General features: G+C 44.1%; 1 protein-coding gene across 1 annotated transcript; it reads right to left on the bottom strand.

The window, feature by feature from the left end:
* Positions 1 to 35,920: 35,920 nt before the first annotated feature.
* On the bottom strand, positions 35,921 to 48,985 carry ATP6V1G3 (ATPase H+ transporting V1 subunit G3). Its single transcript, XM_083158061.1, has 3 exons — positions 48,779 to 48,985; positions 41,129 to 41,229; positions 35,921 to 36,759 (listed from the first exon to the last, which is right to left on the bottom strand). Exons 1-3 carry the CDS (start codon positions 48,858 to 48,860, stop codon positions 36,586 to 36,588), a joined length of 357 nt encoding a protein of 118 aa, XP_083014187.1. The 5' UTR covers positions 48,861 to 48,985; the 3' UTR covers positions 35,921 to 36,585.
* Between the last annotated feature and the right edge of the window lie 23,104 nt (positions 48,986 to 72,089).

The raw sequence follows: 72,089 nt of genomic DNA, 5'->3' as shown, positions 1-72,089 counted from the left end.
TCCACCCTGTAACGCAGATGATGGTTGAAAGAGTTCATAACACTATTAAAAAGCTCTGGATAGACAGGGGGAGCTGGTTGGGGTCATTGTAATGTACACAGATTATAATGAGAACAGGGAAAAGAATGCATTTGCACCAGAGAAAGCCAGGAGAGTAAGTAGGGGGGGGGAGGGGTGCAATTGGTGCTGTTGCATAGGAAACAGAGCCATGGGGATGGCACCATTGCTGCTTTTTAACATCTGCATGTGGCTTGCATTGTAATTGGAAAGGCACTCTACAGTCTGCTGAGCTGTCCGGAATGTCCTTCAGAACCTCCGAGCTGTGCAAAGGATGCACTGACTCCCTATTACTGCCCTGGAGAAAGCTCTATTCTTTGATTACAAGCAGGTGGAAATAACACATACGGGCAGGGCCTTCTTTCCTCTAGTTCACCCATTACCACTATACATGCCAACTATGCTTCTTCTCTATTATTTACACATGCGCAATAACTCGGCTATTGTACGCTCATCCTTAACTTGTGTACAGGCTCATCGAGTGCAAGTTGTGGCATAATATTTGGATAGTCATCGTATCGACAGACATTAGGTCAACACAATAATGTCGAAAGGGTTTTACTGTTGACATGGAGCATGTTGTCATGCTCAGCATATTAACAGTGACCATGTTGACATTCATCTTGTCTACCAGGATAATATGTCAACATGATGAACTGTTGGCAAACTGTCCCTGGTGGTCTAGTGGATTATTATCTTCTCCTGGTGGCAGCAGCACCTCCAGCATCTTCTGTCATCTGGCAGCTATGTGACAGTCACTTCCTACATGGACCTTCGATGCTGTAGCATTCTGTTGATTTTTCCACCTAATCCTTCCCCTACTACCTAACCTAACCTTAGCCGTCTCCCACTCTCACTAAGCCGCTTTGGCAAATTCGAAGCCTACAGTATAACCTCCTATACTTTACAATAATACATCCTGATACGATGTCTGAAGGATTATAGTTATTATTCAGTAAAGGGATCATGAATACATGCGATGAATGATTAGATGGTATAATAAGCGTAATGTTGCATAGACATGAAATTGTTATATTGATGTGCAGTTGCATATATGTGGAATTGGTAAAGCTGTAAATGCAACATGAAGATGCAATTACAATATGTATATGAAAAGCCAATGCAAACATGTGCAATACACATAACATTGAGCTTACAATCATAACATTACATGTAAAAGGGACTTGCTGCAGTGCAACTAATACTGCTGGCAAACATAACTGCCTGATTAGGCTCATGGTGACATAGTTTTGAGTGATAAACTCACCAATTAATGCTATACCAGGCTTGACCATGTGAAATATGTCTGCCTGAGTCCATATGGATAATGAAAATGGCTGATTACAACTTCTTTGGCCCAGAATGCATTGCTGAATGCATTGCTAGAAATGGAGGGCTAAGAGGGACAAACTACTTATACTGAGATAGATCTGTGCTGATCACTGGAGGGAGTTGATTATGCAAATCACAGAAACAAATGAACACAACAGAAACCTATGCTGAATGGTATGACACTAACCCTAACCTTCCCCCACAGTCTAACACTCCTGGAGGTGCCTAACCCTAACCATCAGCATCCTGAAACATTTGCCATTTCACATGGTGACAATTGTGAACCTGTCAACAGTTTGAGTGTGGATATGGTGCTTGCTAACAGTTTCAACCATGTCAATGTTCTGAAATAAACATTGACATAGTTTCTGAAGACCACACGTAGTTTACTGATCTTTTCCTCTAATGATATATGACCACTTACTATACCTGCTCACCTGTCCTCCTCCAACATAAGCTCTCATATTGCTGTATGGTGTTACTAAATATGTCACTTTACACTATATTGTACTTATAACATGACAAGTTATACTTTTACTATGTATATTCAGTACTTGTGTATTATCAGGGAGCCCACTAAGCAAATAACTTAGTGCTCTATTCTGTGTAGCGAGATGCGATTTTGCGATGCAATGGTACTAGTTCATTTTCACTGCACCCCTGGGCGCGGATCAAATCGCATTGCACGCTAATCGCATGCGATGCAATTTAACACACACACCCACTATCCACGTTGATGCGATGCAATGCGATTTAGCACACCACCACTATCACCCCGAAGAGTGGCGACCGCAGTGAGCCCCACGAGGGAACGCGGAATGCGTCCTCCCAACCTTTTCATACCCCCACTATCCACGTCGGCGTGGAGTTGATTTTATAAAGTGTGGCAAGCCCGAAGCATGGCGAGCGCAGCGAGCCCTGCGAGGGGCCGCGGATTACTTTAAATGTATTACGCATCCCCTCGCGGGGCTCGCTGCGCTCGCCACGCTTCGGGCTTGGTGGCTCGCTGCGCTCGCCACACTTTATAAGATCAACTCCACACTGACGTGGATAGTGGGGGGATGAAAAGGTCGGGAGGACATGTTCCGCGTCCGCTCGCCATGCTTCGGGGTGACGTGGATAGTGGGGGTGTGCTAAATCGCATTGCATGGCATCGACATGGATAGTAGGGGTGTGCTAAATCGCATCGCATATAATAAAATTGCATGCGATCCCATGTGATTTGCATGCAATGCGATCCGCGGCCAGGGGTGCCGTGAAATTGAACAAGTACCATTGCATCGCATGCGATCTGTACGCCGGCGTACGTAGGCAAATTGGGTGCCCTGATAGTACACAAGTACTGTATATTTCTTGTATAGAACCGCTAAAGATTTGCAGCTCCTCAAAACTAAAATTGCTGATTTCTTTGTCACATGGGCAAATATTATGCTTTTGTCTCATGTCTTTTTGAACTCGTCACATTGCAGCATCAGTATCAGAATTTATTTTTCCAGTACCTGCACAAGTTATATATAATTTTTAGACCTTAGATTTTGAGAAAAATAACAAGAGTTTTCTTATTTCTTCTCGCACACCACTGCAATCTAACCAAAATGGTAAAAAAAAGTCTTGTACTAATTGAAATGGCTAGAATAAGTACTAACTAGTACTGATGCGTATGTGCAAAAAATAGACCAGGTTCTGACAGGCGAATTTGACAGAACCATGCACAGATCATTGAGATCCCAGTCTGTTATTTGAAAAACTCAATGGGACCCTTTTTCTTTTGCCCCGTGATTTTTTGAAACAAGGACCGGTTATTTGGGCCACTGTGTATATCTTCTCTGGAAGGATCTATATGAGTTGTGGTAGGCCTCGCAGAACATTTCCTGACAAGTGCCTATCTTGTATAGGATTTTCACTTTTGGAGGGTGATTTGTTCTTAACAAATTCACGATTGTAACATATTCTCTCAATTTCTATAGGATAGATTTATTTATACAAATTTTAATATCCAGAATTTTTTTTATATTCTTCACCTTACTTCTTTCCATATTTGTTTTGAGTGTTCTTTGATCTTCATGATGAAACTTCTAAAAATACATTCTGACTTCAATCAATTACAGTAAATATGTGACTTCTGAAATAATATGATTCCAGCAGTATGTATTTAAGTGTATCTTACCAAAAAGGAGTGAAAGCATATGTTATTCATTATTGTCTTTTTTTTTAGTTTTTGAATTAATCAACATATTCATTTTTAGAATTTGGCATAGCAAAGCATTTTGGGTTAATCGGTAGTAAGAATTCCTAAATAAACAGTAATTATCTTGGCAGAACATAGACTAATAAACTTTGTATTAATATATTCTGCATAGCTAAATGCAAACTATTGTGTTTTTATTAGCTATTTCAGACTACAGAGAGACAGAACGTAGTGTCATTTAATAAGATTATTGGACAGGAAAATACTACGCAAGCTCTACTAAAACATATATAGCCTATTAATTTGTGTGAGTGTGTTTGTATACTGTACATAGGTTCTAGCGTGTGTGTGTGTGTGTGTGTATATATATATATATATATATAGTCTCATAGGAAGGAACAGACAGCGGCACTCCAAGGGTTTTCAAAAGCGTGTATTAAAGCAAACCAACGTTTCGGGGTATCATTCACCCCTTTGTCAAGGTTTAAGTGCAATAACAAGAAAATAGTGACTGGTGCTTACCTTAAATAACAAAGTGTGACAGAGACAAATCACATTGCTCAGCATGCTGGTGCTGCAGGACCCGGAAGTGTGAGCACAGGAAGTGCTCTGTGGCAGGATATCCTGTGTGTGAACAGCACATTGGAGTGCAAGCTGCATGGTCTCCATGGAGACACTGGTGAGAACAATCATAGGGGGTGTGTGCATGTCTCCAGCTAGCCGCTGCGTGATTGGTCTCTGCCTAAAAGACAAAGATACACAGTAAAGTAAATGCAAATAGCAAAACGTAATAGAAGGTGAAAAAGACATTCAATGTGTTATATATACGTGTATCTAGTGCTATATATTGGTGAGAAAGACATATCATATAAAAAAATGTCGAATAAAAAACATCTACACAAAGGTGTGGGTAACACCTCTTACTCCGTGGGTAAATCTGGCAGTCTGTAAGGACTTGCATAATATTGGAAGCCGTGCTTATGGATATCGGTGCATTTACTGTGATTAATGCACCTGGATGGCCAGTATCATGTTGCAGCATGGCAATCAGTCAGGGCTGAATTTCCCCGTGTAGTTCCGTCACGGACAAAAGGAGTCAACTGTTTTAGTGTCGACATCAAGTCAGTCATAATGCAAATGTCAAGCCCAATTCGACCTATGGGGTCTATACTGGGTAGTCGAAAAAATATAACTAACTGTGGGACAACTCAAGGTAAAACAGAAAGGGTAAAGTGATAGCGAGAAGTTTAAGAGGAGAGGAAGAAAAAGCACACTGGTCCTGTGGTTGTCGCAGGTATATATGTGGGGGTAATGCCCAAGTGATGTTGTATACCCTGTAGGTGTATCTAAGTTGTCACTGTGGCGGGATGAACGGTGGCTGTGTCGGCATGTGTCGATCAGAGTCAGAGATTTCACTCATCCTGTCACCTCTCTCCCAGTCATGAATGGGTAAAATAATCAATATAAGGTGGGATAAAGAAAATATAATAGAAATGGGTACAGGGACAGCAAGAACTAGCAGAGAAGAAGAAAAAGCACTCAAAACTTGGTGTCAGGTAGTACCCTAACCGGATCAGTGAGATGTGGTCCCGAAGGTGGATCAGTTGGTCCATGTCTCTAATAAGGGGCCTTACTAGTAGTCTAGGTCATCAGGAAAAACTTAAACTTTAACGGGATAAACTGAATATAATTGGAAAGGGTAAAGGGACAGCAAGAATAGTGAAGAGGAAGAAAAAGCACACTAAATCTGAGATCAAAGGTCACAGAAATATGGCATAACTGAATTTTTCATTAAGTCCATACGGCTTGGTACAGTTCAGTTTGTGGATCCAGGTAGCTTCTCTTTTAAGGAGCAATCCATCCCTATCGCCTCGTCTCAATGACTCTGGAACGTGGTCAATAATGATGTGTTTAAGGTCCGTGAGCTTATGCTTCATCAGGGCAAAATGTTTGGCGACAGGTTGCTCGTTGTCTTTTCCACTGAGTGCCTTGCTGATGGAGGACCTGTGTAGCGCCATGCGGGTGCGTAAAGATCTTATTGTCTTACCCACGTATAACAGCTTACAGGGGCATTGGATGATGTAGACGATGTGGGTGGTAGTACACGTTACAACGTGTCTGATGGGAAAACATGTACCATTGGAGGGATGTGTGAATTCTGTGCCTGTTAACATGTGTTGACAAGTAGTGCAGCCTATGCATTTATAGCACCCATTGGAGCGTCGTAGGAAATTGCTCTGGTTGTCCGTGACAGTTCTGGCAAAGCCTGTAATATCATTATGGACAATCCTGTCACATATGTTTTTCCCCCTGGTATGGCAGATGAGGGGAGTTTTCTCTTTCAGTCCTGGTAGATTCACATCGGTTTTGACGATGGGCCAAAGGGCACGAGATGCTCTCGGTAGGATGTAAGAGGCAGTATTGTACCTGGACACAAATGGTAGTGCATTTTCTTGTTTAGAATTCTTTCTTGCATTATCTTGAACACTGGATAACAAGGAGTCCCTAGAGATCGTGAGGACTTCTTGTTTCTGCAGGAGTAACAGGTTCCTTATGTACCCTCTTTCTTCAAACTTAGCAATCATATTGTCAAGGACTGAGGGTAGCATGCTGGCATCACTGACTATCCTTGCTGCCCTTAACATTTGTGATCTGGGTAGGGCTTTTTTCAGGGGGGTGGGATGGAAGCTGTTCCCCTTTAATACATTATTTTTGTCCGTAGGCTTGACATACAGACTGGTACTAATGTTGCCGTCCCTCAAATTGATTTGGACATCCAAATAGTTGGCAGTACTGGTGGAGGACTGGTATGTAAACTTTATCGGGGAGTCTCTCCTATTGATGTTCTGCATGAGGGATTCAAACTCCATCTCGCTGCCGTTCCATAGCATGAACAAGTCATCTATGTAGCGGGTTATAAGGATGACTTTGCCTTCAGCCTCAGGGTTATCTACGAACATGGACTGGGTTTCCTCAAACATAAAGATGTTCGCAAACGATGGGGAGACGTTGCTCCCCATCGAGCAGCCAGACAGTTGTTTAAAAAAGTTCCCATTGAACAAGAAGTAATTCCTGGTTAGTGTCAGTTTTAAGAGCTTCAGGAATAGAGCTCGATCTAGGGATACCATGTTTGTAGACTGTAGGAAATTGTCCATGGCCACCAATCCCGCCTCATGGGGAATGCAGGTGTAAAGACTGCTAACATCCATTATGCATAGCAGTGTGGTGGGCGGTACAGTCAGGTGCTGGTTGAGGACATTGAGGAAATCCGTGGTGTCTTTTATGTAGGCCGGTTGCTCTCTGATGAGCGGTTGTAAAATGCCATCAAGGAACTGGGAGATGGGTTGAAATATTGAATTTTGAGCAGAAATGATGGGACGTCCGGGAGGGTCTGTAAGGCTTTTGTGTATTTTCGGTAATGTAAAAAAGAGGGGGACTGAGGGATGAGCCTGCGAGAGTGCCTGCTGTAGCTTGGGGGATATTAGTCCTCCGGTTGCTGCTCCCGCTAGAACCTGGTCCAGTTCTGCCTTGTACTTTATCGTTGGGTCACCTGGCAATAGCTCGTAGATGGTATGATCTTGCAATTGTCTGTCACATTCTGCTGTGTATTTGGAGAGATCTTGAATTACAAGGCCGCCGCCTTTGTCGGCGGCTCTGAAGATGACATCTCTGTATTTACTGAGGCTTGATAATGCCCGTTGTTCTTTTCTCGACATGTTGGAGTGGTATGGGTGAACAGCATTATTGAATTTATTGACAGCCGTGTCTAACAACCGTGTGTACGTGGCTATCGCAGGGTTATGAGATGGTGGATCAAACGTGGATTTTATCTTACGCTTGATGAAATCATGGTGTATCTCAGTATTGGGGGCAGCGGGTTTATCTTGAAAGAACTCCTTGAGTCTCAGGTTTCTTGAGTGTCGATGTAGGTCGATTTGCCAGGAAAGGTCGTCGAAGGGGGTGGTGGGGACAAAAGATAAGCCATGGTTTAAGACTCTCAGTTCATCAGGGCTGAAGGTGCGCTCGGACAGGTTGAACACCAATGACTCTACCGGTTGGTAGGTTTTCTTGTTGAGGCGCGAACTTTGGCCGCCCCGGCGGGTGGTTTGCCTCCTCCTCTTTTTTTGGAGGTGGTCGGGGTTGAATCCCCGTCTGAGGTCCCCAAAGGGGCCGGATTTTCCGGGGTGTCCGATTCGACATTGAACTCGCTGTCGCTGTTTGACGATGCGTCAGTTCTCCGCTGTGAAAACTCACAGCGGAGAACTGACGCATCGTCAAACAGCGACAGCGAGTTCAATGTCGAATCGGACACCCCGGAAAATCCGGCCCCTTTGGGGACCTCAGACGGGGATTCAACCCCGACCACCTCCAAAAAAAGAGGAGGAGGCAAACCACCCGCCGGGGCGGCCAAAGTTCGCGCCTCAACAAGAAAACCTACCAACCGGTAGAGTCATTGGTGTTCAACCTGTCCGAGCGCACCTTCAGCCCTGATGAACTGAGAGTCTTAAACCATGGCTTATCTTTTGTCCCCACAAAACTCACAGCGGAGAACTGACGCATCGTCAAACAGCGACAGCGAGTTCAATGTCGAATCGGACACCCCGGAAAATCCGGCCCCTTTGGGGACCTCAGACGGGGATTCAACCCCGACCACCTCCAAAAAAAGAGGAGGAGGCAAACCACCCGCCGGGGCGGCCAAAGTTCGCGCCTCAACAAGAAAACCTACCAACCGGTAGAGTCATTGGTGTTCAACCTGTCCGAGCGCACCTTCAGCCCTGATGAACTGAGAGTCTTAAACCATGGCTTATCTTTTGTCCCCACCACCCCCTTCGACGACCTTTCCTGGCAAATCGACCTACATCGACACTCAAGAAACCTGAGACTCAAGGAGTTCTTTCAAGATAAACCCGCTGCCCCCAATACTGAGATACACCATGATTTCATCAAGCGTAAGATAAAATCCACGTTTGATCCACCATCTCATAACCCTGCGATAGCCACGTACACACGGTTGTTAGACACGGCTGTCAATAAATTCAATAATGCTGTTCACCCATACCACTCCAACATGTCGAGAAAAGAACAACGGGCATTATCAAGCCTCAGTAAATACAGAGATGTCATCTTCAGAGCCGCCGACAAAGGCGGCGGCCTTGTAATTCAAGATCTCTCCAAATACACAGCAGAATGTGACAGACAATTGCAAGATCATACCATCTACGAGCTATTGCCAGGTGACCCAACGATAAAGTACAAGGCAGAACTGGACCAGGTTCTAGCGGGAGCAGCAACCGGAGGACTAATATCCCCCAAGCTACAGCAGGCACTCTCGCAGGCTCATCCCTCAGTCCCCCTCTTTTTTACATTACCGAAAATACACAAAAGCCTTACAGACCCTCCCGGACGTCCCATCATTTCTGCTCAAAATTCAATATTTCAACCCATCTCCCAGTTCCTTGATGGCATTTTACAACCGCTCATCAGAGAGCAACCGGCCTACATAAAAGACACCACGGATTTCCTCAATGTCCTCAACCAGCACCTGACTGTACCGCCCACCACACTGCTATGCATAATGGATGTTAGCAGTCTTTACACCTGCATTCCCCATGAGGCGGGATTGGTGGCCATGGACAATTTCCTACAGTCTACAAACATGGTATCCCTAGATCGAGCTCTATTCCTGAAGCTCTTAAAACTGACACTAACCAGGAATTACTTCTTGTTCAATGGGAACTTTTTTAAACAACTGTCTGGCTGCTCGATGGGGAGCAACGTCTCCCCATCGTTTGCGAACATCTTTATGTTTGAGGAAACCCAGTCCATGTTCGTAGATAACCCTGAGGCTGAAGGCAAAGTCATCCTTATAACCCGCTACATAGATGACTTGTTCATGCTATGGAACGGCAGCGAGATGGAGTTTGAATCCCTCATGCAGAACATCAATAGGAGAGACTCCCCGATAAAGTTTACATACCAGTCCTCCACCAGTACTGCCAACTATTTGGATGTCCAAATCAATTTGAGGGACGGCAACATTAGTACCAGTCTGTATGTCAAGCCTACGGACAAAAATAATGTATTAAAGGGGAACAGCTTCCATCCCACCCCCCTGAAAAAAGCCCTACCCAGATCACAAATGTTAAGGGCAGCAAGGATAGTCAGTGATGCCAGCATGCTACCCTCAGTCCTTGACAATATGATTGCTAAGTTTGAAGAAAGAGGGTACAAAAGGAACCTGTTACTCCTGCAGAAACAAGAAGTCCTCACGATCTCTAGGGACTCCTTGTTATCCAGTGTTCAAGATAATGCAAGAAAGAATTCTAAACAAGAAAATGCACTACCATTTGTGTCCAGGTACAATACTGCCTCTTACATCCTACCGAGAGCATCTCGTGCCCTTTGGCCCATCGTCAAAACCGATGTGAATCTACCAGGACTGAAAGAGAAAACTCCCCTCATCTGCCATACCAGGGGGAAAAACATATGTGACAGGATTGTCCATAATGATATTACAGGCTTTGCCAGAACTGTCACGGACAACCAGAGCAATTTCCTACGACGCTCCAATGGGTGCTATAAATGCATAGGCTGCACTACTTGTCAACACATGTTAACAGGCACAGAATTCACACATCCCTCCAATGGTACATGTTTTCCCATCAGACACGTTGTAACGTGTACTACCACCCACATCGTCTACATCATCCAATGCCCCTGTAAGCTGTTATACGTGGGTAAGACAATAAGATCTTTACGCACCCGCATGGCGCTACACAGGTCCTCCATCAGCAAGGCACTCAGTGGAAAAGACAACGAGCAACCTGTCGCCAAACATTTTGCCCTGATGAAGCATAAGCTCACGGACCTTAAACACATCATTATTGACCACGTTCCAGAGTCATTGAGACGAGGCGATAGGGATGGATTGCTCCTTAAAAGAGAAGCTACCTGGATCCACAAACTGAACTGTACCAAGCCGTATGGACTTAATGAAAAATTCAGTTATGCCATATTTCTGTGACCTTTGATCTCAGATTTAGTGTGCTTTTTCTTCCTCTTCACTATTCTTGCTGTCCCTTTACCCTTTCCAATTATATTCAGTTTATCCCGTTAAAGTTTAAGTTTTTCCTGATGACCTAGACTACTAGTAAGGCCCCTTATTAGAGACATGGACCAACTGATCCACCTTCGGGACCACATCTCACTGATCCGGTTAGGGTACTACCTGACACCAAGTTTTGAGTGCTTTTTCTTCTTCTCTGCTAGTTCTTGCTGTCCCTGTACCCATTTCTATTATATTTTCTTTATCCCACCTTATATTGATTATTTTACCCATTCATGACTGGGAGAGAGGTGACAGGATGAGTGAAATCTCTGACTCTGATCGACACATGCCGACACAGCCACCGTTCATCCCGCCACAGTGACAACTTAGATACACCTACAGGGTATACAACATCACTTGGGCATTACCCCCACATATATACCTGCGACAACCACAGGACCAGTGTGCTTTTTCTTCCTCTCCTCTTAAACTTCTCGCTATCACTTTACCCTTTCTGTTTTACCTTGAGTTGTCCCACAGTTAGTTATATTTTTTCGACTACCCAGTATAGACCCCATAGGTCGAATTGGGCTTGACATTTGCATTATGACTGACTTGATGTCGACACTAAAACAGTTGACTCCTTTTGTCCGTGACGGAACTACACGGGGAAATTCAGCCCTGACTGATTGCCATGCTGCAACATGATACTGGCCATCCAGGTGCATTAATCACAGTAAATGCACCGATATCCATAAGCACGGCTTCCAATATTATGCAAGTCCTTACAGACTGCCAGATTTACCCACGGAGTAAGAGGTGTTACCCACACCTTTGTGTAGATGTTTTTTATTCGACATTTTTTTATATGATATGTCTTTCTCACCAATATATAGCACTAGATACACGTATATATAACACATTGAATGTCTTTTTCACCTTCTATTACGTTTTGCTATTTGCATTTACTTTACTGTGTATCTTTGTCTTTTAGGCAGAGACCAATCACGCAGCGGCTAGCTGGAGACATGCACACACCCCCTATGATTGTTCTCACCAGTGTCTCCATGGAGACCATGCAGCTTGCACTCCAATGTGCTGTTCACACACAGGATATCCTGCCACAGAGCACTTCCTGTGCTCACACTTCCGGGTCCTGCAGCACCAGCATGCTGAGCAATGTGATTTGTCTCTGTCACACTTTGTTATTTAAGGTAAGCACCAGTCACTATTTTCTTGTTATTGCACTTAAACCTTGACAAAGGGGTGAATGATACCCCGAAACGTTGGTTTGCTTTAATACACGCTTTTGAAAACCCTTGGAGTGCCGCTGTCTGTTCCTTCCTATGAGACTACCTGTTTGTTCCAGAAGGCACCCAGGTACTGAATCCCAGCTGAGGGAGTGCCAGGCCATCTACCTCTCTCTATATATATATATATATATATATATATATATATATATATATATATATATATATATATATATATAAAAATATACATATTTTGCCTTTAAATAGTTTTAGGTATTTCTTTATAGGCAGAAAAATATACAGTATTGTGTATTTAATTTGAATTTAAGTGGATCAGGACACTTTATTCCAGTCAGTATTTGGTATTAACAATAAATTGCTAGGACTTTCCAGTTAATTGGGGAATAGGAGGAGTTAAGAGGCTACAAGGTGCTTTGATCAAGGACTAGATGCTTGCTCATTATTTTTATTGTGCCGGTAAAGAGGGGCAATTCTGGAATATAGCAAATTTTTCTTGAAAATCGCTACCTTCAGACTAAAAGACCTTGTGTTATTAAAGAGCAACCTTTGCTCTGTGCACAGCGACAGAAGACCGACCGTTAGGAAGAAAAGATACTGTAGCACAATGGAAAAGAAGAAACATTCATACCCTATATGCAGCTAACTACAGAGACTATGATATATATATATATATATATATATATATATATATATATCTACATAGATACATACTCAGGGAGAGAGTGCAATTTTTTCAAGGCATTTGGATATTCCTAATTAATAAGCCCATGTCGACCCCTCGCTGGTAACCTACAGGGCTGTGTCTCTGCCGTCAGTCACCCGAAACATGCTGGCGGAATGCTAATTAGTCTGTTCAGGCTGGCAGCAAAGAGAAGACGTAGGGCATTAACCCTTTAACTGGCAAAGAAGGGCAGCATAAAAAAGGTTGTTTGTTGGATGTCCAGAAACTCCCTTAGTAACAATATGTTCTGTAAAGCTTTATGCATGATTTTAGTCAAGTTATTGTATAGTAGCCAGCACTAAGGTAACATCATCATTTATGTTTTGAGGGTGTTTTCTTTTGTATTTCCATTCCAAAATGAATTGCTACAGAGACCAGGATGAAGCTGGACTACAGTTGCATTATTCCACTCAGGATTGCTGTAAAATCGTCAAGCAATGAACAGTAACCGTATACATTTCCAACCCCCATTGCAATTTTGGAAGTGGTGTAAATGCATCCTGATTTTTTTTTATGTTTTCCTAGTTATCATTACCCACAAATTTGACATCAACCATAGCATAAATATGTTACGTAAAACGCCTTAAATAATCCTGGTAAACTGAGACAATATCAGCTTGGTTCTGTTCATAATTATAATAGTAGAAATTATAATCTCAGCAGGGAAATCTGCCATGGCTGAGTGATATAATGGGCTACTGCGGTTATTCTATTGGTTTATAAAATCCCATAATCACAATTTAAGAAGAAGGGGAAATTAAATTGAAGTATTCACTATCCTTGGCTGCAGCAATAACTCGTGTCCCCGATGAATATCTCTAGCAGATCCCTGGAAATATGTTTCGGCTCTATTTTATTATACATTATTCCAGTGTAGCTTGATAATGTTGATATTATATACATTTTTGACATTATACGTAATATATTACACACATATCACATGTCAGAGTAAAAGCAATCTGTAGCGTGTATGCACATCGCCATCTTGTGTTCATATCTGAAATTGATCTTAAACTTTTCGTTTCCCATGACCTAGCAATAACTTGTCTCAAAACACCTAATCATTTTTTACCATAAACATCTGCGCAATGGATTATGTCTCACATCTGAAAAGAGTCTGTCAGTCTATAAATTACTATCTGATAAGAGGATGAATTGTGTTTTCTTTGTCACTGCTGATAGTGTAATTCCTTTCACGGACCCAGCACAACATTTGATGGTGATCACCTGTAACTTAGGCCCTTATTCTGGTTGGTGCGGATATGTCCGCGTCCGTTCGTTCCGCCGATGTTTTGTGTCTGCGCATGTGCAGAAGCATATCTGCGCATGTGCGAAAGGGACATACGTCCAAATTCCGCATGAATTGTTTGCACTACGAACAGGGGGAGGAGAGGGGTGTGAAGGGCTGTTTGGCCTCATTAACATATGCATACGCCCCGCGTTTCATGGGCGTTCCCATGAAAATGCTGGGCGTACGTATGGTAATGCGGCCGTGACGCACGTGTAGGTGGCGGACATATGACATTGCCAGATGTCAGCTGCCCGCCCAGATCCCTGCTTTTGCACGGAGAAATGCCCGAGTGGTCTGAGCTCGTGGGAGCTGCCTGACCGCTCGGTCCTGCATTCGATGGTATGCGACCATCGAATGATGGGGGAGGTTCCCAGAGATGGAGGAGGTGTATACATAAGAAATCCACTCGTGCTCCGTGTGGTCAGCGGCTTACCGCATTCGGACGGATTGAGCGATCCGTACGGAAGGCGGGGTTTAGGACGCATGGTCCTGGCCGCATATTCGGCTCCAGCCGCACAGACCAGAATAAGGCCCTTAGTTATAAGAGAGTATATAGAGGCAGAATTAAGGGTTGGCATTGAGAATGTGTGGTCTTTCCTTAGTATTGACAATCAGTAACGCACAGTGGTGGTTAGAGTCCCACAGTCATACATAACATATATGGCTCCGGGTAACCAATTATTGAAAACTCCTTTCAAACAAAAGACAATTCTACTGTGTTTTTTTTTTTTTTAATAAATGAGTTTTCAAGTACAGTTTCAATGATACATACAGTATACTTTTATTGTCAGCAGTTCCTGTTACTCTAATGTTTCAGGAAAGCCAATAAGAAGACAGGACAGACAGTTACTGCTCAGTCGCTTGCAGAGTCATACAAACACCCTTATATTTAAATATAATATCAATATTTCATTTTTTGATCAATTAATTAGAAATCGGGGGTAGTAATTAAGTTATATGAATAACGTAATGTCTGCAATAGGCATGGAGTGGGTTAAACATCCAAGACTGTTGTGTGACCTAGGGAAGCATGTGACTCGGTGGTCCAATAAGGACTTAGGGAAGAGCAGTGTTAGCTGGGATATCAGGGCAGGAAAGGGAGGAGTATTTCTCTCTTTCCTGAAAGTTTTCTGGTGAGTGGATCTGTGCCCCTGAGCTCCCCAGTTAGTGTATAACTGTATTCAGTTGAGTGCTGATACATTGCTTTGCTGTCTCAGTAGTGCTTTCCCTGACTATTACCATGCCATGCATACCTCCCAATTTCTGAAGATTGCTAATAGGGACTCTCACAGCGCCCGCAAGGGGCATGGGCTATGCTAATTAGGTCGCGGTGTATGCTAATTAGGTCGCGGTACATGCTAATTAGGCCGCGGCATATGCTAATTAGGTCGCGGCATATGCTAATTAGGCCGCGGTATATGCTAATTAGGCCGTGGTATATGCTAATTAGGTCGCGGCATATGCTAATTAGGTCGCGGTATATGCGAATTAGGTCGCGGTATATGCGAATTAGGTCGCGGCATATGCTAATTAGCCGCGATTAGGCCCCCCCACCCCTCTGCAATGCTGAGTAGATGCTGTGCGAAGTCAAGGAGGCCTGAACAGACGCTGTGGCATCATCCCTGTCTCTGGTCCCCGTTCACGGATGGGCTTGTGGTAGACGCCCAGCTGCAGGTGAAGCCTTGGAGGCTCCTGCGCTGCGGCCTGCTTCCGGCCCCGGGGCGGCTAGAGCCAAGGGGTGGGACACCGTGGGGCAGCAAGGCCCGGTGTTGTAGGTGAGCGCTACAGTAGCTGCGAACATTAGGGGTCGGGCAGCGTGGGCCAGGTTAGTGCGGGCAGCATTTACATGTCCTCATCGGCCAACTGTGAGGCGCTGCCACCTAGGGGACATACTACTGCACAGGCTTCTGGGGGGTGGAGTCAGGGGAATTGGCAGGCTTCCACCGGTGGGGTGCTCTGGATCCAAGGCAGGGTCTGGGGGTGCAACCACGGCTAGAGTCTCCACTACCTCCTTTGACCCCTCTCTGCTGTCCGCAGCAGTGTCCTCCATTGCTGGGGCTCTGGTGCCCATTGTTAATACTCTGCCCCGGGAGACGGTGGGGTCCCAGACAGTTAGAGGATTGGTCTCAGGGGGCACAAAGGAGGCCCATTCCAGGGTGCTCAGAATTCTTGCAGGCTTTCAGGGATATGGGGTCAGCTGTTGCCATGATGGAGAGGGAGACACTCTGAGGTGATGGTTCTGCACAGAGCCGCATGCGTGACCGAGGCCTACAGTCCTCGGGGTCCCCCCCTCCTTTTTGCATGTTCCCACAGATGTTGAGGCACAGCTGGACTACAGCGAAGAGGATTCGTTCACTGCTGGCGAAGTCGGGGAGGACGATGCAGATGATGACACATGGGCTGCTCAGCCTGAATCTTCAGACGTCAAGTCCCCACGGATTTTCGGGCAGTGGAGTCGGCTATGGAAGCGGGCATGGATAGTGATGCTGATGTTGGTACATGTACGGCGCGGCCTGGATTTTCAGGTGAGGGGGCTGAGCCTGTGTCGGGCGGCTTATCTGGCATTTCTCACTCGTCCCTCCCCCCCCATGGGGTTGACATTGGTTGGGCGCTGCGAATGCACAGCAGTCCTTCAGGTATCGAGGCATTAAGTGAGAGCCGTAGGGGGTAAATTTAGAAGGATGACTTTATGTACTTGTTCAGCCTAACCGACGAGTCCAAGTAAGCCTCCCAGGCTCGGTGTTCCTATGTCTCAATTAGATCAGCCTCAACCCCTAGATCAGTGGTTCCCAAACTATGGGCCTAGGCTCCCTGGGGTGCCTCAGGATACTGGCAGGGGTGCCTCGGGTTGGTGGTCCGGGACCAATTCAAACTATTTACGTTCAATTATTTCTGAACAAAACCAGTGCTGGTGGCTGCCAATCATAAAATGTGTACAATCGGAAGCAAATCCTGCCCTTTACCACATAACTGACCCTAAGAGAAATATATCAACAGAATCTACTTGATTTGATATATTTTTGGGGCCTGGGGGTGCCTTGGAAAAATTCTGATACTCTAGGGTGTCGCAATTAGTAAAAGATTGGGAACCCCTGCCCCAGATACAGCGTTCCTAATAAAGTAGTTCAGCTCAGGGACCATCCTTCTCCAGGGCATTTCTCCAGAAGGGTGTGATTATTACTGCAGAATAAATAGATTACATAACATGGCGGTGGAAACGCAGTACCAGCGAATGAGTTATTTAGGAGCATCAGCCTCTAAAGCTTGGATTAGCTGTATTCTAAGGTACAAGACCTGTCATTTGCTTTGCAATGCTAAAATTACGATGAGTGAGGGAAAGGTGACATGATTGGCGGTAGAACACATCAGGTAAGCGCATGGGCAACGCTGTGTTCTCGCACAGTAATATTCCCTTCTAAAAATTTCCAGCGCTCCAGGCTATGCTACGGACGCATATCTGGATTAGGGGTCGTTCAAATCAAAATATTTGCTTCTCGAATGTGTGACGAGCAGCAAAATAAAAAAAAAAAAAAAAAAGGCAAAATCTCTAGCATTGCAGTAATAATCATTATTTTCGATAATAATATTCCACAATAATACTTCTAAAATGTATTGGATGCCAAGAACGAAATGAGTTTTGGTGGGCATACGTGTCCAGGTGAATTAAAATATAGACTTTAAGTTCAAGGCAGCAATCTATGGGTGCATACGTCCCCTGTAACGCACTACGTAGTATGGGAACAATGTACATCACCACTACCAATTAAATAGCAGCAATGCCATGAATAAATAAATCAGGATTATAACACCTTTAGCCTGTTATTCACTAGCCTTAGCGAACGGATCTGCTGTGTAGAGGCGAGGAATACTTCATCGTCAAGTGTTGCCGATGGGGTGTTCCATTTCTCATGCATAATTTAAGGGGTTACACACCTTTACACTGGGGCGTTGAAGTGTCCCCGTGTCAGGGCTGTATCTCTCACTACCTTTAGGAATTGCTTTTTGTTGGCCCTGCTTATTCTGAACGCTGCGCTAGGCTCCTGGGTGGTTTCCGTTCGCTATTCGGACATTTTGGTGTGCTAATCGCTGAGGTTTGAATGGAGGAGTGGTTACTTACCTGTCCTTTCTGGGAATCCAGATTGCCGCTGTGTATGACCTCTGTTACCTGAAGTCATTTGTACCCATGGGTCACTTGTCTGCCACTCACTAATAAGGGCCGCTGCGGGCGTGGCCAGATCCCATCATCTGGTTCGCTTGTCTACCATAATTGGGCAGGATGGTATCCAGCTGGCTCTAGTAGTTGTCAATGCAGGGCTGCAGCCATCTACCCAGTAGGCCGGGTCTTCTTGGTTGCGTGGGCTAGGGGCAGCTCGCCCTGCAATGTTTTCACTTTCCAATTCTATTTAGGGAACGTATGTTCCGGGCGTTGGGTTGGCTGATCTGCGCAGTCAGGTTGGCGGGGGTTGGGGTTAATGTTGTCTATTCTAGGAGATGTTTAGTGCCGGGAACTTCAGGGTGGTACTGGCGCATTACCTAATGGGTATTTTCTTTTTTCTTTTGATTTTTCCAAAAAATGCCCTCCCCTCCCCACCTCCCCATCACCTTTTGCTTGCTGCTGGTTTAGGGTTGCGCAGACACTGCTTACGATACGCTATTGTCCGGGAGGAGTCTATCCTTGCTGTTTTGCTACAGCTGCATGGTGCCCCTCGGGTGCCTTATCTGGTAGTGCTTTCTAGGACCCGCGCTGCGTTTTTGCTGGCATAAGATATCCGACTAGTCCCCGGGGTTCGGGGGTTTAAGATTAGGCGGCCGAGATGGATCTGACGGCTGGGGGCGGAAGTGTGTCCTTGGTTCCTGTGGTGCCCTAGGTCATCCTCCCAGTGGCCTTGGCAAACATTTATACACTGGTCAGGCTTTCCTTTGCAGGCTCTGGCTCCTGCAGTTTGGTGGCTCTCTGATGACCTGATGTTAGTTTGCTGGGTCGAGGTGGCGTTGTCCAGCGAGTTTCCATTGGGAATTTGGAATCCATTCCCACTGCCTTGGGGCTGCCACATCGGCTATAGCCGCTCAATTGGCCTTGTCGAGCTTTAAATCGCTAGGAAGATGGCGCTCCGCAATTTAAATAGTACATTAGGCCTCACCTACTGCGCTGTAGGTCCTTGCGCTTTGTATGTATGTGTTTGATTGAGGTCATTTGTTTATTCCCCCATCCTTGTCCATCCTACTCGGGGATTAGCTACGCTCTGCTGTTGGGCCAGCGTCCGGAGTTTTCTCGCTTTTTGCCTGAACTGACGGACTGAATTTGATCACTCTGATTCGGCTATAGTCTCAATTAAGAGTCCCTCAGCAGGTCCAGTCGTTTTTTCTCCGGCCGAGTACACCCGTTTTTTCCTTACACCCTTCCATTACCTTGCCCTCCCCCTGTTTGTCTCTTTCCATCTTTGTTTCCTGGTATGGCTTCAATTGGTATTGGAGCATGTCTTAAGCACCTAAAATTGTGCTTCAACAGAACAAATTTATTTTCTTTTTGGCAGATCCTCCTATTATACTTAGGTCAACCCTTTAATATAAATACTACTAGTCTCCTCTTATAGCTTCTCCTTTAGAGGTATGAAGGATAGGCTCAGAGTGTGCATAGTTGAACATTCGATTGTGTATTGGGCAGCCGGCTGGGCCTCATCTGGGGGTAGGCCGGTTGCGAATTCTCTGTTAGTCTGGTGGCTTGGAGTTCGAGGGCCGTACTGGCTTGAGTTTAGAAGCGTTCCTTGAGGTGAACGTCCGCCAGTGTCTGAGGTCTTTGGTACTTCAGCTGGAGGCAACAATTTGGGAAAATGTCCCGATTGAAGCTGTCGGCCTTGATCTTGAGTGATCTTGCAGCCATTAATACAGCTTGGTTTTTCTGCACCTTGGTTGGTCTCCAATTGTTTCCCCGACTCTGTTTTGAGAGATGTTAGAAATGGTAAGGCTTCAAATGAGGCTCGGAAGCAGCTATATCGGCGGTGGCACAGTGGGTTCTAGCTGCCAGAGGTGCTGTTGACCCACAGGAGAGGATTAGGTTTTGGTGCCATCAGGTCTTCCTGCCTAACGGGGTGCATTTGGTTAGGGATGGTTCATTAATTTTGGAGGATCTATCTGTGGTTGTAGCTCAGTGCGTTAGGTTGGTGGCCGGGCGGGGATTCTGGGCTCAGAGTCCCCGCTTTGGCGGGAAAGAACGGCAGGTGAATAGAAATAGTTCTTATTCAAATGATGATGCTACGTATATGTTTGCTTTTCGGTGCGCTCGCCTCTCATTGGCTTAGGCCTTCGCTCGATCTCCCGCTCGGGGGGCAGCGAACCCATCAGATGGGTGGGTAGTCAATGCAGTAGGTCGAGCGGATACCGCTTGTTAGGGTAGGCTTGATTACGTATGCAGATTGTGTGGGTGGAGCTTAGTTAATTAGCCGTTCTTTCTGGGCCACCATTAATTAATTAATTATTAATAAATTAATCTAGCTTAAAAGTGCTAAAATAAATCAGCTAACAAATTCTGCCAAACCTAAGTCTCCGAGTCTTTATTTCAGGTTTAGTTTGTAAGTTTTGAAATGTGATGTATATACATGCTAGAGGTCACACACATCAGATGCTAGGATGTTTAGAATAACGTAATGTCTGCAATAGGCATGGAGTGGGTTAAACATCCAAGACTGTTGTGTGACCTAGGGAAGCATGTGACTCGGTGGTCCAATAAGGACTTAGGGAAGAGCAGTGTTAGCTGGGATATCAGGGCAGGAAAGGGAGGAGTATTTCTCTCTTTCCTGAAAGTTTTCCCGCCCTCCCTCCCTTGTGTTATTATGGTTGGGTGGGTGTTAATCGCGTTGGCTGATAGGCGGGAAAGAACGGCAGGTGAATAGAATTAGTTCTTATTCAAATGATGATGCTACGTATATGTTTGCTTTTCGGTGCGCTCGCCTCTCATTGGCTTAGGCCTTCGCTCGATCTCCCGCTCGGGGGGCAGCGAACCCATCAGATGGGTGGGTAGTCAATGCAGTAGGTCGAGCGGATACCGCTTGTTAGGGTAGGCTTGATTACGTATGCAGATTGTGTGGGTGGAGCTTAGTTAATTAGCCGTTCTTTCTGGGCCACCATTAATTAATTAATTATTAATAAATTAATCTAGCTTAAAAGTGCTAAAATAAATCAGCTAACAAATTCTGCCAAACCTAAGTCTCCGAGTCTTTATTTCAGGTTTAGTTTGTAAGTTTTGAAATGTGATGTATATACATGCTAGAGGTCACACACATCAGATGCTAGGATGTTTAATATACTTTAAAAATGTAAGGATGTTTTGTTGATGTTCAAAATATCAATACATATTATACAGACTTAATCATTCTAAAAAAGTGTTTATGTCTATAGAGTTCATGTTGATGTCATTATTGTAATGTTGACCAGCAGAATATTGACTTGGGATATGCTGACAATGCCAAAAAGTCATCACCCAAGTGCAGTCCTTATGCTAATCCTAACATTTTTATTGCTAACATTTTGACTATAGTATGTCGACATGTCAAATATACAGTAGGAGCCGCGCTCCCCCATGCCACCAGCATGCCAGATTTCAATAGCTGGCGGGCCGCCTCACACACTCGCGCATTCATTGCTGAGAATGGGGCACGTGAGCATCTCAACATGCGCGCGCCCCATCCTGGTGGTCAGCAGACGGCACAATGGAAGCCACTCAGATGAGAGTTGTCCCAACAACTTAAGTGTGTCAGAATTTTGACATTATCAATGTTGACATTATAACCATGTCAACATGGTAAAATGTACCCCTGGTATCAAGACTTTGGCTGTAACCATTGTCGTATTAGGCATGTTGGCTACATTCCACATATTCAAAGGGCTTATTTGACTGGTTGACCTAGTTATTTATAGAAAAGAATGATAGTCATCTTTATACTTAAGCAGGATGGTGACAGGTCAGTCAGGTATGAGGTCACATACTCTGCCTGTTCGGTGTGTAAAATATGTGAGGATCTGTGTATAAGATATAGCTGTTAAGATTATTTTAATACATTAATTGATTAGTTATTATAACAGATAACCATTATATTGTGGAACATAAAGACAGAGTGGGATTATAATATAGATTAGTATATCAGTCCTTTCATATGCTGGGTCTTCTCTATCCACCCACAGCTCAGCCGCATCCTGTCAACTCTGTCCTGCTAAGTGTGCCATTTACCCGAGAAATAGAAAGAGATGGCACCAGGAAACCTACTATATATGGTAAAAGTGAAAGCTGGTGGAAGCACTGGGATTCTCTAGATCATTTTCTACTGTCACCAGGGGCGCTGGAACGTTTTTTAGGTTGGGGGGGGCAAGATATAATCTCATTTTGGCGCCCCCTAAATTGCTATATGTTACCCCCGGGCACTATACACACTGGCAGCGGCATATACACGTGGGCATTATACACAGGGCAGCGGCATATATGCATGGGCATTATACACAGGGCAGCAGCATATATGCGTGGGCATTATACACAAGGCAGCGGCATTTACGCATGGGCATTATACACAGGGCAGCGGCATATACACGTGGGCATTATACACCGGGCAGCGGCATATACATGTGGCCAGAGACACCAGGACTGACATTAATCCAGGGGTTGTCATTTACTCGTAAAAAGTGGAAAAAGTGGCAGTGTCACCCCCAAACAGATTTATGTGATTATGTCTGATTATGATAATCAGACATAATTACATAAACCTGTTTGGGTGTGAATCCAGGGGTAAATGACAACCCCTGGATCTGTCAGTCACTGGGGAAGGGAGGGTGAGAGGAGCAGCATTTACCTTTAAGTTTTAGTTGTGGCAGCACAGCGTGATGGCTGCTGCTGCGGCTGTTGTAGGATGCTCCCGCGGCTCCCGCCCATGCACTGATCCACGCGACCAGTCTCCCTCCCTACGGCCCGCATCACGCCCGCCAATCACTGTGGACGCATCACATCCACAGCCACTGTGATTGACGGGCGCTGGTTCTCAACATCTCCCCGCAGCAGTCATCCATGTGGGCGGACGGCTGCGAATAGGAATCGGATTCTTGCTGAGGCGCTAAAGCAGCTGTGCGGGCGGGCGGCTGCGATTAATCAGTAATATAGGCGGACGGGCGGGAGGCTGGATCAAGCTTAATCAGCCCACCGCCCGCCCGCCTATATTACTGATTAATCAGCCGCCCGCCCGCACAGCTGCTTTAGCGCCTCAGTAATTTTTTGGGGGGGGGGGGGGGGCAAGCTGCCCCCTCGCCCCCCCCCCCCCCCCGTTCCGGCGCCACTGACTGTCACACAAAAAATTGTTCAGTTATGGCTTGAGGAACATAGCAAAGAGGTCAATTTGATGATGTGTCCTCCAAATTCCCCAGATCTCAGTCCGATTGTGTATCTGTGCGATGTGCTGGTAAAACAAGTCCAAGCCATGGAGGCCACACCTCAGAACGTACAGAAAAGATCTGCTTATAATGTCTTGGTACCAGATAGCACAGGACACCATCAGAGGCCTGTCGATGTGTCAGAGTTGTTTTTGCAGAATGGTCCTACACAATATTATGCAGGTGGCATATGGCTGATTGGTGTTTACAGTGTATATACTGTATGTTTGGTCAACTTAGTCTTTGCCCTTGCTTGCCCCTGGTCCCCCTTTATTTTCCCTCCATTGCAACTTCATCACAACCCCTTTCCTGTCATTTTAACACCCCCCTTCCTTTACTCCTATAATTACAGTACAGAAGCGGCATGTCTACCTCTCCTAAGGTTCCCGCCTTCTTCACAGTGGGAGCCATTGCGGTACAGCCCAGGCTTATGCTGTGTGTGCATAGAGTAGACAGGAGAGACCTTCTACAATTATTATATATTTATTTATTAACAGTTTCTTATATAGCGCACACATATTCCGCAGCGCTTGACAGAGAACATCTGAACATTAACATCAGTCCCTGCTCCAGTGGAGCTTACAATCTATTTTCCATACCACTTGTACATGCACACAAAGACATTCTAGGGTTAATTTGTTGTGAGCCAATTAGCCTACCAGTATATTTTTGGAATGTGGGAGGAAACCGAAGTACCTGGAGGAAACCCACGCAAGTACGAGGAGATCATGCAAACTCCGCACAGTTAGAGCCATGGTGGGAATGGAACCCATGACCTCACTGCTGTGAGGCAGTAATGCTAACCAGTACACCATCCGTGCTGCCAGATATAGATGTATATAAAAAAACGATAGGCATAAAAATATTAATTTCTTTACATAGTGATGAATATTTGTCAGTGCCTTTCCAATACCTTCTGTTATTGTAAGCTTGTTGAAATTTGAAGATCTATCTATATGTATATTCACTAACTTTATAAGTGAAATTCAGCGGTTTAGGATTAGTTTCTACAGTAGTTCTTTTTGGTGTTAAATTCCAGTCTAAAGATTTATTATATTTACAATTGTTCTATATTTGTGTTGTGTCTCTTAAGTTCAGTCATTTTGTTAGATGAAAGTTTGAATATGGTTTTCAACCTATCTTAAAATAATATAATTTCTATTGATTCTTTAACAATTTAATCAAATCTTGAAATAATACATGGTACGGTTTACCTCTAGTGGGCTAGTCTTAAGGCCCCCATACATTAGGCCGATTTGTCCTAAGGACAAGTTGGCCCCAATTTTCTCTGAGCTCCCCTGGCAGCTCCCCAGGAGAGCTCACTAAGACCTTTGCACTGGATATTTTTTTGCCCTAAGAGCTGCAGGAGGGGGGTAGCAGAATTTTAAAATCCTACTCAAAAGACTGGGCGGACTCTGATTGGCTGAGAGGGCTCAAGCACCTTAGGAACTGCTAGCGAAGAAATAAAGTAGCAGGACTTCTTTGCTGGATGGCATCGCACATGCATATTGTGGATCAGACACATGCGCTATCTATCAATAATCGGCCGCTGCACAGCAGCGATCAGGTCTGAATCAGGCCCCTGGTTTGTTCTGGGATGCTACTGGCATTTTTGATCCTCCAGCAGTTATTTGTCTGTTTTAAGTTGACCTCCCATTCCTTCTGCTGGTGATGACATCTGCTGGCTCCCTATGTGCTGTATAGTAGTTTGTCCTTGGCCTCAGTGATGTTTTTTTTACAGCAAGCTTCTAATGTTCCAGTGCCTTGGTAATTTTGTGTCTCCACTTTACACTTTCCTTGAATTGCTCTTTGCCTAGTCTTAAGGTTCCCATTCACTAGCGCAGTGGTAGCCAACCCTAGCCTACGAGAGCTACCAGCAGTTCACATGTTCCAGACAACCTAGCTGCTGCACAGCTGCACTCATTAATCACTGACACAATTTAAAAGATACACAGATGGAGCTAATTAGCTCACTTGTGATTCTGTGAGGAGACCTGCAAAACATGCACTGTTGGTAGCTCTCGAGGACTAGGGTTGGCTACCCCAGCAATAGCGCAATATGGCCACTTTGAAACCGATTGTGAGCTTTCGGAACAAGGGATTGGATGAAAATGTCACATCGCATGTCATTTTCCTCTGACTCCGATCCGAGGTGCGTTCCCATGCTCCTCGGATCGGAGTCGCAGATCGTCATGACTGCCATCAATATTTATCAGATCCCGCAGCCATGACTGGGATCACATGTGATACATTGTATGCAAAAGAACCAGCCGCCCGGAAGGTGGCAGGTATTTTGGCGTGGTATCGCACTAGTGGTTGGACCCTTAAGTCTGACTATGTGCTGACCTCTGCAGTCCACGTATGTTGTTTATGGCTAATCTAATTATCATTTCAGTAGTGGGCATTCCAGTGTATTCATTGAGCAAAGTGTATGGCTGTCAGGATAAACAGAGGAAGCTAATGCAAGTGGAACTCCAAAAATATTTAACTGTATAAACTTAAAAGATTAATTTAATCTTATACAATACAGACAATACAGACATAAGTCTCCCATCTTAGAGGGAAATTTACTAAGATGGGAGACTTATTTTACATAGAATGTTGGTATGGACAACCAATCAGATACTATCTGTTATCTTCTAGAAGGTACTTAATAAATAAGAAGTAGATTTTGATTGGTTGCCTATAGCAACATCCCATGTGAAATAGAACTGCCATCTTAGTAAATTTCCCCCTAACTAATACATTTCAATATATTGATTGAGTAGCAGCTTTTATATACAATAATCATTATTCTTGATTTACAATTTTACAGGGCCGTAAGGAGGGGTGTGTGAGAGATGCCATCACCGAGGGCGCAGGACCCTGGAGGCCTCAGTGGCCTGGGATGGCACCCTTCAGCCAGGAGCACTGCTTCTGTCATGCTCTGACGCTCCTGGCATGCACCTTGCAGTGTATAGAGCTACTTGAAGCAACCAGGCAGCTCTCCACTTTCTAAAGCCAGTGGCCCTGCACTCCTTTTTGAAAGCCCCCCATGCCACAGATCGGATCTCTCTTACAGATCCGATCTGCAGCATTACACTCTCTGCTCCCTCTCCACTGTGCTGATTGACAGCTGAGCCTCCAGTGTCCTATACTCAGTGGAGCAACTGCCCAGCTGTCCAATAGTGTATGGCAGCCTACGAATCAGTCACTGGCTGGGCGTGCAAGCTGTGCAGGAGGTGGAACCCTATCAGCGTGTGGGGTGGCAGAGGAGCAGCAGAGAAGCACTCCTTTGTAGTGCTGCTGCAAAACGAGTAAGGCAGCCTGATCTTCAATTTATTAGAATTTTAGGCAGGCTCTGGGTGTAATGTATAGGTGAATATGTATATAAATGTGTGGCCCCGCAGCATCGGGAACTAAAGCAGAAATAGACTGCCCAATAGACTGAGCTTACCATGATATAATCTTGTGGCCTCTGTGGAAAGTTCACAATGAATAGAACTGATATATCAATTTCTTTTATCCGAAAGGTTCAATATGAAAAATTATAAATAATGAATAAACCGTGAAATATAAAAGTGAAACCTAATGGATACAGTTTATTGTCGCCTAAAAAATTAACAGGACATTAACCACTTCCCGCCGCAGCCTGTTTTTGCCTTCCTGACAGAGCCCTTTTTTTCAAATCTGACATGTATCACTTTAGTGGGGATAACTTTTTTTTGCTTTTACTTATCCCAGTGATTTTGAGATTGTTTTCTCGTGACACATTGTACTTCAAGTTAGTGGTAAATTTGGGTCGATACAGTCTGTGTTTTTTTGTGAAAAATACCAAAATATCGTGAAAAAATGGAAAATTTAGCAATATGCAAAATGTCACATTTTCTGCTTGTGAGACAAATAATCATACCACTCAAAATAGTTAATAACTAACATAGACCATATGTCTACTTTATGTTTCCATCATTATTTCAACATCCTTTTAATTTTTTTGGACACTAGGAGGCTTAAAATATGAATAGCAAATTCTCAAATTGTCAAGAAAATTTCAAACACTGATTTTTTTAGGGACCAGTTCAGTTCTGATGTGACTTTGAGGGACTTGTATGTGAGACACCCCCATAAATGATGCCATTTCAAAAACTGCACCCCTCACAGTATTCAAAACAGCATTTTGGAAGTTTGTTAACCCTTTAGGTGTTTCACAGGAATTAAAACAAAGTGTAGGTGAAATTTCAAAATTTCATTTTTTTTGCAGATTTGCAATTTTAATACATTTTTCTAAGGAACACAGTAGATTTTACTAGAGAAATGTGACTAAAAATTGATTCCCCCAATTCTTTTGTTTTCATAAATATCCTATATGTGGCCCTAGTGTGCACGTTGACCAAACCACAGGCTTCATAATAGAAGGAGCACCTACTTGATTTTGGAGCCTCCTTTTTATGAGATTATTTTTTAGGCACCATGTAGGTTTCTAGGCACCATGAGATGCTAAAAGTTAGGAACCCCCCCCACAAGTGACCCCATTTTGCAAACTACACCCCTCAGGGAATTCATCTAGGGGTATAGTGTACATTTCAAACCCCCAGGGGTTTCACCAATTGTGGTACAACTGGGCAGTGAAAATGAAAAATTAATTTTTTTACACAAAAATGCAGTTCTGGCTCCAAATTTTTCATTTTCACAAGGAATGAAGGAGACAAAGCACCCCAAAATCTGTGCCCCAATTTCTCCCGAGTACGGCAATGCCTCACATGTGACCAAAAAATACCATTTGGGTGCATGGCAGGACTCAGAAGGGAAGGAGTGATTTTTGGATTTTGCAGCACAGATTCTGGTGGAATGTTGGTGGGTGCTATGTCGCATTAGCAAGACCCCCCAAGCACCAATACAGTGGAACCCCCCCACAAGTGACCCCATTTTGCAAACTACACCCTCAGGGAATTCATCTAGGGGTATAGTGTACATTTCAAACCCCCAGGGGTTTCACCAATTTTGATACAACTGGGCTGTGCAAATGAAAAATTACATTTTTTACACAAAAATGCAGTTCTGGCTCCAAATTTTTCATTTTCACAAGGAATGAAGGAGACAAAGCACCCCAAAATCTGTGCCCCAATTTCTCCCGAGTATGGCAATGCCTCATATGTGACCAAAAAATACCAGTTGGGTGCATGGCAGGACTCAGAAGGGAAGGAGTGATTTTTGGATTTTGCAGCTCAGATTCTGGTGGAATGAATGGTGGGTGCTATGTGGCATTAGCAAGACCCCCGAAGCACGGTGAAATGATGAACCTAATAATCCATAGATGTGTGGTATATTTTAAAACACTCCTTTATACATAGGCCGGGTTTGTCGGGGCAAGTTTCACAGTGGAAAATAGTATCCTTTCTTATTCCCTTTTTATAGCAAACTTTGCACCTTTTTTGTGTCCTGCCCTTTCTTGCAGTGGAGGGGATTTCGTTAGGAAAATGCTGCCCTGGTACAATACGGGGGCCAGTACTAGAAGTACTGGGGCCCTCTGCCTGCTGGTTCCCAAATATTAGGCCCTTTATGACTTCCTCTTGAAAGTGCATAAATGTCCCCCTCTGGCTGGTAGAACGGAATAGCACGTAAGCGTTATACAGTGCCATCTGGATGATATACACGGCCAGCTTCTTGTACCAGATTTTTGTTTTCCGCAGGGGACTGTACGGCTTCAGTACCTGATCTGAAAGATCCACTCCGCCCATGTACTTATTGTAATCTAGGATACAATTAGGTTTTGAGGTGTGGGTACTGGTACCTCGTACAGGGATGGAGGTAGTACTGTCTCCATGAATTGTTGTCAGTATAAGGACATCCCTCTTGTCCTTATATTTGACCAACAACATATTTTCGGTGCATATTCCCCTGCTTTCACCCCTTCTCAGTAATTGGGCAACGTGCGTTTTTGGGAGGCCTCTTTGGTTCTTGCGCACAGTACCGCAAGCTGCTGTACCTCTTGAACCAAGGGCCTTAAACAGGGGGGTGCTAGTGTAAAAGTTATCCACATAGAGGTGATAACCTTTATCCAGGAAGGGGTGCACTAAATCCCAGACAATTTTTCCACTAACACCTACGAGGGAGGGGGGGCATTCTGGCGGTTCAATTCTTGAATCCTTCCCTTCATATACCCTAAACATGTGGGTGTACCCTGAGGTGCTTTCACACAGTTTATACATTTTTATGCCATACCTTGCCCTCTTACTGGGAAGGTACTGGCGGAATTTAACCCTTCCTTTAAAATGTATAAGGGACTCGTCGATACAAATAAATTTTTCAGGGATGTACATCTCTGCAAATTTGGCACTGAAATGATCAATGACCGGCCTGACTTTGAATAGCCGGTCAAAGGTGGGATCATCTCTGGGTGGGCACTGTGCATTATCGGTGTAATGTAAAAATTTAAGGATTATCTCAAAACGAGTCTGAGTCATGGCCATACGGTAAAGTGGGGTGCTGTACAGAACATCTGTACTCCAATATTGCCTAATTTCTGGCTTTTTTACTATGCCCATATGTAACACCAGACCCCAAAACGTCATCATCTCTACTGCATCTACAGGGGTCCACCTAGCAAATGATGACGTGGGGTTTTGAGCAATAAACTGCTGGGCATATAAATTACTTTGGTCCACCATTAAATTTATAAAATCATCAGAGAAAAATAATTTGAAAAAGTCAATTTCTCTGAGACCTGTTGAATCAAATTGGATTCCTGGGATGGCCAAAAACTCAGGAACCTGGGGCTCAAAATTGTCTGGTGGTGGGGTCCATACAGGATCAATCATTTGGGGGGGTCTCAGCTGCTCTACGGGGGCGTCTTTGAGGGGGTCCCTCATCACTAGAGGAGGAAGAGGAGCTTAAGACGAATCCTTCAAATTCCCCGCTTGCATCACTGGCTGTGTCAGAGTCAGAGGCAAGCATGGCATATGCCTCCTCCGCTGAATACATTCTTCTGGATGACTGGGATGACATTTGGGATGCCATTTTTATTTTTGTGTTTCTGTAAGTGTAATGTTTCAACACGTGTATAGTGTAGGGGGGGTACAAACTTTATTTCAACACGGGGGGTATGTAGTGTGTAGTGTGTATGTAGTGCAGAAAAAAAAATACTTTATACAGGAATTTGATCCCAATAAAAAAAAAAAAATGAAGGGGTAAAAAAAAAAAAAAAAAAGTCCTGCGCCAAAAATTGAGCACAGATGTTGGTCAGTAACGTCCATCACTGAACAGTGCTAAAAGGCAACAGGACACCCACAAAAGCAACGTGGGTGTAAAAATAATAAAAAAAAAAAAAAATACCACAGCACTCTCCAAAAAAAAACAATTTAAAAAAACTGCAGAAAAAATTTTATATCAACCCTGTGCCAAAAATGCTGTTCAGTGATGTACGTCACTGATCAGCGGCCACAGGACACCCACAAAAGCAACGTGGGTGTAATAAACCACAGCACTCTCCAAAAAAAAAAAAAAAATTTAAAAAAACTGCAGAAAAAAAATGATATCAACCCTGTGCCAAAAATGCTGTTCAGTGATGTACGTCACTGATCAGCGGCCACAGGACACCCACAAAAGCACCCACAAAAGCAACGTGGGTGTAAAAACAAAACCCCACTGCAATCCCCCCCCCAAAAAAAACCTGCAGATCAGTGATGCAGTGATGCGACACTGATTAGCAGTGAGGGGCAGCAGGCAGACAACTGTGGGTGCAACCTGACAGGGTATATATATAAAAAAAAAAAACCTGGACCTCCAAAAAGTTGCTGATCAGTTAATTAATTTAAACTGATCAGCACAAAAGGGGGGGCAGCAGTCAGTTGCACAGGTAGCACAACCTTTGGTGCAACTGACAGGTATATATCTAAAAAAAAAAAAAAAAAAAAAAAAGTTGCTGATCAGCACAGATATACTGATCAGCACAAAAGGGGTGCAGCAGACACAAAATATAGCACTCTCTATCACTCTCTATCACTCTCTGTCACTCTCTGTCACTATCTGTCACTATCTCTCACGATCTGTGACTCTATGACACTGCAGCAGCAGGACACAGGAAGTCACAAGATCCAGGAAGCATCCAGCTGCTGGCAGCACGCTACCAGCGGTGATCAGCGGTGATCAGGTAAGTATCAGGCAAGGTTCAGGTATGTATAGCACGACAGAGTGGCCGGTGACCGCTCTGCACGCAATTCCAGACCGGAATGGCGTCTGCAGCGCAGTCACCGTTAGTTTAAATGACGCGCCTTGGCTGTGATTGGTCCGTCGGTCCGATGGACCAATCACAGCCTTGGGGGCAGGTGGGGTGAGGTGGGGTGAGGTGTGGTCATCACCGGTGACCCCCTCATGCCCCCTCACACCCGGCGGTGATTGACACCTGTGTTACCGAGCGTCTGATTCGCCGGTAACACAGGAAAACGCTGCGACTGGCTGTTCACATTGAACAGCCAATCACAGCGATCGCCGACGGGGGGAGGCATCGCCACCCCCCCTGGGCATGCAGGGACATGTCTGCACTAGGGGCAGGGTTGTCAAGTACTGAAAGGTGGGGGGGGTGTGGTGTGGTATGAAAATAAAACACATGGGCTCACACAGTAAGGGGGGGGGGGGGGGGGAAGCCAGCCAGAGACCTTACTTTATACAGTATGTCCCTCTCTGCATCAGGGGCCTTCAGGGCAGTGGCGTTACTCTTTTGCTGCCGGGCGTTATCCATCAGGTGGGCGAGTGATAGGAGAACCCCCGCTCTGTATGGGTCTCCTGTCACTGCGGCCCCAATGCTCTCCGAGTCCCTACTGTAATACACACTGACTGCACACACTCGGCATCCCGTCAGATGATGGTGCGGCAGAGCTAGTAGTGTGGTCAGATGAGCGACGGCTCAGCTGTCCAATGATAATTGATCCTGCGGCACCCTGATTGGCTGCACGGAGGAGGAAGGACGTCGATCCCTGGGCCTTATTCAGATCTGAGCTCAGTACAAATTTGTTCTGAAAATGGGCAAAACCATGTGCACTGCAGGTGGAGCAAATGTAACATGTAGAGAGAGAGAGTTAGATTTGTGTGAGTTATTTTGTTTCTGTGCAGGGTAAATACTGGCTGCATTATTTTTACACTGCAATTTAGATTTCAGTTTCAGCACACCCCACCCAAATTTAACTCTCTCTGCACTCTACATCTGCTCCACCTGCAGCGCACATGGTTTTGACCATTTTCCGAACAAACTTGTACTTAGCTCAGATCTGAATAAGGCCCCCTGTGCGCAGCATACTCGGTGATGGCACGCAGCTGAGTTTGCTCTGTGCACACACACAAGGATCCACGTCCTTCCTCCTCCGGGCAGTCAATCATGGTGCCGCACATTTAATTATCATTGCTGCCCACACTAGCTCTGCAGCAGGGGGACCACCGCCTGACGTGATGCCGAGTGAGTGCAGTGTGTATAGTAGTAGGAACTTGGAGAGCATTGAGGTGTGTGTAATATATATATATATATATATATATATATATATATATATATATATATATATATACACACACACACACACACACACACAGTACATTAAAAAAAACATTATCTATACTGCCTCCGGGCGCCTCATCTGAACTTACGCCACTGCTTCAGGGTAAACTCCAACGGCTGCAGCATGATGGAACCCCACAACACACCAGGCTGGTTCTTGCGGAAGCCTTGTGAACATTTCAGTGACAGGCAGCCACACCGTTCCTGCACAAGAGCACAGCAGAAAACCCGGGGAGGAGGAGGAGCGAGCATCGCTGATGTCCATCTCTCTATCACTGTGCACACTTCTGTCAGGCAATCCATGGGTGCCGCCATCTTGCCAGAAAGCCTGCCCCGTCCCTTGTCATAGTAACTGGGCCAAGGCGGAAGAAAGTCCACCGCCTATTGGAGAACGGAACCAAGAGACAAGGGATAAGATTGGGCGGATAGGGGCCAGGCTCTGATAGGATGTGTTGGCTGTCTGTCATACTGCAGTAGGGCACAGACACACTTGGCTGTCTGTATACTCTGACAGCAGAGGTTCCTGAGTAGCTGGCCTGACACTCCGCACAGCAGACATTCTGAGGAAATGGAGGGTTGGGAGCGCAGAGAGGAAGGACTCGCTTCTGATTGGTGGTATGTCTAATGGGTGGTCCGGTGCACCCCTGGACCACCCCTTAGATTCGCCTATGAATATAATATATATATATATATATATACACACACACACACACACACACATTATATGTGTGTGTATGTGTTTGCATGTGTGTGTGTGTCTATATATATATATAAATATATATATATTTATATATATATTTATTATTCGTTGGGCCGGCACTCACATTTCGGTAATGGAAAAAATTCTGGGGTGACAATCCGATAGAGGGCCACAGGTGTAGTCCAATATCCAGAATCCAATGTAAAGGAGTCACTTCCCAGTCTTACAGCAAGTAAAATAGTGGTTTAATCGGGCAGCATAGCACACAGAGATCTGATTAAACCACTATTTTACTTGCTGCAAGACTGGTGAGTGACTCCTTTACATTGGATTATATATATATATATATATATATATATATATATATATATATATATATATATATATACAGTGGTCGAAGTGGAAATTTTGAAGTGGGGGTATGGAAATTTTGAAGTGGGGGTATGGAAAAGTAAAGAGTAAATATAGTGCGCACCTTCGGACACCCCCCTGTCCATCAACGTCCCCTGCCAGACTGCCCCGTTGTACAGGGGTATTACAAAAGCACAATATGTGCTGCTGAGTGATCAGAGAGCATCCTGAGGGGGAAAAAAAACTTCTTTTTTTTATCTTCAGATTAAAGTGGGGGTATGCCATACCCCCGTATACCGCCCCACTTCGACCACTGTATATATATATATATATATATATATATATATATATATATATATATATATATAAAGCAAGGTTCCCAGATATCCGTAAGGTCACCAGGAACAACACATCACTGCAGCAGTTTGTAGAAAGTTGAAAAAGATTTATTGCATAGCCTCAACAGGTCGTTTCGGGGTTAGTACCCCTTTCTCAAGAGGCAACAGCAAGTACTTGCCGTATATCTGGGAACCTTGCTTTCTATTGTATTTCTAAAAAGGCACGCAGCTCAATTCATTGTCTTTGTGGGAAGTGCCGGTCCATTGTCTGGATATATATATATATATATATATATATGGGATGCATATGCACTGCCAGCAGTCAGAATACCAACACCAAAGGAGGGAATCCTGAGTATACTTACCCTCACCCTCCTGACCCCTCAACCCTCCCTCCATCTGCAGACCAACCCTAACCCTCCCCACGAGTGCTTAACCACCATAACCTGCCACCTGAATCTAACTCTGCTGCCACACAGTGTAACCAGGGAAACTGGGTCATTTCCCGGTTGGCTGGTACTGATTTGTCCTCTTTTTCCCTATCTGGGCCGCGGGCCTCGGACCGCACTACCACAGCGGTTAGTGCCCGCAGCCGCAGCCACCCCTGGCTGCCCAGTGCCCACAGTCAATATGTCCGTTGATCGCTTGCGGGTGACTTCACCCGGTACTACAGTTTTACTAAGGCTGCTTTCGGGTGATGTCACCCGGGACTGAGCGGCTTCAGCATGTGTGGCCGCAAGCAGCGTGGCACCAGGCAAAGCTTGGTAAGTGACGACCCCCCCCCTAAAGCCGGGAGCCGGGTCCCGGCTCATTAGCATTAGCAAAGCTGGCTCACCCCCCCGCCCCCGCTCATTACCGTTACCTCCCCCGCTCATTACTGTTACCTCCCCCCTCCCCCCCGTGGGCTGCTTTCGGATATTTCCAGGACCAGATTTTGTTGCCAATCCACCCCTGAGTGTAACCCTAACCCCCTTCTAAGTGCCTAAACCTAGTACCCCGGGAACCCAGAACCTTAATAAAGCTCTGACCTGCCCTCTTATGTAACATCCCCTATTCAGCGGCGGTGCTGGCACAGGGCGGCAGAGAACCCTGCTACATTGCTGCTAAATGACCATTAGACTTCAGTTCTTTTGTGTTATGATATATAAAGGACATTTACAAATGCATGACCTGACCCCGGTTAAGAGGCATGGATAATTTAATACATATTTCTGTTATGTATTAGTCATCCCATCCTGTTTGGTTCCTCATAGGCTGAGTATTTCAGTAAGGCGCCCAATGCTGAAATATGACTGGTTAGTGTAAAGTAAGTTTGCATAGATTTATTAATTGTTCTCAGTTGTTAATTAGCAGACACAAATCCTTGTACATACACACACAGTTAAAAGCCTTTTGCTATTTCAAGTGGAAAGCAAAAAATCTTATGGGCATATGGAGCAATTAGTGGCAGAGTATCAAAGCAAGCGGAGAGGGAATATGCAAAACAGGTCAGTGTCAACTTGTATCGTCTTCGTTAGGGATCTAACGAGAATATGGAAATGATTGTGGATGATATGAGCCAGGAAAATAATTGAGCCGCTTATCTTGTTTAACCCTCTCATTACCAGAGGAGACAAAACACAAGTATTGTAATTCTAAATCTAAAATGTTTATTATGCAGTTCTACTGTACATGTCACAGACACATGGGCACAGCACACAATAATTTAATATCAGCATATGAAAAAGACTCATATCTTATAAAGTGGACATTTTAATTTGAAATTACATATATCGTAATGGTTTCCTATGGGAAATACATTCATGAAAACAAATTAAACAAATTAAAAGCAGGATTTGTCCCCTAAATTTCTGTTCTTTTCAAGAACAGTTCTACAAGTATCTCTTAGTTTATCTCAATCACTGTAAGAATGTAAAATACTATACATTACAGGTTCTCAAACTCGGTCCTCAGGACCCCACACAGTGCATGTTTTACAGGTCTCCTCACCGAATCGCAAGCAAAATAATTAGCTCCCCTTGGAAATCTTGTAAAATGTGTCAATGAGTAATGAATGCACATGTGAACCGAGTTTGAGAACCCCTGCTATACATCAGGCAATGACAGTGTTGTGAAATCAGTTCCAGCATAGAATGGCTTACATCTGCCACCTGGCAGTGTATACTTGTTCTTGTGCTTTCCCAGCACCTGGAGAGGCACTGTTTGGCCAAACCTGCTATTCATGGTGCGCGGATAAACTTTATGCAACAGTGGGTAAATGAGTTTTCACTTAAACATCAGCATGGTCTAACACATTGCTAACTGGCAAGTGGAAAGGTGGTCTCATTGGTGTAGCGTGGTGATAAACAGGAACGTATTTACAAAGTGTACTTGAAATTCACATGCAGTTCTGGTTTAACGTCATACGCCAGATCCAGAAGTTCCAGTAACACTTTTTCCTTATAATTCTGGTAGTTGGAATTATACACATGCATCTTCTCAGTGGTCTGCTCATCAATCTTCACTGAAAGGTTACCCTGTGATCCCATTATCTGGGGAGATATAACCAGAACATATCAATGCAATCCCCCAAATAATAAAGATAATAATAATAATAATAATAATAATAATAATAATCTTTTCCTCCGACTTCCTGTGACTTTTACATGGATGTGTTATTAAAATACTTTTTTTTTTTTTTACACATTGGATGTCCTTGCCTTAAGAACTACGTGCATGCGGGTGGTAAACAATAATTAAACATCACTCACTTTGTTTCCATTTTTTTTATCTAACATAGAAACATAGAATTTTATGTCAGATAAGAAACACTTGTACCATCTACTCTGCCCCTTTTTTAAACATGTTACCTCAAATCATATTTGATCCCTATTTTTTTGTAAGGATATCAATATCCCAAGCATGTTTTAATTGCTGTACTGTATTTCCCTCTACCACCTCTGATGTGAGGCTATTCCACTTATCTACTACTCTTCCTCAAATGTCCCCTGAATCTTCCTCCCTCTAGTTTTAGTGCATGTCCTCGTGTTCTGCTGCTCCTCTTCCTGTGAAGAATGTCTCCCACCTGTACCTTGTTAAAACCCTTGATATATTTGAAAGTTTCTATCATTTTCCCCCCTTTCCCTTCTCTGCTCTAAACTATACATACTAAGATATTTTAGTCTTTCCTGGTACGTTTTTTGATGTAGGCCATGCACCATTTTAGTTGCCCCTCCTTGTACAGCCTCTAATGTATTTATATCCTTCTGGAGATATGGCCTCCAGAACGAAACACAGTATTCCAGATGAGGCCGTACCAATGACATATACTGTACAGTGTCATTATTACTTCTTTCTTTCTACTGCTGATACCTCTCCCTATCAGAGGCGTTGCTAGGGTGGCGCCGGTGGAGCGTGTACTCCAGGCGCAACTACAGATTATGGCATTAATCTGTAGTTGCCAGGTACAAAGTTTCTGCTGTGTCCTGTGCGCCATCGCGTGTATGTGCTGGCCAGGGAGAGCTTGCAGTAAGTCATTGCTGCTCACCACCGCAGGCATACCTAACATTGCCATTCCATTAATTGCCTACTTCACTGCCCGGCTTGTCTGTCAGGTCGGCGGTGCAGACAGACATTCAGCACACCAGTCTCCACTGCCCGAACAGCCCCCGGTGACGCCGCAACCCGGCGGGGCTGGGGAGATGTAGGGAGTGTGAGGTGACTGGTAGAAGACCATCACCGCACTAACAGCCAGCAAACGGAGCTTACACAGCTGCGACGGCACCCGGTGACGTCCTTACCAGGCACGGCCGGAGAGTTGCCGGGTTGTGAGCTAAAACCCCGGAGGCGCTAACAGAAGCTGGGAAGCACCAGAGAATAACACAGACTGAGCCAGGCACCCAGCCCTGACGAGGGACCGACTCCATGGCGGGGGATGCAAATTCCTAAAGGTAAACCAGGGGTGTGCACTGCAGGGAATAAGGATGCCAGCTCCCTGCAACACATCCCCTGGTGTATCACAGCACAGCCCGGTGTTACCCTGTCATAAGGGGAGACTCATTGCCTCCATCAGCCCCACCGGTGCCCCATTTCTTAAACCTTATATGCATGCTTTGTGATTATTTTAGTTACTGTGTATTTTGTAGCATTTATTTACCTTTGTACTATTTGCAATATTATTTCAATAAATCACAAAAGTGATTATAGCACTTAAATTTCTCTATATATCATTATTGGATACAGCACCACCTGGTGGCGAGTACATAGATATATTTACACACAGTTGTGACACTGATAGGAATCTTATACAAACTAGGGTGGCAGCGCTCACTCTCATACATTTCAGCATTATTAAAAAGGATTGGGGGACATCCTTCGGGTTAAGCAGCAGCCATTTTAGGTCCACATTTGTAGGTAAGCGCAGAATAACTTTCTATTCTTATTCACTGCCGCGGCCACACGCCTGCATGTCTGTTTCATACCTCTGACTTCGGCTGGCCAACAGAATACAATGAAAGGGAACCCCTCCTCCTTCAGGTAACATCGGGCTGTTGGCTGCACAGTGAGGAGTTCACTTTAGCCATTACACTGCAATGTGTGGGGGGAGAGTGAGGGGGCGCCGTGACATGGGCCTGCTCCGGGTGCGCTGGCTGCACCCTACACCACTGCTCCCTATGCAACCAAGCATCTGACTCACCTTCTTTCTTTCTACTGCTGATACCTCTCCCTATGCAACCAAGCATCTGACTCACCTTCTTCATTGCTTTGTTACATTGACTACCTGCCTTTAAGTCCCCTGAAATAGTGACACCTAGATCCCTCTCTTCCTCAGTAGTTTCCATTATAGTGCCATTTATAATATATTGAGTCTTTGGATTTCTGAGACCCAAGTGCATGATTTTGCATTTTTTGGCATTAATCTGTAGTTGCCATGCTCTTGACCATTTCTCTAATCTACCTAGATCCTCAATCATTTGTTTTACCCCTCCTGGTGTGTCTACCCTGTTGCATACCTTTGTGTCATCTGCAAAAAGGCACATTTTACCCTCAATTCCATTTGCAATATCACCAATAAAGATATTAAAAAGCACTGGTTCAAGTACAGATGCTTGGGGTACTCCACTTGGAACATTTTCCTCCTTTGACTGTACTCCATTTACTACAACTCTCTGTTTTCTGTCCTGCAACCAATATCTTATCCATGTCTGGGGACATAGCAGACGTCTGAGGAATAAAGATACCCTTACGGGCATTTGGGTCAGAACCTTAACGTAAGTTCAGTTCCGATCATACATTATGTGGTGAATTTTCCCCAAGCCTGCTACTTCTGCCAGAAATGTAAAAGAAACCATTATATACATGAATGGTAGAAAATTAAAGTAAGTGTGGTGTCAAAGGGCGCAGTGGCCGATCTAATCATCTGAGACTCTCCCACCCACATTACACTGACTGCTTGCAACTGTCTGCACAGCACTGGTTTTTCCTGTTTCCCCCCTTTCTCCTCCATGTCGACCTTATGACCCTGTCGACATAGTGACCCTGTCGACCTAACCCATGTCGACCTTTAGACATGTCGACATTCCTGCATGTCGACATTCAGTCATGTTGACCTTAATGCATGTCGACCTAGTGGTGTCGACTTAATGCTTTTAGACATAATGCTTGTCCACCCAATGATCCCATTCCACAGGGAGGGGTCGGGGATAAATGTCTGGATTGCATCATTTAGCACTAAGGGCCAGGTGTATCAAGCTTCAAAAGTGATAAAATAGAGAGTGATAAAGAACCAGCCAATCACCTCTTAACTGTCATGTTGCAAACTGGGTTTGAGAAATGACAGGTAGGAGCTGATTGGCTGGATGTTCATCTCTCTTCACTTTATCACTTTTTGAAGCTTGATACATCTGGCCCTAAATGATGCATGTCTATGCAAAGTATCTATGTACTGTATCATTTGCATAGACGTTGCAGGCCTAATTCTCCAAGAGAGGAGACTGAAGACATAGGTAAGTACGGAATAATTTCACTCTTCCCACTCAGTGAATGTGCACAGCTTTATTAAACCTCTCCCCTTTATTGATGGTTACTCTAGTGGTTCCCAACCTCGGTCTTCAAGTACCCCAAACAGTTTAGGTTTTCCAAGTCACCAAGCATCAGCGCTGTATATCACCAACTGTCGCATTTTAAAAATCCAAAAGTGATCTGGAAAATGTGAACTGTTGGGGGTACTTGATGACCAAAAATGGAACCACTGACTTAAGCTGGCCATACATCTAAAGATTTATTGTCCAATCTGGTTGAACAAAAATTTGGTAATATCTGAATGACCATTTTTTTTGTCAGTTTTCCAGTATTTCGAAGCAAATGATCATCTGTCATTTTGTCCCATGAATTACCATATTTTTGTTCCAAACAGCGGGATTGGACAACAAATCTTTAGTTGTATGGCCAGCTTTAGACAACAAATGTTTCAGGCAAACGGCAGCCTGGTGAGAGTAGCAATCCATGTGAGGGGATGCGGTACAGTAATTGGGGTCCACTTGCTCAGTTGTTAACATTGACACCAAAAACATATGAAAACTCATGTTGACCTTTTCACGTGTCCACCTTTGCCATGTCAACCCTTTCCATCGGTTGACCTTTTGTCAATTTCGTCCTTGTACATGTCAACCTTTTCCTGTCAACCAAATGATTGTCAACCTAGGCATTGTCTGTGAGCTACACTACACCCCTCCTGCATTGTAGTGGTCCCTGTGTTTGGAAGCCAATGGCTAGTTGAAAGATTTTAAACTACTGTCTAAAATGAGACACTTTACCTTTATTTTAGTTTAGTGTTTTACTAATTCACAGTCATTTTTATCACATTTCCCTATTTATTTTTATATGTTCAAGTTTATTTGTTTCCCTGTGGGTGTCACTTACAGAAGTCTGGATACGTCGAAAGTCACTCTCTCTCTTGAGCTTGTACTGGTCAATCTCTGCTATTGCCTCTTCTTTTGCTTGTCTTAAGCGTTTATTTTTCCCTACACAAAAAAAACATTTAAATTGTGTTGCAAAGAATTCAATGTTAGTTATGCCTAAACCTTATAACAAAGAGTCATGTCAGTTAATTGGTATGTAGTTATACATTGTACTCAGCTTTGTTTTAAGAGAGGGTGAGGCCGATATGCAGCCAGACCCCCTCCGGGAGCAGCGACGGGAGCAGTAGGGTCTGAGCACTAGAGCACTCAGATCCTACTGCGCATGTGTGATTCTCTGGAAAAATGGCGCGGCTGCCTTTTTTCCTGTGATTTTTGTATCACTGCTGCTGTGGAGTGCTGTGAGCACAAGAGCACTTAGACTCCATTGCGCATTAATACAATAAAGAATATTCATAAATCACATGGGGCCAAATGTATTAAGCCTTAACAATAGATAAAGTGCACAGTGATAAAGAGTGATAAGTAGCAGCCAATTAGCCCCAATTGACATTTTTAAACACAACCTGTAACGTGACATTTAGGGACCGATTGTCTGGTACTTTATCACTCTCTATTTTATCACTTGTTAAGGCTTAAAACATTTGGTCCATGGAGTCTATATGCAAAAAGTCAATCAGAGCAGCTTTATAACACTCTAACCAATCAGAGCGCAGCCATAGCACCAAAGCAGATGCAAACAACACCATCATTATCATGGAAGCATCTACTTGGCCCTTCCCAATTCTGCTTCTCCATGTGATGGGAAGAATCTCAAGGGGCACAATATGAAAAGGAGTAAATCATACTTTGCCCAGGGGTGGATCTACTATGAAACTAATAAAGCTTAAGCTGTAGGACCTTATACTGCTATATAAAGCAAAACTTGTCTACTCTCCTGCAGAGGCGTAGCTACGGTGGAGCCGGCGGAGCATGTGCTCCGGGCGCCGCAATGTCACCGGGCGACGGAGCCGTGCACTCTGCCGCCGGCTCCTCCGCCCTGCTCGTCCGCACCACGCTGTGTCAAAGGGAAAAACCCGCGAGCGCTCTCACTGCGCTTGCGCCGGTTTGGAAAACCGGTGCCAGGGATGCGGCGGCGCCATGACGTCACAATGGCGCTCCCTCCCCTGCTCCAGTACAGCCCGCCGGCTCCTATGTGAAAGGACATTACTTTTCTTTGTTCCGCCCGCTCCATTCTCCAGCTGAGCCGCAGTGTATGAGGTGATGTATAGTATATAACGAATGAGGTGTATAATACAGGGGGTGCTGTGTGTGTATATAATGTATAAGGTGTATAATACAGGCGGTGCAGTGTGTGTGTATAATGTATGAGGTGTATATAATGTATAAGGTGTATAATACAGGGGGTGCTGTGTATATAATGTATAAGGTGTATAATACAGGGGGTGCTGTGTGTGGATATAATGTATGTGGTGTATATAATGTATGAGGTGCAGTGGTCGAAGTGGGGCGGTATACGGGGGTATGGCATACCCCCACTTTAATCTGAAGATAAAAAAAAAAAGTTTTTTTTCCCCCTCAGGATGCTCTCTGATCACTCAGCAGCACATATTGGCCCTTATTCTGAATCGGACGGTACGGCCCGCGTGCGGCCGTACCGCCGATGTTTTTAGTCTGCACATGCGCAGAGGTCAATCTGCGCATGTGCAGCCCCATTCGCCGCAGACGTATTTCGTCCGCCGCAAAGGGGGCGTATAGGGGCGTGAGGGGCTTCATACCCTCATTTCCCTATGTATACGCCCCACGTTTCATGGGCGTTCCCATGCAAACGCGGGGCGTATGCATGCTAATCAGGGTATGACGCCACTGATGGGGGCGGAAAGCTGGCGTCGCCGGATGTCAGCTCTCAGCCCCCATACAAGCTATCACACGGACGATTGTCCGTGTGGTCTCAGCTTGCGGGAGCTGCTGTGGCGTGCGGCCCTGCCTTCGATGGTCGACGACCATCGAATGCAGGGGGCAGCTCCCACCATGGTGGAGGCGTACGCCCCACCATTTTTATGCGGATCGCCAGCCGTCCGTGTACGGACGGCCGTGGCGATCCGTCTCGTGGGCGGGGATTGGTTTGTGCGGCCGGAGCACCGTGTGCGGCTCCGGCCGCACCAACCAGAATAAGGGCCATTGTGCTTTTGTAATACCCCTGTACAACGGGGCAGTCTGGCAGGGGACGTTGATGGACAGGGGGGTGTCCGAAGGTGCGCACTATATTCACTCTTTACTTTTCCATACCCCCACTTCAAAATTTCCATACCCCCACTTCAAAATTTCCACTTCGACCACTGATGAGGTGTATAATACAGGGGGTGCTGTGTGTGTATATAATGTATAAGGTGTATAATACAGGGGGTGCAGTGTGTGTATATAATGTATGAGGTGTATATAATGTATGAGGTGTATAATACAGGGGGTGCTGTGTATATAATATATGAGGTGTATAATACAGGGGGTGCTGTGTGTGGATATAATGTATGAGGTGTATATAATGTATGAGGTGTATAATACAGGGGGTGCTGTGTATATAATGTATGATGTGCACAGTGGCGTAACTATAGCTCCGCAGCCCCTGCCGATGCGGGGGGGCGCAGAGAAATTGGGGGCGCCGCCGGGGGGGCTGCGGGGCTATAGTTACCCGCGGTCTGCGTCTCGCCCGGCTCTCTGTCGGGACCTTCCTGACGTCACGGTCCCGGCCGGCTCCTGCTGCAATGAAAACTGACAATTAGAAAATGGCTGCCCCCATACTGCAGACAGTTTTCTGTCTGCAGTATGGGGGCAGCCATTTTCTAAGAGTCCGTTTTCATTGTAGCAGCAGGAGCCGGCCGGGACCGTGATGTCAGGAAGGTCCCGACAGAGAGCCGGGCGAGACGCAGACCGCGGGTAAGAAGGGGGGGCAGGTTAGGTGCGTGTGGGTGGGGGGGGCGCCGAATAAACGTGCGGCGGGGGGGGGGGCGCTAAATAGTTAGTTACGCCCCTGGATGTGCATATAATGTATGGAGTGTATAATACAGGGGTTGCAATGTATATAATGTATGAGGTGTATAAAATGTATGAGGTGTATAATACAGGGGGTGCTGTGTATATAATGTATGAGGTGTATAATGCAGGGGGTGCTGTGTATATTTATATATATATATATATATATATATATATATATATCTATCAAATATATGTAATAATGGGAAAGTGGGTGTGAGGAGAGGGTGTTGAGGAATTATAATTAATAATCATATTAATTATTAATATAATAAATATATAATATAATAAATAAGTACATTTATATTTATTAAGGATTGTATATACAATGCGATCTTGGTGGAATATTACCGCCCAGGATCGCGTTGTAATATGTGATCCTATCTCGGGGATGTATTATCCTGCACACACAGGGACAGGGCTTTGAAAGGAACCCATCCCTGCGATGCGCTCAGCCATATGCTGGGGGTGTGTGTGCGCATGTATGGTCAGTGCTGATCCCCACTTTTTTTCTTTTCAAATGTAACATGCCACCACATGTTAGCCACGCCCCCAATTCATTACAGGTGGTGGCCCTTGCTCTGGGCACCATGGCACCTAGCTACACCGCTGCTCTCCTGGAATGTCCAGAAGATTAATAACTCATGGGGAGCTCTCAGAAGAGCATGCAACCAGGGATTCCTGGCAGGATCTGGTGCCCACACTATTTTCCCAGTGATTTGTGTAGCACCAATGAGGAGGCAAGTATAATAAATGGATCAAGGTTATGCATTGTGGGCCTTCCCAGACCCAGGGGCCCATTTGCAATGCATCCCAGTACCCTTTACAGATACACCCATATATACCCACGGATTCAGTATTGAATCCCGGCGGTCGGGATCCCGGCGTTCAGAATCCCGACGCCGGAATCCCGACAGCCGAAATGCCGACAAGGGGGGGACGTGGATCGCCCCCCCCTTGCGGGCTCGCTGCGCTCGCCACGCAGCGGGCCCGGTGCCTCGCTACGCTCGGCACACTAATTTATTCTCCCTCCAGGGGTGTCGTGGACACCCCAGGAGGGAGAATGTGTCGGCATTTCGGCGGTCGGGATTCCGGCGTCGGGATTCTGAACGCCGGGATCCAGACCGCCGGGATATTAACTGCATCCCATACCCACCACCCAGCTAACCACTATTCACTACATAGAGCGTTCTGGGGCAGGATAATGATGAGGCAATTGTCAGCATTATGCTCCCTGTCATTGCTTATGGACCACCCTTCCAGGATGTCCATGGAGCACCAAACATGAATTAAATCTGTGGGCAGGCGACATGCGTTTTAATCTGATCTTCCATAAAATCACTAGATAGATTGTAGAAGACCCATAAAAACCATGGAATTTATTAGAACCATTTATTGGAATCAATAAATGTTTCGGCTACATATTAAATAAAATAAGTCTGCACCCATATTTGTTGGAGGCCTAGTAAGTACTGTACGGTTTTTCATGACCGATTGCGCAGTAAAAAAAAAAAAAGGTATCTTATTCATTCAGTGCATGCAAATAAGCAGCTAAAATCAGCAGAGCACAAACAATGTAACACTGTAATACGGAAGCATTTCCTCTTTACACACTTTTCTTACTTACCAACACACACATTTACTGTAACCTAACTAATGTATGAAAACCTCAAACAGGAAGATAAAAGGCTGCTACAACAACTGGGGTGCTGGCTGCTCAGTTGCGACAACAAACCAAGGAGAATAGCCAAAAGTTTCAGCATTTTGCAGTGTGCAAAATATATTTATTTTGTATTTGCTACAAAGTATTCTTCAACTAAAGAAAATATATATGCACAAATGTTCACCCACACAGTGCATAAACTAGAAACGGTTAAATGTCTGTATGCATTGGTTGGTTGTTGTGTGTAAACACTGCAGGCAATCAGCACCAGCCTGCCACTGTGTAAAGCACACTCATAGCAAGCAGCCAATGTTTGTGGTACTAACACAGAGGCTGTATGTACTGTAGCAGGCTGGATCCTGATCGCACCGGGCAGGAAGGACAATCCTGACTACAAAGGGTATATGCCAAGGTCCTTGGCTTGCATTTGTCCTTTGCATTACCTGAGTACTACACTGTATAAGGAAATGAGTATACAATTTTTTTTTTTTTTTTTATATTATTATGTTTGATCGAAAGAAAGTTCTTAAGTTCAAAGGCTGCTAGGTGACGAGCAGTGGATGTATTCTTACAGAATAAAGGGAAATATAGATCTATTTGTGAATAGACACATAGATTTTGTGCCTATTCAATAGTCTTGGAAATAAATCTGCTTTGGGGTTAGGCGGTGAACATATTGTATTCTCTAGTAAGTTTATGATCCTACAGAAAACCCTATAAAGTTTAAGTGAATTTTTGATCAAAGCCAGTGATCATTGCTGGTTCCCTTTGATATTACCTCCCTTTGTTACTCTATCATTTCCAGATGCATTTATCTTAACATATTTGGAACAGTGGATACAAAGGGTTTGTGATACAAGCAAGCGAGGTATTTGTGAAACCGGGAAGGACAAATGTAGTAACACATGTCTGGGATCAAACTGCTTCAGGGACACTGAGATGTAATTGCTGTTATCTATGTGTCTAACAGAATAACAGAGATATGTCTGTTAGTTTGTAGGTAAGAAATACTAGTGGGGCAGATTTATTAAGCTTGGAGAAGAGATAACCTGGAGATAAAGCGGAGAAAAGGTAAAAGGAGATAAAGCACAGCCAATCAGCTCCCAACTGTCTTTTTCAAACACAGCTGATTGGCTGTGCTTTACCTCCTTTTACCTTTTCTCCGCTTTATCTCCAGTTTATCTCTTCTCCAAGCTTAATAAATCTGCCCCAGTGCTGTCCTGGTATAACAATGGGCAGAATACGCTACAGCTCAGGCTTTCCTGTATTGTATACACACAATGGCATCTGCAGACTGTTGCACTGAACATTACAATGACTTTTCTCCGGAGAATATTGCACAAGGAGAACAGTATACCTGTACTTTATACTCCTTATTGGATTGTTGGATTTTTTTTATTTTTTAGCTAAAATGCATCTAAAACAGGGTCATTGCTCCCTGGTTGTGATCATATGGTCGACCACAGGAGGGTAACATTCATTAGGGCCACCACTGAAGGTCGAGAGGCCTTAGGTTGACACCCTCAAAAGGTCAACATGGGTTGAGGTCGACAGGGTCATTAGGTCCGCAGCAGCATTAGGTCAACATTGGGAAGGTCGAAAAGGGGTTTTCACAGTTTTTTTTTACCCAAATGTGGACACAGTCGACATGGACACCATAATGGACACCGTAATGGTGCACCGTGTCTCCTCGCACGGCTCGCCGTGCTTCGCCACTATTTTATTCTCCCTCCACACCCTATTGGATGGTAGGGCATGAAATACCACCTGTCAGCATGTCAAAAAAAAAAAAAACTTAAAAAAACTGATGTCGACCTCTTGACTGTCAACCTTCCCCATGATGACCTAATGCTTGTGTTGACATAATTACCCCAGCGACCTACAGCTATGTCGACATTTTGAGGGTGTCAACCTTCAGTGGTTGACCTAATGAATGTTGACCTTCATTCACTGTAAACCCCAATGGGATATGGTTGTGCTAGGTTGGCAGTATGAATACCCTACTATCCACTAAAGCATTGAGGGAGAATAGACTGGTGGGCCGAGCGCAGCGAGCCACGAGAGGAGATGGGGTACACTGATACGGCATCCATGTCCATTTACGTTGACATTAGGCACAAAAAATTGAGAAACTCATGTCGACCTTTTTGACTGTGGACTTTCCCATTGTCGACCTAATGCTTGTGTTGATCTTCCGACCCTGTCGACCTTAGGCCTGTGGACCTATTGTATGTGTCAACCTAAGCCCTGTCGACCTTTAGTGGTCAACCTAATGTATGTCAACTTTCATATAGTCGACCCTATGACCCTGTGATCACACAAATAATGAATACAGCATTCACTAGTTTCATGGACTGGGCTGCTTTAATGCATGTGTGACACAATGGCCGTCCTCCATAAGAAGTAATGAGGCCTATTTGCTGGTGCAGTTCAGCAGGATCCCTGCACGGCTGAATACACCACAGTACAGTGGATCATTGGTGAAAGCGTCTGCACAGCCACAGGCAACAGCCCTGTGTCACTAGTTGTGCAAGTAAATGAAAATGAGTGGTGTCAAAATATCACTGGAATAGAATTTCATTGAAATGTACAGGGATACGTTAGAAATAATAATAATAATAATAATAATAATAAAATATGGCAAATATAAATTTACAGAGCTGTTAAGTGACAATGTAAAGCATGTCATGTTATGCATATTGATTTGATGATTGGCAGTTTAATAATTTGCAAATTATTACATAAAAAAAGTTAAAGTCATAAAGGGACAATAGACCTCTGGATATTATAAATACTGTTCCAAACAATCAGTTATCATTAGAAAGATAACGTTACAAGTAACAAGTCCTAATACTCTATTCTGAAAATAGCCTATGAATATCCTAATCACAATTTAAAAAATAATAATATTAATGATCTTAGAAACTATTACATATTTAAATACAATGAGAATACACTGACTTTTTTTGGCTTCTTCGAGTTTATCCTTTGCTCTTTTCTCTGCCTGAAGGAGCTGCTGGATGCCCTGGGATTGGCTAGCCATTTTTACTCTTCTGCTGTTCTGTTCTCTGCCCTCTGCTTCTATCCTCTGCCTGTAATATGCTGTTCCTTTTATACTGACATCTGTCTGCTGTTTGTTGTCACAACATTGAGCGGCTATCTGTGGAACTGGATGGAGCACTACAAGGCTGGTTTGCATCTTCAAAGCAAAAACAAAGAAAAAAGTCTACACATAACATTTTTATATGAATATTTCTTTACAGGGGAGATGTATGAAACAGTGATAAGGGCTGCCATCAAATTGGGGCAGAATTCGGCGGGAATTAGGCCCTATGTGATAAAGGCAGACGAAATGCATGGTAACAATATATCCTTTATTATATTATTAGCTGCCTTTATTACATAATGTGTATGCAGCTTAACATTTAGTAAAGGACAAACAGAGGGGCTAATTCACTACCGCTCCCTAAGCAGCAGTTCTTCGCACACCGCCAGTCCGAACGCCCCCCTCCAATAGCAGAGACTGTGCTAAAGACAGTTTTAATAAAAGTACATATGTATATAAAAAGCTAGGTAATGATACATTTCAAACATAAAAAGACAGAAAAAATATCGCTAATTTGATTAATTAGTTAGATCATGCAGTCATCTTTGTAGTAGAACGTTCCCCTGGTCCGGCCCTGTGTTTGCCCCCAGACCTCGCTGAAGCCGTCAGGGTTTGCAGAAATGCACATGCGCAAACCCCGTCCATCAGAGCTGGAGCTGATTTCAGATCGCTACCAGCGATCCTGAAGCAGCCCTAGTGTTATATTAATCAATTCATAGTCAAATATGTTATACTAGTATAAGCAGACCTTTGGAGCAGTATGACCATTGGCACAAGACTTTAATCCTCTACAAGGCTATTACTGGATTGGCAAGCATTTCATCTATTACAGCGAACTTCATCCACCAGCATTTGGGAGGCTCCACCAGGTCCTTCATTACCCTCCAGTGGCCCTTTACCAGCAGTGCCCTTTACCAGCAGTGCCCAACCGCATCCTCGTGAGGACATACCCAAGCCGAAAATTTCCCATAATCATCAGTGGTGAGACTTTTACAAAATCATAAAGCTGTTGTTCATCTATTCAGCCATTCCTATTAGAGGACTCCATCAAAGCCATATATTTCTTCTGCTGACAAAAGGCTGCTCTATAAAATTACCAAGTGGTATATCAATTGTTTTTAAACCTTCTATATATTTTAATAAATGTGTTTTATTTTCAGGCAAACCCATGTAATTGCATTTTTAATTAATAGCGCTGCATCATATATGTTTATTTATGTTTGTTCTTTGGTATTTGCTTTAGAGGTTTACTATAAACCTCACCCAAGCAGCAGATAATCTGTATTGAAACACCCAGTTCCCCTCTTTTTACTTTGGTAAAAAATCTCCTTGCGTCTCCATGGATATGGCTACATCCAATCAGGGCTGAGCTCAGCTCTTATTGCTTCATGGGAACGCTTGACATTACTCGGATTTCCCTCAGTTGGGTGAGGAGATGCAGGTGTGTATACACACCTGCCACTCCTCAAGTCCAGTGGTCACGTTCTTCTTTTGTTTTCAACCCCTGGATTGCCCTACTGGACAAGGGAACTGACCTGTGGGGGAGGGTGGCATAGAATGTCTGAAGGACATAGAACACAGAACCTTCGCGTCACAGACCTGAGGTTCCACCTGTGAGCAGGTGGGCAACAAATCTCTGGTGGCAAATGTATTGCCTTCAATAATGCCTCCTGAACGCCTGGGTGTCTGTGTCATTGTCATCACCTGTGCTTACGTTGTGGGAGAAACCATGTGGTTTCCAGGTTTTTTTAAGATTGCCTGTAATGTCAAGCTCTCCCGTGAAGCAATAAGAGCTGAGCTCAGACCTGATTGGATGTAGCCATATCCATTGCCAAGAAGATACCTCCTTGTTTGTATATTTGAAAATCCCTGCAGTAGCCTAGAAGGATGTTCCGAGTGAAGGCTCTCGCTACAACCCGCTCGGCATCAGCTGTACTCAGTGAGCCTTTGATGTTTGTGCAGCGGGGAGCAAGCCTCACTGACCTGAGATGTTTGAGCAGGTACTCCATATGCAGCTTCCAAGAGTAAGCAGGTGGTGAATTTGTCAGCAATGGATGGCTGGGTATATCCTATTTATCCTTTAGGATAAAAATTGGGGCTCATACATACTCTCACCTGCCAGGACTTTTTGTCACCCCTAGAGATCGCATCTAAACAACCGCTACCTCTTATACCCTGCCGTCCATTGCTGACGAATTCACCACCTGCTTACTCTTGGAAGCCGCATACGGAGTACCTGCTCAAACATCTCAGGTCAGTGAGGCTTACTCCCCGCCGCACAAACATCAAAGGCTCGCTGAGTACAGCTGATGCCGAGTGGGTTGTAGCGAGAGTCTGCACTCGGAACGTCCACCTAGGCTATTGCAGGGATTTTGAGATATACAAACAAGGAGGTACTGCTACAATTTAACTTAAAGGTTGTAAAGTTTTTCTCAAATGACTGTGGATATTTCTACCACCACACAATAGTGGATTTCAATATCTGTATCCCTCTTTTATGGGAATAAAAGGACTGCAGAATTATCAAATATTTCATTCCATCTACCCTGTTTTGTACAGGGAATATTATCCGTTGACTCCTTATATAAAAATAAGTTTTTCCTATCAATTTAAAATTCTGCAGGTGTTATACCATTCTAGAGCTGGTTCAAGTAAATGTTTATTATTTCTCTGTACACTTTCAGAGGAGTTGCCCTGTTGCACTATTTTTGAAATTATTATATATATTGTACATGTTGGTTTTATGTTTATTTCTAATTTATTTAATTTTAACTAATAAATCTCAAATAATTTTCTATATATTCTTTCAGATGTGTGGCGCTCTCTTTTATTCATGTATATATATATATATATATATATATATATATATATATATATATATACAAATACATATGTGTATAAGACTGATTGGTCTCAACTATCTACCGTAAGTATTTGCCATTTCCATTAGAAATTTCCAGAATTTCCTCTGGGAGCAGCCTGTATATATATCTCCCTAAACTAAACTAACACATGTTAGTATATATCGAATAGTGGAGCGAACACTTGATTATCGCGCCCGATTGTTTTCTTTTATTAACAACTAGAAGAGATATAAGGCTAAATTCTATGTAGTCGGTCCGGTGTATAATACAATCTATGAACTAACTTGTAATACATTTCTGAATGATTGATACATTTGGAGATCTTAAAACAGGATTGGAAGATGTATTTCCAGACTACGTCATTGAATATATTAGGAAGATCTTTTTCCCATCTGGCCTGTGAAGGAAACACCCCTCTTGGGTTTCCATGAACAAATACGGGTACCACCTAGAGATACCACCTCTATTAGATTGGGACGTAAGAAGAAACGTCAATATTTTAGAAAGACCTATTTGGATGGGAAGCTTTGGAAGATAACTATGAAGCCAGTGCAGCACTTGGAGGTATTTATAGAACTCTTGCTTAGCGATTTTACATTTCTTTTGAAGATGGGAGAAAGAGACAAAATTTCCATCTAAAAGGACATCCTGGAGACACTTGAGACCTAGATCGTGCCACGTAGTTAATTGTAAGCCCTGATTCATAAGGGCTATAGCTCCAAAAGACAGTAGCCGGGGAAGAGCTACATTAAGGTTTTTTTTTTCAGATTTTCAATATCTTTATTTATTTTTACAAAAAGACACTAACAATACACACAATTATATCAGCATTAAAAAAAGTGCAACAACAATTCGCTCATCTGAATTCTTATATTACTTAGTTTATGCCGTTTCCATGGTTTGGGTCTGGGGGGGGATTCGGAATATTTTATCCATCTAGCTTCATACTCGTTAACTCTCTAGCTATCTTCACTTATTTATTTGGAGGATTCGCCTATGTTTCAGAACTCTCCCCCCAATCTACTTATATGGCTGAGTGCTTCCGAATGTGGGGGCACGGTGCCTGATAAATCTATTACACTCTTCTATTATAAGATATGTTATTGTGATTAATAGTGATAATCATTCTCGTGGTTATTCTCCACCAGTATGGTTAATAAACAAAACAATCAATATTGTGTTTATATACATTAAAGTTTGATGAAATCGTACCTTACCAAGTTGATATAGTAATTTGAACTTCCTTGCAGCCATTAACCCTAGCAGAAACTAAATGTGTAGGCATCCAAAGCAGGTCTGGCAGAGTGAAGGGAAGCACAGCATTTTGCTCCAAAGTCACAAGCCGAATGATGTTTCTCCAAGTTGGGATACACTACCCCTCCAGCAGTCTTAGCAGTGGTCAAGGTCGCACCTCCCCAAATATAATTAGATAGTACTAAGTTAAATTTATTACCAATAACTTTAGGGAAAGGTGGAGGGATAGCACAAAATAGGTACATTAATTTCAGAAACAGAACCATCTTTGCAGCAGCCACCCGAACCCCCCATGAAACTTCTTGCATTATCCAATCCTAATTGAGCATTCCAAATGCTCAAAAGAGTAGATCAAAGTTGCAGTCCAATAAATACACTCCCTAGAGAGATTAACTCCCAAGTATCTAATTGATCTAAGTTGCCACGTATATTTATAATTATCTTTCATGCACTTAAGCACATCATCTGATATATTAAGTGGGATGGCCTCAGTCTTTGTAGAATTCAGCTTGTAATAGGAAATCTCTATATAAGAGTCTAGGACAGAGTGTTAATGTGGAGAAGGTTCATGCTCAACAGCCAAAGCAAAAATCAAGGGCGATAACGGACATACTTGGCGAATGCCGTTAGCAATATTAAACTTAAGGTGCCCATACCCGTTACAATTATTGTATACTGTACAATATTGTATACAATATCTCATCGCATTGCATAGGTTTTACAATGCAATGAGATGAGATCTAGTACAAAAATTATGTGCAGCACTTTTTGAGCTGTGCGATGAGATATGTGACGGGAGCGTGCATCCCATCGCACATAACAATAATACCGTGTATGGGCACCTTTAGACACAGTATAAAGCCAGAATAGAATGAAGTATCCTATCCGTGAACCCAAAATGCCATAGGGTAGCTTGCATATATTCCAAATTAAGCCTGTCAACAGCTTTCCCTGCAACTGACAGTGTTCAATTATATTGATAACCCTTTGTGTGTTATCCAATGCTTCCCTGTCCAACACAAAGCCTACCTGATCATGATTAATCAGGCTAGGTAGTGTAATCACTATCATTTTAGCAAGGAGTTTAATATCTGTGTTCAGTAAAGCTATGGGGCGATAATTCTGAACAACTATGGGTAATTTACCTGGTTTTGGGATAGAAACAATCTGGGCCTCTAGCATTTCCTCTGGGAAATGGGTGGTTTTGGATGCTTCATTATAGACTGATACAGGACCAGGGCAAGGGTAGGTTTAAACTTTTTTTAAAGTTGGAGGGGTAACCATCTGGACCAGGGGCTTTATCCAATGGAAAAGAATCTATGGCTGCCTCAACTTCACCTAGCGTCCATGGGGAGCTAAGATATTCACAGGTCTCTGAATGAATAGTAGGAAGGGATAGCTCTTTCAGAAATCTATCCCTGCACCCTTTTGATTTATTTCAGCAGCGGTAGGCAGAGAAGAGACTGGCTTCCAGTGTTGGGAGTAGAAGAGCCCGGCATCTGGTGTTGAGGAGAAAAGCCTGCCTTCCAGAGCCAGGGAGCAGGAGTGCCCAGCTGTCAATTCTGAGGAGAGCCCAGCATCTGGTGTTGTGGATAAGGAAAGCATCGCGGGCATTGAATGCACTAAAAAATCGGGTGCGATGCGACTGACGCGATGCCCGCGATTTCCCATAGGGAACAATGTTAAATGTCTCAATTGACCCGATTTTCCTGTTCAATGCCTCAATTGACCCGATTTTTCCATAGAAAACAATGTTAAATGGCCCACAGAGGCCAAATAGGCACCCTGAAGTGTGAAATGGCCCCCACAATTGTTAACGCCACCCCACGATCAACGTGAACCCAAAGCGTGGCGAGCGCAGCGAGCCCGCGAGGGGCAGCGGTACGCGTCCTACGACCTTTTAATACCCCCACTAGCCACGTCGGCGTGAAGTTGAGAATAGAAAGTGTGGCGAGCGCAGCGAGCCACCGAGCCCGAAGCGTGGCGAGCGCAGCGAGCCCCGCGAGGGGACGCGGACAGCTGTAAAGCCCGCGAGGGGACGCGGATACCTGTGAAGGTATCCGCGTCCCCTCGCGGGGCTCGCTGCGCTCGCCACACTTTCTGTTCTCAACTCCACGCCGACGTGGATAGTGGGGGTATGAAAAGGTCGTAGGACGCGTACCGCCACCCCTCGCGGGCTCGCTGCGCTCGCCACGCTTCGGGTTGACGTTGATCGTGGGGTGGCGTTAACAATTGGGGTGGCCATTTCACACTTCAGGGTGCCTATTTGGCCTCTGTGGCCCATTTAACATTGTTTCCTATGGAAAAATCGGGTCAATTGAGGCATTGAACAGGAAAATCGGGTCAATTGAGACATTTAACATTGTATCCCTATGGGAAATCGTGGGCATCGAGTCGGTCGCATCGCACCCGATTTTTTAGTGCATTCAATGCCCGAGATGGCCACGATGGGCGCCCTTCTAGGTAAAGAGTACCAAAAAAATGATAAATTACTTGCTCTTAAAAATTTAGCTTAATACACAATTCTGTTTTCCCTGATTGTGTGGATTGTGGCAACCTCACTGGATTATGACATTAAAAGGTATAAAAGGATCTAAATTTACACACTTTTCTTGGTGCAAGAATATGACATGCTCTCATTTGTTATTCACACCTTTAACTGCTTATCTTTGCCAGGGTTAGCTCCTGTTTAGGTTATAATGTCATCATCTTTACATTTTTCTTTACTTTTACATTTTTCTTGAAATCTTTCCACTAGTAACTGACTCAGGGAATGCTCAGATGTACTATTTCATATTATACCTAAGGGCGTAGTGATCATGTAAAACCTTCCCAGCAGGGGTGGAACAGTATATGAGACATCAGTACAGTGAGAAAATTCCAAACTGACACTGTAGAAATACTTTTCAATATATAAAATGATCTAATGGGGTTTTAAGAAAGTTTTTATGCTATATTATTGTATTTTACTTGTCAATCACAAAGATCAGACTAAGCAAGGAAATAGAAATGTAAATGTAAATTTCCTTTAGGCAGTCAAAGCACAAAAAGGAAAATTATAGATGAAAGATGCCAATCTAAATATTATATGGTTCCTAAATGTAATTAAAAATGACATATATTAAAAAACCAAATATATATGCATCTGTCTGTGCACACTGTATATTGCTGCCCCTTAATGCTTTATACCAGATTGCACTCAGTGCTAGGTGATTGCTTTGTGTTTTACATCTGGGCAGCCTGTGATACTTGTTCCTGGATTTGACATTGTTACTGGAACAGCTGTCTACCTTCTCCTTGTATTCTAATAGCTGCTCTGCAGTGTAGTGAACCAACCCTGTGACTGGACTTTGGCCCTGATTCAGGTTTACTCTGTAAACTGCGAATATCACAGCATACCAAGCACCTGAGATGAATAACGTAATGTCTGCAATAGGCATGGAGTGGGTTAAACATCCAAGACTGTTGTGTGACCTAGGGAAGCATGTGACTCGGTGGTCCAATAAGGACTTAGGGAAGGGCAGTGTTAGCTGGGATATCAGGGCAGGAAAGGGAGGAGTATTTCTCTCTTTCCTGAAAGTTAATTAATTAATTATTAATAAATTAATCTAGCTTAAAAGTGCTAAAATAAATCAGCTAACAATTTCTGCCAAACCTAAGTCTCCGAGTCTTTATTTCAGGTTTAGTTTGTAAGTTTTGAAACGTGATGTATATACATGCTAGAGGTCACACACATCAGATGCTAGGATGTTTAACCGCCCTGCCAAATCCCCATCACGGAATCCCCTCGGTACCATGCAAGGGGATGTGTACGAGAACACATGCCCTCATATGCCTCCGCTAGCAGGGGAAATCCTACAATGGCCACCGACCATCAAATGATTTCTCCGGCCTTCGCAACTAGAAGTCACTGAAAACTGATTTTTATTTATGGGCACAACGCCGAAAACTAGGTGGTCGGGTGATGTCCTGTAACGTCAGCTGCCCACCCCCGGCAGGCATTGACCCACCCGCGTATCCATGGGAACACCGAGCATTTTCATGGGAATGCCCATAAAACACTGGGCCCTCCCTTGTTTCAGCAACCTCACTGCCCCTGGCCCTCCCTCCCCACAATGAACAGCCCGGAGAGTGTGCAACTCGCTAAAGCCGTATATTTTCAGGGTCTGCAAATCCGCAAATACACGCTTGCACATGAGCAGACCCAAAACATTGGAACAGGGCCAAATTCGCCCATTCATAGTGCAATTGGATTAGGGCCTCTATTTGGCTATCTGCCTACTATAATATTCTCCATGTACCATTCCCGGACTGTCTTAAGCTGTGTACACACGGTGCAATATCGCTGGCAATATGGTCGCTGAGCAACCATATTGCCAGTGATTTGTTTGTGCTACGGTATATATATATTGAACCGTGTGTACACAGCTTTACCATGGTCAGCTTGGTCCTAGACATTTGACTTTCATATTCTTATTGTTAGTATTTTGCTTGCTCACCTATTGTTGTCATATAGGGGGTTATTCTAGTTCACTCTTTCTGACAAAATCCTTCTTAGATGGACAAAACCATGTGCACTGCAGGTGGGGCAGATGTTACTTGTGCAGAGAGAGTTAGATTTGGTGGGGTTTTACTTCAAAGTGAGATCTATATTGCAGTGTAAAAATAAAGCAGCCAGTATTTTCCCTGCACAGAAACAAAATAACTCACCCAAATCTAATCCTCTCTGCACATTTTACATCTGCCCCCTGCAGTGCACATGGTTTTGTCCATCTAAGAAGGATTTTGTCAGAAAGAGTGAACTAGAATAAGGCCCATAGAAGATTGTTACACTGTGATATACAGTATACTGTATATTTATTTTTGAGTGCAGGTAGCTGTTTACCATATATAGGTTTACATACTGTTTAACACATCGGGGAAAATGTACTAAGATCAAATAGGTTACAAATACACATATTCATAGCCATTGAATGTGAAATACGGCCAGTAAATTAGCTTTTGCTTATTTACTATCAGACGAATTTGTCTGATTTGCCTAATTTATATATGGCGAGGTCAGTTGAATTCAGGTTTAGGAATGAGTACACCAGCTATAGAATATGGTTATATATGGCTATGATTTATACGGCGGTGTGCTCATTTACTATCATTCTTAGTGCTGATTACAGATGCTAATTTAGGCCAAAGAATGACTGTAAAATACTCCTCATTTTCCAGGCATATTTGGCTGAAGCCTGCATGGATCTGACTGAGCTTCTCAGTGTAAAAAAAAGTAGAAAATAAAAATAATAATAAAAAAAAAGCGGGCGGTTCCTTTGTCCGGCTATAACCAGCCCTCGGCTTTGGCATGACACCACTGGCTGTTTGAGCCCGGTGCTGGTTTCCAAAATACGGGGGACCCCTACTCCTTTTGTCCCCTGCATTTTGGGAACCAGGACCAGGCCAAGAGCCTGGTGCTGGTTACAGAATTACAGGGGATCCCTATGTAATTTTCTTCCCTGTATTTCTGCAACCAGGACCATCTCAATGAGCCCGGGTCTGGTTATAGCCGGGCTTAGTAAGTCTGCTGTATTTCCTCTATTCCTATTTTCCTCTGATTAAAGTCGATTCCAGTCATAAACGTTAGTAAACGGGATCAGCCATAATCGTCCTTCTTAGTAACTTTCCCACATCAAATCTAATAATGAGCCTGATACTACATGCAAAGTAACTGCATCTTTGGCGGCACCTGCAGGTCAACACAATGGTAATGCCTGCAGAAGGCGTCTTAAACAAAATCCACCCACTACTGGCATTTCACATCCAATTGCTGCATCTGAAGAAACAGTACCAGATCACCATTGCTGCAAAAACGCCCACTTGATTTAGCCTAAAGCTACTCGGATCATGTATATAATAAGATATGGGTAACATCATGTATATCATAATGCCTGCCAAAATTTGTAATGGGCAAAATGTGTAATGGGCCCATCTGCTGTGGCCACAGCAGATGCGCCTGTGTGGTAAAAAATGCCAGGGCCGATTTTTGGTCCCAGTCTGGCCCTGCAGACAATGCACCATTGGGACAGGACAGGAGATGCTGCAGAAGAGGATCCGGGGATGTGGTAAGTATCAAAAAAGGGGCAGGGGGGAAAAAACATAAAAAAAAAAACTAAATTTTCTGAAAAACCATGGCTTTTGGAATGTTTCTTTTTTTGGGATATACGGATATAGGATACTCAACCTGTATTGAGTCCCATTTCCTTTCTTAAAGAATTGAACACAATTACAATGCTGAATGATTAATTATAATTTATTTTTATAAATGCCATTATATCACATTTATTGATAGGAGACCCACAAGTTTGTTGTCCTGTTCCCCCCCACAGACCTTAATCCAGCCCTGGTCCTATATATAATTCACTACATCTTTATTATAATTCAAACAAAGAGATGGAACATCATAACTGCGCTCAAATTTAAACAATTTGTATGTATATAATTACGTATCACCATGAAGTTGATCAAAGCATGGAAGTGGATTCTTATATTCGTTTCTGGCTTATCCTCCGATGTGTATATACATAAAAAGGAAAAAATGATACATATAGTGTGATACCGTTTATAAACCAAATAATAAAAAAAGTCTCTGGGTATCTCTTCAGGTATAACACTTCTTCCCGGAGCTTCTGTGCTATAGAATTTTACGGGGTCACCACCTGTGATTATTTCATAAGCCAATGCTTACAGTATCTTACACTTTAGGGTTGGTATGGAAACATATAAAGGTATCTTTAAAAGTATGCTCACGTGTTCTTACTTCTTATACGCTATGTATCCTCCTATCACGGTTTCACAGAGGTTCCACTGTATAAGGAAAGGTTCCTTCCTCTGAGAACAACACCAACGCGTTTCAACAAAAAGTATTTTTCAAGGTGTATCACCTACACTTTGAAAAAGACTTTTTGTTGAAACGCGTTGGTGTTGTTCTCAGAGGAAGGAACCTTTCCTTATACAGTGGAACCTCTGTGAAACCGTGATAGGAGGATACATAGCGTATAAGAAGTAAGAACACGTGAGCATACTTTTAAAGATACCTTTATATGTTTCCATACCAACCCTAAAGTGTAAGATACTGTAAGCATTGGCTTATGAAATAATCACAGGTGGTGACCCCGTAAAATTCTATAGCACAGAAGCTCCGGGAAGAAGTGTTATACCTGAAGAGATACCCAGAGACTTTTTTTATTATTTGGTTTATAAACGGTATCACACTATATGTATCATTTTTTCCTTTTTATGTATATACACATCGGAGGATAAGCCAGAAACGAATATAAGAATCCACTTCCATGCTTTGATCAACTTCATGGTGATACGTAATTATATACATACTAATTGTTTAAATTTGAGCGCAGTTATGATGTTCCATCTCTTTGTTTGAATTGTATATTTTTGGAGGTTTTTTGAACTATTCCTCCTTTGGAATATTTGTGACCGCTGCACAAAGGCGCAGAGGTGACTGTGAAACCCTTTTTTCTTGTGTATCTTTATTATAATGTTTGCGCAGAATCATATCAACGTTTTATCAATATAGTTAGCTGCAATTTCACTAGCAGTGTGAGTAAGAGCAGATGACACATTTTTCCAATCCTGTCGGACACACAGAGGGCTGCATCCAAAAATCTTCAAGTCCATGATGAGATTGGTCCAGGAGGGGGAGCAAATTGCAGTGCTGGCATTACCACCGTAACTCATCCCTTACAGATAATTGGATTGACCCCACTTTTTGAATCTGTGACAGGGTCTAGGTGTCATCAGATGTCTGTGACCTTAAAGGTGTAGGAAAGTGGATGGGCACATATACTGTACTAAGCTAAAATAAAACAAGACACAGTGCCCTACAATGCAGCCTAACTAGCCTGATTGTCCTTGTCATGTTCAATAGTAGTATTTTTAGAAATGGGCAATGCTTGACCATACGCTAATACACCTAATTCTATGGGGACACTTTTAAGATGTACTTTCTATGAAAAAAGAAGCTTAAAGAATCAGAACATTACATTCCCTGAGGCTGAACAGAAAGCTCTTTGCAGTCCGTCTTCAGAAGGAATATTTAACTTAATTTTTGTAGTGTATACTTCAAACACTGTCATATAACTTATAATAGCTAAAGGGTTAACCTGTTTTGAATTTGGACATATAATCTTGTAGGAGAACATACACTGAACAAACTGCAGTATAAGTGATGCTAACGATGGGAAAATATTCATGTGAAAGCTGCAAAATGCATTCTTTTATAATACAGTATATTGTAATTGCCTCTAGATGGTGCTGTTTCAATCCCATATACTGTATATCCAAACTCAACATGTGTAATTTTAAATAAAGTTTATACTTAAAAAAAAATGCAATAATCAGAAACATATAAAGACAATAAAAAAGAATTTATAAGCCTCTAAAATGCAACTGAAATTGAAGTATAGAATTATATAGAGAACGTGTATAATTATTGGATTAACCCTATCCTCCATTCCTAGTGTATAAACCTAACCCCCACCCCTGCAGTAAAGCTCAAACCCTCCCCCCACAGCCTATACCTAACTCACCATCTAATGCAGGCATTGCCAACCACGGTCCTCAAGTCACACCAACAGTGCAGGTTTTCTAGATATCCAGGCTTGAGCACAGGTAACTTAATTAGTATCTGAGGGATTCTGATTAAACCATCTGTGCTGAAGCCTGGATATCACTAAAACCTGCACTGTTGGTGTGCCTTGAGGACCGTGGTTGGGAATGCCTGATCTAATCCTAAACCTAACCCTCCCCCACACCACAGCCTAACACTAACCCATACCTCCCAACTTTTGCAGATGCCGGGGAGGGACAGGGTGCCAGGGTGGACAGAGGGTCGTGGCCTATCGGAAAGGGGGCATGGCCTATAGTCACGCCCCCATTTTTCGCCGCTGTGGGGCATGCCCAGAGCTGCAGGACAGCCCCCAGCCCCTCTGCCTGCAAGAATAGATGCTGTGCGCATGCGCACAACGTCTATTCACGGACGACAGGGGGAGCTCACAACTGCCCCCCCCCCCACCGCGGGACACTGCCGGCGGCGGGAGGGACGCGGGAATGTCCCAAAATACCGGGACATTCCCACGATAAGCGGTACAGTTGGGAGGTATGCTAACCAGCCCCTGCATAATTATGATCAGGGAGTCAGTAGTCGGAATTTGTCAGCATTGAAAGCATTGTTGTTATTATAGTGTCTGCATTTTGCATGTGACCCGGAATTCCAGATTTTCGACTGCCAGGATCCCTACCAGTAATGTGTTAACGGCATCCCTACAGAAGATGTAGAACAGATAAGGACTACAGTACATGCACCTTTGAATAGGGCCCTAAGGCAACAGAAGTATCTAAACCTGGGGTAGCCAACTCCAGTCCTCGAGAGCTACCAACAGTTAATGTTTTCCAGATTTCCTCACAGAATCACAAGTGAAGTAATTAGCTCCACCTGTGGATCTTTGAAAATGTTTTAGGTAGTAATGAGTGCACCTGTGCAGCAGCTAGGTTGTCTGGGAAATGTGAACTGTTGGTAGCTCTCGAGGACCGTAGTTGGCTACCACTGATCTAAACTGTTTGCAAATGCTTTGTACCATTGGGTCACATGAGCAGGAAATACTGTAACCATCTTACAAAAAACCTTAAGTGTCATTTAGAAGAGTAGCTCTTGCTAAAGACTGTGGAAGTGTTAATGTGAATGTGGATACAATTTTTTTCCATTTAGAAATTATAATCATAGGTGGTTACTTAATATATAAACTGATGTTTCTATGCAATTCTTACAATAGGAATACACATGGATGACCAGCAGTGGGGATGCCAGTGGTTGGAATACTGATGGCATCCCAATGGAAGGAATCACAACAGTGTCTTGTAAGTGTACTTACCTTCCCTCTGCCCCTTTAATCCTCCTTTCTAGCAGCCTGACTTTCATACCCTGCCTCCTAAACCTAACTCCCCCCTCCCTGCAACCCAACCTTCTAAATGCCTAACCCTCCCTCCCCATAGCCTAATGGGGCCTACACACATAGGGCCAGATGCACTAAGCTTCAAAAGTGATAAAATGGAGAGTGATAAACAGCCAACCAATAAGCTCCTGCCTGACATTTTTCAAACACAAAAAGGAAAATCGGTTGAACACAAGGTTCTATGGCAGCGCTATTGAAGATAGTGTGTATTATTATTGTGGAAAAGATGTATTGAGTTGTGAATAAAGGATTGGATGATCTATTACAATAAATTAAAAAATGTAATAAACTAAAAATGTCAGCAATGATTAAAATACATACATTAAAAGGACATACTGGTACAAATAACAATTCATACACTCTGCATGTTGGACCTGTGTATAGAGTCTTGGGATGGAAAAACAGTTGAATGGGTGAAATACAGTTAGTATTGTATAGGTATATTTACAACTCCATAGCAACTGATGTAGTGAAGTTGATGTTGGGAGTCCTCCTGCCAGTTGGCTGAATGGGGTATGAATGAGCCAATGATTTCCAATGCTGGATTTTCAATGCACCCACACCCCCACTGCTGCCCCTGTTGGACACTGTACCGACTACCTGTGGATACAACATTTTCACATTGGACATAATACCACTCCATTGTATCCATCAAACTGTTGGAAGCACGACTGGAAAACCTCCAGTGGCTGTGGAAATGTACAACTTTATTCCGAGGTCATCTTACTAGAGAGGATCCAGCATACAGGAGTATATACCCTCCCAGCCCATTGGGGTAAAACTCCATCTCTGTAAACTACAAGGAGAAAAATTCCCCCTCCACCTCAACCCATTGGGGTAAACCATCTATCTCCACAACAACCAGGAGATCCAGCATTAGAAATCATTGGCTCAATCATACCCCATTCAGCCAACTGGCAGGAGGACTCCCAACATCAACTTCCTCAGTTGCTATGGAGTGGTAAATATACCTATACAATACTAACTGTATTTCACCCATTCAACTGTTTTTCCATCCCAGGACTCTATATACAGGTCCAACATGCAGAGTATATCAATTGTCATTTATACCAGTACTGTATGTCCTTTTAATGTATGCATTTTAATCATTGCTGACATTTTTAGTTTATTACATTTTTGAATTTATTGTAATAGATCATCCAATCCTTTATTCACAACTCAATACATATTTTCCACAATAATAATACAAACTATCTTCAATAGCGCTGCCATAGAACCTTGTGTTCAACCGATTTTCCTTTTTGTCTTCCATCGGGTTTGACTAGCCCGCTAGTGCAGCTGCTGTGATCAACCACACATATTGAACACCCTATATGGTGTACACCCAACCTCTTGTTTCATTTTTCAAACACAGTCTGTGACATGGAAGTTAGGAGCTGATTGGTTGGTTGTTTATCACTCTCCATTTTATCACTTTTGAAGCTTAGTGCATCTGGCCCATAGTGAGTGTGCAGAGCGATCTGAGCATTGCTATATTGCTCAGATCGCTCAGCACACAGCACTGCTCAGCACACACACAGTGATGTGAAGCGCTGTGTGCTGAGCAAGCTGTCAGCGCCAGTGCTCATTCTTTATTCTACCGGTGAGAAAGCCCTACACACACAAGGTCATTTCTAAGCCAGTGGTTCCCAACCCTGGTCCTCAAGTACCCCCAACAGTGCACATTTTAGAGGTCTCCACAAAGAATCACAAGTGACAGAATTAGCTCCACTTGTGGATCTTTTAAAATGTGTCTATATAATGAGTGCACCTGCTGGGTGACCTGGAAAATATGCACTGTTGGGGGTACTTGAGGACCAGGGTTGGGAACCACTGTTCTAAGCGATCTAGTCAGATCGCTTAGAAAATGTCTAAAAATCGTTATGTGTGCAGGCCCCATAATACCAGCTCTCCTCACAGCCTAACCCTCATACCCTGATACATAAACCTAACTCACCAACCCTGCAGGGTAGCCCTAAGCCCCCTTCCAAATTCCTAATCTTCCCTCCCAGCAACCTATCCCTCCCCCAAAAACCCACAACCAAACCCTATGTACCCCCCTAGCGCCTAAACCTTACTCAACTCCCCATGGGCTAACGCTTACTCTCCCTGAATACTTAAGTTTGCGATACCAGGAGTTGGGATTTTGATGCCAGCATCCTCAGTGATCCCGACACCGGTCTTCTTGCACTAGTCACAATGCTGGCATTGGTATTGTATAACATGCTGTCCATTGGGATGCCGACTATATTCCTTGTCCTTTGCATTACTAATTGCATTATTAGTGCATATGCGATTAGTAAAAATGCAGTAGTCAGAGGAGAATGGTGAAAACGGGCGGCGGACGTTACAACATCCTGCCCCACGGTGTGATTATCATCGATTTTAGTTCAAATTGCATTGCGTATAGTGCAAACTAGAAATGAGTGCAAATCAAAGATTTGGATATGGATTCGTCGCCGAGATTTGGATTTGGCTTTGTCAAACAGCGGTGAAAGGCTTTGGATTTGGATTTTTTTAAAAATGGTAAAAAAAACCCGCCCAAATCACCTAATTTTTGCACTTTTTTGTCCCTAGAGTAATATTAACCTCAATAAAATTAATTTCCAGCCCTTTACGGACAATTTTGACCACTTTACAGCTCACAGTGTTGTTTTAATTCAATTTAGGCCTAGGTCTGCAGCAAGCTGGCTGGTTATTAACATTTTTGGATTGCAGTACACACAAACAATAAAGAAGCAAAAAAAAAAATGTCTTTTAATGCGCAGCTTGTATAATGCTGCATGGACATAGAACTATCACACACAGAACTTCTTACGGTATACTATGGGTGCTGTACACACAAACAATGAATAAAAAAGAGAAAAATGGGTACTTATGTATTATCTGGACTCCCATGATAAATGCACCCCATTTTTTCATACCCCTAATATCCAACTACGCATGTAGTTGATTTTATATAGTGTGGCGAGCGCAGCGAGCCACCATGCCCGAAGCGTGGTGAGCGCAGCGAGCCCCGCGAGGGGACGCAGTCTCATAAAAAAAACGGGAGTCCAGATATTACATAAGAACCGAAAAATGTATTGGTTTTTGCTGTTATTTTTTTGTAATATGCAGCTTGTATAACGCTGCGTGGAGGCAGAACAATCACACATGGAACTTAGGGTATATACTATTGGGGTGCAGTATACTCCCAAAAAAGAAAGAACAGCAAAATTTTGTTTTATATCGTAATTTTTTTTATGGACGGGGTTTGTATAACACTGTGTGGACCGTGGAGGCAGAACAATCACACACGGAACTTGTTCTGCTTCTGACAGTAGTATATGGTGTATTGGATTGCAGTGCAGCACACCAGTGACCACACACCACAATGAAAAACATTTTTAAAATGAAAAGCACAAACCCCTCTGCTCTGCACTGCACTGCCACAAACCCCTCTGAGTCTGCACAGCACAAACCCTTCTGAAGTCTGCACTGCACAAGCACAACACCATACCTCCCAACTTCTGACGTCCCGGAGGCGGGACGTAGCTGCTGCGCGCCGGGGGGCGTGGCCTAATTCCAGGGGCATGGCCTATAGTCGTGGCTCTCCCGCGAGGCCACGACCCCATTTTGCCGCTATGGGGGCATGACCCAGAGGCTCTATGAGCCTCTAGCCATGCCCCCAACCCCCTGGCTGTGGGAATAGACGCTGTGCGCATGCGTTTATTCCCCGCTGCTTAGCGGCCAACAGGGGGGACTCCCAACAGCCCCCGCCCTCACCTCGGGTCACCGGCCGCGGGAGGGACAGCGGGACAGGCCCTGATAATCTGGACTGTCCCGCTGTAATCGGGACTGTTGGGTGGTATGCAACACCCCTCTGTCTGCACTGCACAGCACCTCTTTGCACCCCACTGCACAACATCCCTCTGCACACTAATGACAACAACCCTCTAGCCTGCACAACGCCCAGACCCCACAGCAGAGCTGTGCGCAACTGGAAGTGTGGAAATGGCGCTGAATTCTCCGGACGCTGCGCTTTTATAGACTCTGCGTCTTGCGAGAATCCGACACCAGATTCCTGCTTTTAGCCGGGTTTCCGAACAAAGCTGGAAACTCGCGAGCGCTTCTCTCTAGTACATCTCTAGTACAAACTTCATCATGTTTATTTCCCCTTGCGATGTGATGCGCTCGTTGTCAAAATAGTATGTGGATTCAGGTACAGGGCCGGTGCTAGGGTGTCCGGCGCCCTCCTGCAAACCATACATTTTGCGCCCTTTCACATTGCAATTGCAACAAGCTGCAGCCCGATTGTGGGAGCATATGCAACATGCGATCCTATGGAGGATCTCGGGTGCATGTACATGTATGCATACACCATCTCAGTGCTGTGTCCGCAAAATGTTGCAGGCACTAAAGGTGCCCATACACGCTGCGAGAATCGCATACGTTATGGGCTAGATTGCATCACACGGAATGCAAGCAATGTGTGTGATGCGATCCGAAAGCACTACAAAAGTATGTGCAGCACTAGTGACTAAGGGGGAAAGGAGGGGAGAGAAGGAGGAGATGGAAGAAGAAGGGAGGAGATAGAGAGGGCAGAGTGTTGAGGACTGGCAGCGGCACTGGCACAGCACACTGAGAAGAGGGAAGGAAGGGGATGCGGCACTGCTGCCTGTTTGTCATTTGATTGACAGCTGACAGGCGCAGGGAGCAATGGGTAGGGGGTGGATTCACAGACAGCGCTACATGCCTCAGCGCAAGTGTCCGTGAGGAAGAGGGGGCAGGTCACAGGAGGAGGACAGTGTGTGCATGGTGCAGGGTGCTGCTCAGCCTCTCCATACTGCTGCCCGCTGTCAGACAGGCGCTGCGGGCGGCATGCAGGAGGCAGTGACAATGAGGGCTGATGCAGCTTTAGCAGAGCAGGGAGGGAGACAGCGCCTTTTCAGTATGGTGCCTCCCTGCTTTGCAGGAGCTGCTGAGTGGGTAGCGCCGGCCCTGTTCAGGTATTTTTTTTACTACATACTATTGCAGTGTAGTCTAAATATGTTGTAGTTCAAATCACATGTGGTTAGAATTGCAGTGTGTGTGCAGTCCAAATCACATAGCACACATCGCATAGGCTCAAATCGCACCTAGCACACATCTCACCGTGTATGGGCAACATTACTGTTTATGGTTTGGTTACGGTACAGTACGGTAATTTACTGTTCCCTAATGTTCTGTTTACCCTGTAAACCCTTACTGTATGTACGGCACTGTGGAGCACTTGTGGCACCCTACAAAGTGTAATAATCAAGGTTGGCTAGTCTAAACCAATTTTTTTTAAATTGTTCTTTATTATGCTGTGACTACTAGCACAGTGCTGTGACTTCTTAATAAAAAGCCTACTATACAAAAAAAAGGGGGTGGAAAGTTAAGCGACTGTTTACACTGCCTAAATATGATTGGCAGCTTATCCAGCTCAGTGGGCTCAGTATAGAGTATGTAGTGGCACTGCAGCGAAGTGAATGATGGGTAGGGGACGTGGTAAGCCACATAGTGAACTCAGTGGAATTAAGTAAAAATGAGTGATGGTGGGGCGAGCTGCTGCTGAATCATTAAATCACTTCCACACAGTACACAAACAACACTAGTGGATGGCATACAGTGTACACTAGCATACAGTACAGCAGAAATGAAAGTTTAAGTAGAGGTGCCTAGCAACAGAATGGAGAGAATTCAGCATTATAGGGCATGGATATACTCAGGTTGTGAAATGCTGAGCGTGCATATTTTAACCACAACATTTATGTGTGCTAGTTGCAAAACTAAAATGACTAAAACACATTCAAATATATCCCTCCAACCAGAGGCGGATTTTCCACAAGGCAATCTAGGCACCTGCCTAGGACCCTTCAGGTCCCAAGGCGCCCTATAAAGATATCCTGGCCATCCAAAACGCTCCCAGAGTTGCATTGCACGGCTTACACGTGACATCCTGACATGACATGGACCTGCCCAAACTCCCAAAGTCCCTTTGATTTTCTTTAATAGGATAAAAAATGAATGGTTCCATCCACTGTATGTGGGCAGTCAGGTTACTGTAAATGTAACACAGGAGTTAATCCCACTTCCGAAAGACCTAGAGCCCGAGTTAGATTTGTACACAATGCCGATGTTCACGCAGCTGATCATTTATCAGTAGAATGTGCACGCGCCAAGGTACTCTATCAATGCTGGCAGCAATCAGGAGCAACAATATAGTTCTATGGATTGTTTGACCCAATTTTCACAGGATAGTCTTATTTTTTGGGACTGGCCCACATCCCTCCCAGGACCGACAGAGTCCCACGACAGGGGGGAGGCAGTTAGGAGTCCCCCCATCAGTGCAGTTAGGAGACACTGTGCACATGTGTCTATTCAGGGAGTCGGGGGGCATAGCCAGTAGCAGTGATGGTGGCAGGAGGTGTAACTGCTACTGCAGTCAGTTCCACACAGTATACAAACATCACAGCTGGGTGGCATATAGGAAGTGATTCTGGTTGATTTTCAAAAGCTTTAATGGCCAAAAACATAAACATGTGCACTGCAGGTGGGGCTGATGTAACGTGCAAAGAGAGTTAGATTTGGGTGAGTTATTTTAATTCTGTGCAAAGTAAATACTGGCTGCTTTATTCTTACACTGCAATTTAGATTTCAGTTTGAACACATCCCACCCAAATCTATCTCTTTTTTGTCCATTAAATAAGCTGTGGAATATGGTTGCATAATAACTCTGTTTAAATTCCCACACCTCTGTGTATGCTGAGGTAATGGAAAGGCTGCTAGAGCAATGTGTTAGTATAGCAATTATTGTGGTGCTGTCACCTTAAGCTTGCCAGCTAGTGCTTCCATTGCACCTGGTACAATGCATTAACACGTCAGTAAGCAAGCATACAACACACTTCATTTTAAATAAGAAAATAGTAAGCTTTATGGTTTCAAAATGTAGTGAGTACCAGAAGGGTCAATATGGCAACAATATGGCTGATTCCATTTCATACATGTCAGGGGAATTTAATGTGTGCTGCATATTGTTCTGGTAGGTCTATGGTGTACTATGCCTTCTCGCTGAGTGAACATGTCTCATTTCAGTTCTCTTACATTCTGTATTTTCTTCACTACCTCTGTTGTCTAAAAAAATATATGTGTTACACAAAGAGGAAGGTATACATTACCCAGGGCTGTGGGTGGTTTCTGCAGGAAGTTCTGATGCTGAGAGGAAATGGCAGCAAGTGTAGACTACTGACATATTAAAATATAAATATAATAAGTCCAATCCTGCAGTATCAGTGCCTTCAATGTATTTTGCCTGTTCGATGAGGCCATCTGCTCAGTTTAAGCCAAGTTAGTTGAACACAAATTGTAACAAAGACAGGTAGTGTGTTTGGTTTTGGGCATGGGCCCACAGCCGGGACCGCTGTTTAGAATGGCCACGGCACACTCTGCACTACCTCTGTTGACCCAATCTGGCTGATGGCTGATACCTGCGGGAATTAAGGCTTCACCTATAATCGCCACATTTGGAGGGGTGTATTAGGTCTGCCCAACTCCAGTGCAACCAGGTCTTAGATAGTGACAAGGAACCAGCGATCATCAGAGGACAGGGATCAATGGAGATCTAACTACTACAGGGGCCTGCCTGGGAAAACAACCTACCTAACAGCACCAGGCCAAGGACGGGGGGGGGGGGGGCAACCTCATTGCAGACACCAACGACAAAAGAACCGGGGTACCTCCTACAATACCTATGCTGGAAATACAACTAAATAATAAGGTAAACAGGAGTACAAACAACCAGTATCCCAAAATGACTAAAGCAATGGAGTACTCCTCGCCACGCCATTGCGGAACAGAAGAGAGAAAATCTCAAATAAATGAGAACAACAAAGGTAATGGACTGATTGCCAGATAATGAGAATAAATATAAAAATTAAACCGGGCTCCAATGCAGCACTTACATGACCTCACAATGGAACAGGAGGACCAGCAGACATCCAGCAGCTGCAGATGGAAAGAAGTAGGCTGGGACAGACAGGAACTGGCTGACAGGACACTGAAACTGAGTGGAACCTGACAGAGACCTGCAGAGGGCCAAGCAATGACTTGCACTGGACAATATCACCGGCGGGGATGTATTAGGCCGTATCAGGAGAACCAGCCCCCCAAGCTGTTACTGATTCAGGAGGCCGAGCCCACGTTGTCCGGCATCCCCTGTGGCTATGGCAACTGTAGAGTGGCTGCAGGGAACCGCCGTGGGGCAGAACTGATGTTGCCCGGCCAGACGATGATGGGCAGAAGTGATGCGGCTGGACCCGGCGTTGCCAGGCGGAAGTTCCGTGACCGCGCTGGGCACCGGCACCATGGCTGACGAAAATATTGGAAATACAATCATCGAATAAAAACATAGGTCCTCCTAATTCAGACTCAAATTCCATCATAACTCTGTCTTTGTATTTGTAGTTGTCCAAAGAAGCCAATTAGCATCTACAGTAGCTGTGCTAGAAAAATGACAGTAGCCGAACAGTGTCCCACATTTCTAGTGAATACACTGCTTGTTTTTATGCTTGGTGTATCAGTTTTAACAGAGAGGTCAGATAGAATAAGAAGTGGTAAATTAACTTTAGAGTTAAGTTAGATCAGGTGGAGAAATCGGGTGAAAAGTGGGCAAATTGGATGTGTTTGCCATCCGATCCGATGCGTGGTCTCGTGCGCATCAGAACAGAGTCAAAGGTCGGACCTGCTGCACGTCCGACCTCTGACTTGGCACCCCTACTGGCAGCGGGATAGCATACAATGGGGCAGATTTATTATAGCGGCGCTTATCACGACACTATAATACATCCTGCTTCGCCTTATTAGCGAGGCGAAGCAGTAAGGGACATCGACAAGATGTATTAACATCTTGTCTGCCAAAGCAGGGGAGTGCTAACTCCCCCCTCCGGCGATGTCCCATCCTGGAGATAGTGCATCAGTTTACACTGATGCGCTATCTCCCTGACCCCCGGCCGGCTCCACTGGGCATGTGTGGG

Source organism: Crinia signifera, chromosome 8 (assembly GCF_055691185.1).
Source record: "Crinia signifera chromosome 8, ASM5569118v1, whole genome shotgun sequence".
In the NCBI taxonomy this organism is placed as follows: Eukaryota; Metazoa; Chordata; class Amphibia; order Anura; family Myobatrachidae; genus Crinia; species Crinia signifera.
Note: the sequence above shows the minus strand (reverse complement) of the source record. Positions and strands in the feature narration are given on the sequence as shown.

Bases quoted from the DNA above. Each gene is read 5' to 3' on its own strand.
- ATP6V1G3 (XM_083158061.1), bottom strand. From the start codon at position 48,860: ATGGCTAGCCAATCCCAGGGCATCCAGCAGCTCCTTCAGGCAGAGAAA. The intron at 41,230-48,778 runs GTCAGTGTATTC...TTTTTTGTGTAG, and splicing joins ACTCGAAGAAGCCAAAAAAA to GGAAAAATAAACGCTTAAGA. The intron at 36,760-41,128 runs GTAAGTGACACC...ATATCTCCCCAG, and splicing joins TTCGACGTATCCAGACTTCT to ATAATGGGATCACAGGGTAA.